Consider the following 72089-nt stretch of genomic DNA (forward strand, 5'->3'; position numbering starts at 1 on the left):
TTTCAGTTTATACATAAATGAATTGCATTGTATTGTGTTACACTGTATTGTATTACTCTTTTGTCACAACCAATTTCCATACGTGAAATTCGGGCTGCTCTCCCCAGGGAGAGCGCGTCGCTACAATCAGAGAGAGGGGAGGTGTGTGTGTGGGTGTGTGGGTGTGCGCGTGCGCGCGCGCGTGTGTGTGTGTGTGTGCGGGTGTGCGTTTGTTTGTTTGCTTGCTTTTGTGTGATTCTTCTTTTTAAAGTGGAAATACATTTTCAAGATAGGCGCATAATTTTGATTCGTATGAGGTTTGTAATCAAAAAAGTTCTTTCATTTGACAACGTACCATGAACATATCCCTTATCTTGTCTACCAGGCTAGTCTTTTGGTGATACGGTTTCTTCATTAACCGATAGCCAACTACAGTCTATATATCTGTTTCTAATACATATATATATATATATATATATATATATATATATATATATATATATATATAAAATAAATAAAACAAAGTTGAAAAACAACACACCTATTTTATGAAACAAAATTATAAAATCTGAATTTTCGCTGCTTACCGTGTCCATCTATTTACCAACCGGTCTCTCGAAAGTCTGTTAACGCTCTGTTTTCTTAAGCTCCTCCCCACTTCGATCGCAATCGTCCTTGGTTCTATTATCTGTGTCCATGGTTCTTTAATTGGCAGCCAGACATGTCGATCTAGTTTCGGTGTGGGTGGGCGTGCGATCCAGGCGCATCGTGCAAAGACATAGGCGGAGAAGACTACTGCTAGGTTCGTCCGGCAAAATTTTCAAATTCATAGCAGAAGCCTCATATTTGCAAGAATGAAAGAGTACAATAAAGTAAAATGCCTCACCAAATTTCAAAGCAATACCTTAAATAGTTTTTGAGATATAGGGATTTAAATTTTCAAAAAAGTCCGCGATTTTAGCCAGTCTCGCAAAATGGCATTTTAGAATCCATGTAGAATTGCCACTAATGCATTCCCATAGTCAATACTCTTTATATATGATATATAGTAAACAGAATATCTCAGATTTTTTCTAGTTGGCTGTTAATGTTATTGGCTGAATGCCAGTGTCACGGATCAGCCCAACCTTTCGTTGCTGCGGAAGTATAGGCGGAAGTGCGAGCGATTTAGTATGGCTCAGTGGCCGGTGAAAGTGGTGTTAGTTCCGATGGTTGGGAGTTCGAATCCCAGTTTCTCTAGATCATGTTTTCTGACATGTTCTTGGTTTGGTAAAAGCGTGTGTATGCACACTCGTTTTACCTGTGTAAGAGTTGTGCAGCACATGCGCACACCGCTCTGTAGGAGCGAGAGGGCTCTTGTCACATTGGCATGACTGCAACTGCAGTGCAGTGCGTGCAATGTGTGTTTTGGCCGGTTAGCGTGCCAAGTGCAGAACTCGCGCTCACCTGCCGTTTACCTGGCTGCAGCTGACTGTGATTAGGGGTGACTTGACTCTGAGACGTTAGAGAGCGCGGACCTTGTGGCAGAGGCCCGGAAGGCTGATGGAGAGGAATTCTTGGCCAGCCAGAACCTCTGCCTCATTTTTAGCAAGCCGGTGAGCAGAGGCTACAGTGACCGGCTGAAGGTCCCACCCAAGTCACCACCTTCGCCCATCACAAGCTGTCGTGAGGTAACCTTGTATCAGGCGGTAACTGTTTCGAGTGTCTTTAGTTGTCTTTTCCACTTTTGGGAGGTCTGTGGGTTGGACAGTGGCTGGGGTCATTTTATGAAACTGTTATGATTACCTGATGTTACAGACTGTCGTGTAACGGTCCAGTGTTATAATCATCATTCCGTGAGTTACGGGTTTGAGTTTATATTAATACACTTGTGAGGAAGTGTGAGGGAATAGTATAATCTCCGTAATTTGTTCGACAGAGTGTACGTTGGATATGTAAAGCTTACAAGCTGATGTTAGTATCGGGAATGTGAGGGAGACGTTGGGGGAAATATTGTGTTTCGATAGGTTCTTAACCCTGCGTAAGTGGCCGCTGGTAGCAGCGTGTCAGAAGATAGTGTTTTCCGTGTAAGCTATTGTGGCGATAATAGGTTACTGAGTTCTCTCCCTGTATGGACCGAGCACTGGAAGAGTTTGTGTATTGATTTGTTCACTTTAATTGCTCTGCTTGTGATCCGAATGGCTTTGGCAGCCATGCGCTGACGCTATCATAATTTTTCCTTTTTGAATGTTCTGTTCCAACATGTCTGCTTGTGCAAGGGAGGTTACCTTGATTGGGCCTTCGATTCTGGCAGCGTAGCGCTGTGGGAGCGTGCTTCAGGATGCGCGGCACAAGGTTTGGGGTTCGAGTCTTGGGTTGACCTGTGCCACCGTATAAGTAGGGCGACGGCCGGTACCCTGGCAGGTTCCGGACCCCTCACTTCCAGGCATGCATGTTGTCGTGCGATTGGTGTATGACAGTGGTTGTTCATTATTTTGCCTTAGAGTGCTTGTTGGATGAATGAGAGCACAACCTGTGGCTTCTTAGGTCGCCCAACGCGCATAGGGTTATGCGGTTATGGACTGGTACTGACAGGGGGTTATCCCCGTCCCCAGCTTGCTTGTCAAGTAGCGGCAAATCGACTGCTCTGCTGTCCCGGCTCCGAGGTCGTCCCTCGGGGTCTTCCACCTGAGGAGCCGAGCGCTGACACGAAACCCTGGGGTCGCACCCTGGGGATCCAGATCGTCCCTCGGCGTCAACCTTCGACCGCACCCTGCCCTGCTTGCCGCGACCTCCCGGACTCATCTGGTGGGGTTCTCTGTGGGTGAGCTGGACGTCGAGGGAGAGATTGTAGTTAGCGTTCGACTCTCAGCCTGGAGCAGGGACTTTTCAGTCCGTCAACGAGTGACAGATGAGTTAAATGAACGTTGCCGCTTGTGCAGTGAATGTGCGAGTGTGTATGTGTTTGGTTCGTTTTTCTTCCGTTTCTTGATTTTGTCCCGGTGGGGGTTAAAGGTGGGTTAAGGAGGGGTGGTTTGGAGTTAGGTGGGGGCGGGGGTTTGGGTTTGGGGATAGCTTAGGAAGTAGGTCCTGTACCCATATGTGTGTGATTGTGTGAATAAAAGTTGTAAAATCGTACACGGATTTCTGCGTCCTTCTTGGGAGTGTGTGTTGCGCGGTGTCGACCCTAAAAGTCCACGTCTCCTGACTTTTGGGCTTGCCCAGATTTCTGGAGTGTGACAGCCAGTGTCATACATTCTGTGAAAAATGCTTATTTTCTGCATGTCCGATCCTGCAGTTTTTATGGTAGTGTTACTAAAATGACTGACACTCAAAAACTATTGTATCTACATAAACATTTAAGATATTTTCAGGTTCAAGAAAGACTGTAGACTTACATGACAGCAAATGTTAATAATAAATCTTGATAAATGACAGCTTTTGATAAGATTACATGAAAAAAATGTGCTCCATTAATGAATAAAAATTCTCCTTTCAGATATTTTTTAGGATTTGTGTGTGTGTGTGTGTGTGTGTGTGTGTGTGTGTGTGTGTGTGTGTGTGTGTTTCAAAATCAATATGTATGCATCACTATATGTAATTGTTTTCTTGTCTATACATTATTAACTATTAATTAGTACAGCTGATCGTACCAGTTCTAAAGTACAGACATCCAGCTGAACTCACGCATGCTCCGTATCAGTGCTTAAGTATAAAAGGTTGAAAGGAAACAACAGTCTTACAATACAGCATCAAATGTACCCCTGGTAGTGTTATTTTGATTAGGTTTTCTTCTTCTCTCTCTCTCTCTCTCTCGATATATATTTCCCGCGCTGCGTTTTGAAGGGCGAATGTTACTTCACTTCGGGCGATCAGTTTCACTCACACTGCCTAAGACACAAAAAGAAACACTAAGAGGAACGAACATAAGTGGTTTTATTTTTTGGTATATTTTTCAGCTCGATGAATGCAGTATTGCGCTTGCTAGGGCGAAGTGAAAAGTGATAATAATACGATCCGTCAGCCATAGTTAGCCTACACAGCATTACATAGCGGCCGGACCTACTTGCTGCTTGTGCTGCTCCTGTTGTTGCGCTGGCTCGCTGCGGCGACAGTTATTTGGTTTGTTGTTTCCCAACACTGCATCGTCAACGTGTGACGTCAGTCACTGTTGAGCTAAATGTATTTGAGGGCGGGGGATCAGAGCCACTCTGGTCAGTCGTCATCGTGGTCTTTCGTGTGTCCACTTGCATGTTTCTTTCGTTTCCCCCGTTAGCTTTTTTTCTGTTCTGTTCAGTTCATCCTCATCGGTAAGTTTGATTTTTGTTGGTTTTGTGCGTCGTGGTGATAGGAGGTTCGTTGGTGTTTATTGGTTTTATTGTTGGCCATCTGTTGAACAGTGAGTTTCTGTATTTTACTGATGTTATTGTTTGCCATCTGTTGAACAGTGAGTTTCTGTATTTTACTGATGTTATTGTTTGCCATCTGTCGAACAGTGAGTTTCTGTATTTTACTGATGTTATTGTTTGCCATCTGTTGAACAGTGAGTTTCTGTAGCCGATAATGGACGATAAACCAGTCTTGAGTTAGTGGTCAGTGAGTGGGTTGTGAGTTTCAGGTGTTTGTTTCAGTTTCAAGGAGCAAGGCCTCATGGCGCGCGGATGATCCATACCCGCTACATCACATCTGGTTCAGACCCAACACACTGATCAGACCCAGAGTGATGATTGAAGCGTGATTGTTGTTCATGTTATTATTGTTGTTGTTGATGTTGTTGTTGCTGTTTCTTAGTGTTTTGTTGGTTTGAATGTTATTCAGTAACTTGCTGCTTGGTTGATTTTGACGCTGTCAGTGCTTTCAGGTCCTGACCAGCGCTTTGGGTTTATGCATAGGCCAGGTATCTGCTCCTTTCAAAACATTGTTGAAGCAGATGTGGTGTAGCATGTATGGATCAGTCCACACGCTTTGACACTTGCTTCAAACTGAAACTGAAAGTTGTCAGTTTTGTTGGAAGTGGTGGTTTGGTTTTGGTTGTCTTTTATTCATCTATTTCATTTTTTTTTATTCTCAAGTTACGTAAAGCCGTTTAAGTTCCATCTGATTTCGATAGTTAAAACTTTGTGTTGTTTGGTCGTTTAGGAATTATGCGCGCGCGTGTGTGTGTATGAGTGCGTGCGTGCGTGCGTGTGTGTGTGTGTGTGTGTGTGTGTGTGTGTGTGTCTGTCTGTCTGTCTGTCTGTGTTTCTTGTTCAATATTTATCGTTTTAGGATTTATTTTGTTTATCGATATTGGTCCTGCACGTACATTTGCGCACTATATCATCATCTTCTTCTATCTTTTTTTTTTTTTTTTTTTTTTAATCCGTGTCATCATCTACTTTATCTTGCTCTGTATTACTGCATATTCCATTTTTTTAGTATTACTCCTGATTTGTATAAGGAGCCTACTGTTTAACATTAATTCTTATCGCATCAGTTGTTGTTTGAACAAGACGCGAAAGAAATCTGCACTACCCTTCATTTCGTGCCTTGCTTCTCCATCCCACTACAAAGACATTTGGTGATGTCCTTCTCCATCCCACTACAAAGACATTTGGTGATGTCCTTCTCCATCCCGCTACAAAGACATTTCGTGATGTCCTTCTCCATCCCGCTACAAAGACATTTCGTGATGTCCTTCTCCATCCCGCTACAAAGACATTTCGTGATGTCCTTCTCCATCCCGCTACAAAGACATTTCATGATGTCCTTCTTCATCCCGCTACAAAGACATTTCATGATGTCCTTCTTCATCCCACTACAAAGACATTTCGTGATGTTGTTCTCCATCCCACTACAAAGACATTTCGTGATGTCCTTCTCCATCCCACTACAAAGACATTTCGTGATATTGTTCTCCATCTCACTACAAAGACATTTCGTGCTGTCCTTCTCCATCCCACTATAAAGACATTTCGTGATGTCCTTCTCCATCCCACTACAAAGACATTTCGTGATATTGTTCTCCATCTCACTACAAAGACATTTCGTGCTGTCCTCCTCCATCCCACTACAAAGACATTTCATGCTGTCCTTCTCCATTTTCGTGCTGTCCTTCTCCATCCCACTACAAAGACATTTCGTCTGTCTGCTCTGTCTTATCTGACAGACTAACGGCTAAACACACGCAAACCACATCTTATAATAAAATTGCATTTTATTGTATTGCTTTTTTTTTCACAACAGATTTCTCTGTGTGAAAACCAGGCTGCTCTCCCCAGGAAAAGTGCCACCATGTCTTTTCTGTCTGCAAGTATATACCTATTTGTTTTACAGTCAAAGCGTTTGCTTTTTTTCTATAGAAATTTGCCAGGAACAACCCCTTTGCTGTCGTGGGTTCTTATACGTGCGCTAAGTGCATGCTCCACACGGGACCTTGGTTTATGGTTTCACCTGAATGAATAGCATCCAGCCCACCCCTGACTCAAGGTCTAGTGGAGGGGGCCTCGGCGTGGGATTCGACACCACACGCTCAGATTCTCTCATTTCCTAGGCCAACGCGTAACCACTGGCCCACCACTGCACGAGAAGAAAAGACTGGCACCCAATATTGACGAAATATTTCCATGGATCTGCCCCCAACTGATAATTGTCCACTGGTGGCTATACTGGTCCTGAAAGATAAGAAAGAAAATAAGACAGTGCAACAGAATGTTTGGCAGCTGACTGTGTGCGACAACTGAGCGTGTCGACGCAAGCACAACACCGGTGAATCTGACTGGCTGGACGCCTAACAGCTTTCATTTCAATTTCAAATTTGAATAGCGTTACGCCACACGAGTTACCTCGACAGGTCAATGGTTGGACACCGTCACTGCAGTAAAACTGTCATCCGCTTCACGGCATGTGCTGTGAATTGAACTACGGTTATCGTAGCCAGTGTGTGTGTGTGTGTGTGTGTGTGTGTGTGTGTGTGTGAATTTGAGAAATCGAATTTTCGAAAGGTTCGTCTTCACTTGATTTGTGAATAATAAATGACGTGGCGTCTTGTTTCCCTTGGACTGGCGCACAGATTTGTTGTGAATGAGCGTCTTATTCTATTTCAGTCATTTGCCTTCAATGTATCTTCATCATCGTCGTCGTCGTCATCTTCATCATCATAAAGAAAAATGATGATGATTATTATTGTTGTTGTTGTTTTATAATCTAATGCAGTAACGTACTTACTTATCTAGCTTTATATGATTTTATGGTAATGTTTTTATACAAACCTTGGGTAGGGTCTTCAGGCCTGATCAGGGCGTTAATTAGGTTTATGAGTAGATCAGTCATCTGCTCCTTTTTTTTCTTTTTAACATTTTTTTAAATTAAAAACAAATCGTTATTCCGAAACAAATATGTTGTAGGGTATATCGATCCGTCTGCATGCTTTGACAAGACCTTGGAACTGAAACTGACAGTGTCTATCAGGTCGCTAGCTCCCCACTCTCAAAGAAAAAAGAAAGAAAGAAAAAAAAGGTTGATGGATTTTAGATGGATATTTTTAGAACAAGTCCTCAAAAGCCTAGCGTGTGGCAGGCACATTAAACACAACCGAAGAAGAAGAACAACAACAATAATTTGAAGACGAAGAAGTTGTTTCTGGAAATGTTTGTCACTCATTGTATTATTTATATTATTAATTACTTGTGCCACTGGAACATGATTACAAGTAAATATTGAAGATAATTATAACAATAATCATTACCGCCATCATCCTTATTTGATGATTATCATTATTTCTATCTTCTCCTCCTCCTCCTCTCCTTCTGGTCATTACTACTATTACTGCTGCTGCTGCTGCTGCTGCAACCACCACTACTGTTGCTGCTACTGCTGCTGCTGCTATTGCTACTACTACTGCTGCTGCTGCTACTACTACTATTACTACAACTACTTTACTTTTAAAATCCTCAATTCCGAAAGTGAGATTGAGAATGTTAGACAAATAGGCCTACTCACAACTGCACGCTGAGATTAAAACTGGAAAGTAGACATGTGCATCGAAACAGCGTCTGGTTTTGAACAGCTGTAACGTAATCATCGTCATCATCATCATCATAATAATTATCAACATAATTATAATTATCATTAGTAGTAGTAGTAGTAGTAGTAGTATGTTGATTATTATTATTTTTAATATTATTATTTTTATTTTATTTTTATTTATTATTTTATCATCATTTTGCAGACCCTGTTTGTGGAGGCTTTTCTTTCCGGTTTTCCGTGTTGTTCCGTGTTCCGGATTTCCGCACTGAAAGAGTGAAAGTGATCTGCAGTGAACAGTATGGCCGGCTGTATTGAAGAGGTAGGATGGATGGATGGATGGATTTGTTGATTGATTGACTAAATGATTGAATGAGTGTGTCACGGACAAGGAGGGTTGTGCGTGCGTGTGTGTGAACGCTGCCACTTTTGGTTGACCCCTCTCCTTGTAGCTCTTCCGCGTGCTCCATGTAGCTAAGGAAGTGTATGGAATGCACGTGTTGCACTAGAAAACATGACGTGCATATTTCTAATTTGTGAGTTATAGAAAGTTTTCTCCTTTTGGAAAACCAGCACCATTAGTCAGTGGAGCAGGACACTCGGCCAGGTCAAGTGTAGGGTCCTATGGAGAGAGACGCTCAGCCGGTATTTTGGCCGGATCTCAGAAACCGTTGAGGGAACTCCATTCTTACTGTGTGGAGACCCGACTTCATCCCCGCTGTTTGAGTGGCCGTCTTCCGCCTGGGGAGCTCGAGCGTCGCTGTTGGACGTGTTTCCCCAAGCGCAACACCAGAGTCCACATTCCAGAACTACGAACTGTGTGGTGCCAGTTTCTATCTCCCCCCCCCCCCTCCCCCCCCCCCCACCTAAGCTGAGTATTACTGGAAAACGGACAAACTGTCACAGAAGAGGGTGACGAAGGGAAAATTGTGGGTGTTCCTCATGTGAAAGAGGAAAACGAACGACTTTTTTCTTTGTGGTGTCTAATTAAGTATTGTATCGTGTCTGTGATTTTTTGTTAAAGTATTTGGAGTAAATGTTTTGTATCTGTTTATTCCAGGCTTTTGTTTGGATAAAGGTGAGAGAGCGTGAGAGAGTTGGCCATAACTTTTGTTTGAAAAGTTGCACGCGACAGAGTGTTTGGTTGGTTGGTTGATTGATTGGTTGATTGCTTGATTGCTTGACTGATTGATCGATGGAATGGTTGGTTGTTTGGTTGGTTGATTGATTGATAATTGATTGACTGATTTATTGATTGACTGACTGACGGCCAAACAGCTGGGCATGGGAGACAACACCTCGGGGATGACGACAATGATGGGAGTGGGGGAGGAGGGGGAGGGGGCACTGCTGCGGCAGGGGTCTTGCGTCACTCCCCCCTCTGCACTGGAGGTCTCTCCACACCCGCCCCCCGCCCCCGTGAGGGTCCGCCTGCCCCCCCTGGTGACCTCTGACCCCATGGTGGCCTACATCTACATCGTGATCATGTCCACGGCCCTGCTGGTCAGTGTGTGTGTGTGTGTGTGTGTGTGTGCGTGTGTGGGTGCATCAGTATGTGTTTGTGTATATGCGTGTGTGCGTGAATGCGCGCATGTCTGTGTGCGTACAGATGTGTGTGTGTGTGTGTGTGTGTGTGTGTGTGTGTGTTCGTGCGTGAATGCGTGCATGTGCGTGTGCTTGTGCATACTGTGTGTGTGTGTGTGCGATTGGAATAGATTAAAACATTAGACTTCAATGTCCTGAAACCGTAGAGTTGATAAGACGAAAGCCAATACAAATATTGGTCCAGTGTGTGTGTGTGTGTGCGCACGCAGGCACGCTTGCCCGCGCGCACCTGTGTATGTGTGCGCGTGCGTGCACGCACTCCCGCAAACCCGTGTGTGTGTGACTGGTCAGATCGGGGCGGGCGGCAACCTGATGATCCTGACGGTGATCGGAGCTATGCGGAACATGCAGAAGACCGGGAAGGTGTTCATCATCAACATGGCTCTGGCGGACCTCTGCGTGGCCGCCATTGCTGACCCTATGTGTGTCGTGGGTAAGGACTGTGAGGGTGAGGGTGATGATGGTGGTGGTGGCAGTGGTGGTAGTGGGGGTGATGAGGAGGAGAATGGTGATGGTGATGATGATGATAATGATAATGATATGATGGTGGTGGTGGTGGTGATGGTGGTGGCGGTGGTGATGATGGTGGTGATGATGGTGGTGATGATGGTGATGATGGTGGTGATGATGGTGGTGGTGGTAGTGGTGGTGATGGTTATGATGCTGGTAGTGAGGATGATGATCATTCTAATAACTATGCTAATAATGATGATGATTATTATTATTATTATTTGATAATCAAAAAAATGATGATGGTGGTGGTGATGGTGATGGTAAAGATGAGGATGAGGACGGCGACGACGATGATGATAATGACGACGACGACGACGAGCACGACGATGACGATGACGGATGATGATAGGTGTCGTTGCCGTGTTGACAGCGGTGTTGAAGGGCGAGGCGTGGTTTGACGACAAGTGGTGGCTGTGTGAGGGGGTGGCCGCCATGTGTCTGACGGCGATGATGATAATGACGATAATGATGGTGACGATGACGATGACGACGACGATGTTGATAACAGCTGTCGTTGCCGTGTTGACAGCGGCGTTGAAGGGCGAGGCGTGGTTTGACGACAAGTGGTGGCTGTGTGAGGGGGTGGCCGCCATGTGTCTGACGGCCTGCTTCTGTGCATTCCTCTCCCTCACCCTCGCCTCCATCAACCGTTACGTCTTCATCTGCCACAACCAGGTCCGTTGGGCTGGTGTGGGGCCGGGGGGCGGGTGTTGTGGGGGGTGGGGGGTGCGGTTGCGGTGGTGGTGGTGGTGGTGGGGTGGGGGTGGTAGTTTTAGAGGTAGTGGTGTTGTTGTTTTTGTGGTGTTGGTATTGTTGTTGTTGTTGGTGGTGGTGGTATTGCTGTTCTTGTCGTTGGTGGTGGTGGTGGTGGTGGTGACGGGCGCAACAGCCGAGTGGTTAAAGCGTTGGGCTTTCTATCTGAGGGTCCCGGGCTCGAATTTCGGTAACGGCGAGGGTGGATATTTTTCCGATCTCCCAGGTCAGCATATGTGCAGACCTGCTTGTGCATGAACCCCCTTCGTGTAGAAGATCAAATACGCATGTTAAAGATCCTGTAATCCATGTCGACGTTCGGTGGGTTATGGAAACAAGAAAATACCCAGCATGTACATCTCCGAAAACGGAGTATAGCTGCCTACATAGCGGGGTTAAAAACGGCAATACACGTAAAAGCCCACTCGTTGACATACGAGTGAACGTGGGAGTTGCAGCCCACGAATTAAGAAAAAGAAGTGTTGTTGTTGGTGGTAGTGGTGGTGGTGGTGGTGGTGCTTCTGCTGTTGCTGTTAACCACTTCATCTTCATCTGCCAAATCCAGGTCACAATATTCATCGTGACCAGCAGTAGTAGTAGTAGAAGTGGTAGTGTAGCAGCAGCAGTAGTAGTAGCAGTAGTAGTGTCATCATCATCATTACAAATGTTAATAACAATATCATCATCACCATCATCATCATCACTATCACAATCATCATCACCACCATCATTACCATTATCATCATCATCATCATCTTGCCCACAGCTGTACCACAAGTTGTTCACCACCAAGACGTGCATCGTGGCATGTACGCTGTCCTGGGTGCTAGCCTTTTGCTTCGAGTTCCCCAACTTCCTGGGCTGGGGCGGCCACAGCTTTGACGCCAAAAACCACCAGTGTATCTGGGACCGCACCTCTTCGCTGAGCTATACCATGTTCGTCTCCTTCGCCCTCATCTTCAGCCCGCTGCTGCTGATGCTCGTCTGCTTCATCCTCATCTTCAGGCACATCTACAGGTCGGCCTCGCGTCCTTCGGTCGTGTTTTATTTATTCATGTATTTATTTATTCATCTATTCATTTATCTGTACTTAAGACGATCTCGTTGTTAGCGTATAAATGTATGGAGTTTGCGGGATATAGAGAGTAAACTATTTGTGTGTGTGTGTGTGTGTGTGTGTGTGTGTGTGTGTGTGTGTGTGTGTGTGTGTGTGTGTGTTGGAGGGATAAAACGGGTTGGTAGCGTATAAACGTGACAAATACAATAGGCTACAATACGTCACAGTACAGCACAGCACAGCACAGCACGACACAACACAACACAGCACAACACAGCACAGCACAGCATAACACAGCGCAACACGACACAGTACAACACGACACAGTACAACACAACACACCACAGCACAACACACCGCCGGAAACGCAACGCAACGCAACGCAACGCAACACGACACACCACGACACACCACAACTATTTCTATTTTTCCCCCTTTGCCTCTTTCCACACAACCCACAGAACCAAGTTCAACCTCTACCTCTTCGACGACAAGGACCCCTTCCGCTCTCGCAAGATCCTGTTGGAGGCACTGCGCACCTCGCGCATGCTCCTGGGCATCTTCGTCGTCTTCCTCGTCTGCTGGACCCCCTACGGCATCGTCATCGTCTTCGACTTCTACCGTCGCCTGTCCATGGAGATGCATCTCTTCGTCACCATGCTCGCGCACCTGCACAGCTCCGCCAACTTCCTGGTGTATGCCGTCACCAACCGGAACTTCCGGGCCTCCGCCATCCAGTACCTGACCTGCGGGCGCTCGTCGGCATGGGGCAGCGGCGGGCAGGATTCGAGCGGCGTCGATTCCAAGACAACGGACATCGCCAAGATTTCGTACAACCGAACCGGCGGCGGTGGAAGTGGTGGTGGTGGTGGTGGGGCCGTCACCGTGTCTCAGTGTAGCAGTACTTGCAGCAATGTTGAGATGGAGTGAGGGGGAGAGAGAGAGAGGGAGGGAGGAGGGGGGGAGAGAGTGAGTGAAGGAGTGAGAAGGGAGGAGAGAGGGAGGACGGAGGGATAAGGGAGGGAGGGAGTGGAAACAAGAGAATGAGAGAGGAATGGGTGAGTGTGTGTGAGAGAGAGAGAGAGAGTGGAGAGGTGAGAGGGGGAGTGAAGGAAGGAGGGAGGGAAGGGGTGAGAGAGGAAGTAAGGTTTCAGTTTCAGTTTCAGTTTTCAGTAGCTCAAGGAGGCGTCACTGCGTTCGGACAAATCCATATGCGCTACACCACATCTGCCAAGCAGATGCCTGACCAGCAGCGTAACCCAACGCGCTTAGTCAGGCCTTGAGAAAAAAAAGGTGAATAAATAATAGATAAATACATTACAAAAAGAACTACTACTACTACTACTAATAGTATGTATAAGGCTATAAGCGTGCATAAATAAATAAATAGATGAATAATAATAATCTTATTTTTAAAAAGAAAAAAAAAGGTAATAATAATAATTAGGAAGTAAGAGAGGAAGGGAGTGAACGAGAGAGTGAAAGAGTGAGAGGGAGGCAGTGAACGAGTGAGGGAGGCGGGGGTGGGGGTGGGGGGCTGAGTGAAGAAGCAAAAAAGGAGGAAATGAGGGAAAGAAGGGGAGGGAGAGACAGGGAGGGAGTGTAGGAATGAGGGAGGGAGAGAGGGAGTGTTAGCGGGAGGGAGGGAGTGATAGAGTGAGTGAAGGAGGGAAGGGGTGAGAGAGGGAGGGAGGGAGTAAGAGAGGGGGTGGGTTAAGGAGTGAAAGAGTGAGAGGGGGAGGGAGGGATGGTGGAGGGGAGAGGGACAAAGAAAAGGAAAGGAGAGTGAGTGAAGGGTTGAGGGAGAGCAGGAGGGAGAAAGTGAGAAAGAGAGAGAGTGAATGAAAGAGTGAGGGAATGACGGAGGGAGGACGTGGAAGAGGGAGGAAGGGAGAGAGTGAAAGAGGGAGGGAGGGAGGACAGGAGGAAAGGCAGGGAGGGAGGACAGGAGGAAAGGCAGGGAGCACGGGAGGACAGGTGGAAAGGCAGGGAGGGAAGGAGGGAGGACAGGAGGAAAGGCAGGAAGGGAGGGAGGACAGGAGGAAAGGCAGGGAGGGAAGGAGGGAAGAAAGGCAGGGAGGGAGGGAGGGAAGAAAGGCAGAGAGGGAGGGAGGACAGGAGGAAAGGCAGAGAGGGAGGGAGGACAGGAGGAAAGGCAGGGAGGGAGGACAGGAGGAAAGGCAGAGAGGGAGGGAGGACAGGAGGAAAGGCAGGGAGGGAGGGAGGGAGGACAGGAGGAAAGGCAGAGAGGGAGGGAGGGAGGGAGGAAAGGCAGAGAGGGAGGAAGAACAGGAGGAAAGGCAGGGAGGGAGGGAGGACAGGAGGAAAGGCAGAGAGGGAGGGAGGGAGGACAGGAGGAAAGGCAGAGAGGGAGGGAGGGAGGACAGGAGGAAAGGCAGAGAGGGAGGGAGGGAGGGAGGAAAGGCAGAGAGGGAGGGAGGAAAGGCAGAGAGGGAGGGAGGGAGGGAGGAAAGGGAGGGAGGACAGGAGGAAATGCAGAGAAGGAGGGAGGGAGGGCAGAACATGAGGGAGGGGGGGAGGGAGACGGGGTAGAGAAGGACAGCTGGAGGGAAGAAAGGAGGGAGGGATGTAAGATAGTGAGGGTGGGAGGGGGTGGAGAGCAGGAGGGAGGGGGGAGGGATATAGGGCGCGGAGGGAGGGAGAGCAGAGCAGAAGAGGGGAAGGGAGGGAGGACGGAGGGCATAGCAGGAGGGAGGGAGGGCAGAGCAGGAGGGAAAACAGAGCAGGATGGAGGGAGGTAGGAGGACAGAGCAGGAGGGAGGGAGGTGGGAGGACAGAGCAGGATGGAGGGAGGTGGGAGGATAGAGCAGGAGGGAGGGAGGACAGAGCAGGAGGGAGGGAGGTGGGAGGACAGAGCAGGAGGGAGGGAGGACAGAGCAGGAGGGAGGGAGGTGGGAGGACAGAGCAGGAGGGAGGGAGGTGGGAGGACAGAGCAGGAGGGAGGGAGGGCCGAGCAGGAGGGAGGGAGGTGGGAGGACAGAGCAGGAGGGAGGGAGGGCCGAGCAGGATGGAGGGAGGTGGGAGGACAGAGCAGGAGGGAGGGAGGTGGGAGGACAGAGCAGGAGGGAGGGAGGGCCGAGCAGGATGGAGGGAGGTGGGAGGACAGAGCAGGAGGGAGGGAGGGCCGAGCAGGATGGAGGGAGGACAGAGCAGGAGGGAGGGAGGGCAGAGCAGGATGGAGGGAGGTGGGAGGACAGAGCAGGAGGGAGGGAGGGCAGAGCAGGATGGAGGGAGGACAGAGCAGGATGGAGGGAGGTAGGAGGACAGAGCAGGATGGAGGGAGGTGGGAGGACAGAGCAGGAGGGAGGGAGGGCAGAGCAGGAGGGAGGGAGGGCCGAGCAGGAGGGAGGGAGGTGGGAGGACAGAGCAGGAGGGAGGGAGGGCAGAGCAGGAGGGAGGGAGGGCAGAGCAGGAGGGAGGGAGGTAGGAGGACAGAGCAGGAGGGAGGGAGGGCAGAGCAGGATGGAGGGAGGTAGGAGGACAGAGCAGGAGGGATGGAGGGCAGAGCAGGAGGGAGGGAGGGCAGAGCAGGAGGGAGGGAGGACAGAGCAGGAGGGAGGGAGGTAGGAGGACAGAGCAGGAGGGAGGGAGGACAGAGCAGGAGGGAGGGAGGTGGGAGGACAGAGCAGGAGGGAGGGAGGTGGGAGGACAGAGCAGGAGGGAGGGAGGGCAGAGCAGGAGGGAGGGAGGGCAGAGCAGGAGGGAGGGAGGGCCGAGCAGGATGGAGGGAGGTGGGAGGACAGAGCAGGAGGGAGGGAGGGCAGAGCAGGAGGGAGGGAGGGCCGAGCAGGAGGGAGGGAGGGCAGAGCAGGAGGGAGGGAGGGCCGAGCAGGAGGGAGGGCAGAGCAGGAGGGAGGGAGGGCAGAGCAGGAGGGAGGACAGAGCAGGAGGGAGGGAGGGCCGAGCAGGAGGGAGGGCAGAGCAGGAGGGAGGGAGGAGGGAGGGCAGAGCAGGAGGGAGGGCAGAGCAGGAGGGAGGGCGGTGAGCGGACAGAGCAGGAGGGAGGGAGGTGGGAGGACAGAGCAGGAGGGAGGGAGGTGGGAGGGCAGAGCAGGAGGGAGGGAGGTGGGAGGACAGAGCAGGAGGGAGGGAGGTGGGAGGGCCGAGCAGGAGGGAGGGAGGGCCGAGCAGGAGGGAGGGAGGTGGGAGGACTGAGCAGGAGGGAGGGAGGGCAGAGCAGGAGAGAGGAGAGGGAGGGCAGAGCAGGAGAGAGGGAGGGCAGAGCAGGATGGAGGGGGAGCAGAGCAGGAGGAAGGGGGTGGGGTGGATATAGGGCACGGAGGGACGGAAGGCAGAGAGGGAAGACAAAGCAGGAGCAAGGGGGAAGGGGGGCATAGCGGGGGGGGAAAGGAGGGAGGGATATAGAACAGAGAGGGAGGGAAGGATGAAGGTCACAGAGGGAGGGAGGGGAGGAGGAAGGCAGAGCAGCGAGGTGAGGGTAGTACTATGTACTCCCAGTACTGTGTCGTGTCGTGTCTTGTCGTGTCGTGTCGTGTCGTGACGTGACGTGATGTGTCGTGTCGTGTCGTGTCGTCTCATGTCATGTTGTGTTGTGTTATGTTGTGTTTAGTGCACCCCCCCCCTCCTCACACACACACACACACACACACCCTCAACCCATCCACCCACACACACCATCTTTCTCTTCCGCTCCTCACACTTTTTCGTCGCTGTTTTCAGGGTTCAATTGTTAGTCTTTTTCTTCTTTTGTCTTTTTCTTCATCTTGAGTCACTGTCGATCTCCTGCACGTCTGTGAAGCACATTATACTTCTCGTCTTCTGCCTTAAATTAACTCTGTGAAGCACATTATACTTCTCGTCTTCTGCATTAACTCTGTGAAGCACATTATACTTCAGGTCTTCTGCCTTCAGTTAACTCTGTGAAGCACATTATACTTCTCTTCTTCTGCCTTTACTCTGTGAAGCACATTATACTTCTCTTCATCTGCCTTAACTCTGTGAAGCACATTATACTTTTCTTCTTCTGCCTTAACTCTGTGAAGTACATTATACTTCTCGTCTTCTGCCTTAACTCAACTCTGTGAACAGAACTGTTCTCCAGGGCTGTTGGTTGTGTGTCAAAGCCTAGGTCTCTGCAAGTGGTTTCCCTGTCCGTTCTGCAGTGTTGTTAATCACATCGTTTCTTTCTGTCATCCCCTCCATCTCCCTCCCTCAACAGTTCCTGGGAGGATTGTTTTAGCAACGCTATTGGATCTTGTTACATGGGCATATCAACGTAGTTTTCTTTTCTTGATCAATGTCAGCAGAACTTCCTTTTTGAGGACGTGTCTGGGCTTGTTCCTGTGTACCTTTTATTCACCTGTGTGCAAGCTGATTCGGTAGCATAAGCAGCATTGACTTGAAGTTATGTTCTTTGTAAATGGAGGGAGTTACTTCTCTTTGTTGTTGTTTAATCAGTTTCTCTCCTGGCTTCATTGTTCTGGATGTCAGCAGATCCTCACACGGTCCAGTGTGCTGCTTGATGGTCTGGATGTCAGAAGATCCTCACATGGTCCAGTGTGCTGCGTGATGGTCTGGATGTCAGCAGATCCTCACATGGTCCAGTGTGCTGCTTGATGGTCTGAATTTGTTCACTGGTAGTATGATCAGTGTATCTGATGTGTAGTATCTTGCGATAACACCTCATTTCCATGCCTTTGGCTCTTTCCAAATCCATTGTGATGGTTCATGTCTCGCATCCATACAGGGAGCTGAAATATACCAGTGCGTGTAAAATCTTTGTATATGTAAGTGTAAAACTGACACATCCTCAGTCAAAACGAAAACTCGAGATTACTGATTGACGTACTGGACAATTGTGAATGAATATCGTCTCGTCATTTTTTTTTTTTTTTTTTAATGTCAGTTAGTCGTGGTTCAGCCAGTTAACTTGAAGGAAGCTACAGCAGAGTGATTAAAGCTTTGGACTTTCAATCCGATAGTCGTGGGTTCAAATCCTGGTCGCAGTGCCTGGTGGGTCAAGTGGAGAGTCCTCCGATCTCACAGCTGTGTAGACCTGATAGTGCCTGAACCCCATCCATGTGTTTGCGCAAGCAAAAAATCAATCACGCACGTTAAAGATCCCGTAAACCATGTCAGGGTCCCATGGGCTATGGAGACAAGAATATACCCAGCAGCACATCCCCGAAAACAGAGAATGGCTGCCTTCATGGCGGAGTAAAATTCGTCAGGTCATACACCCGACGAGAAAAGCCCACTCGTACACTTTAGAAATATCATACTGTCGAGGGACAACACACGCAGTTCAGACGATTTTACTTTCTTCATTCTCTTCGTCTCCAACAAGTTCCCAGTGAATTCAGAGGATTCCACTGAAAAACCGCTTTTCGAAGCCTCTAAGCCGGCTTTCAAATTTCTTGTCCGTACATTTTATTGGGCGTATAGCTACAGTTACGACTTCCACACGTCATCAGAAAATGTCTGGTTCATCAGCCTCTGGACAATTGCGAAGGTTTCTGTGGACTAAGTCTGTCTCCCAGTGTGCTGCCAAATGGCCATCACGAATATTATGATCTTCATAATTATCGTCGGCTTGCCGTTGATCTGCTGTTTGTTGTATAAAGTATTCCAAGCGTACTTCCAGAATAGTGTGGCTGGTTCGTGTGGTGACGACAGTGCAGTGTTAAGCAGAAAGCGATATGACGTTAGGGTCAAGCCACGTTGTTCGTTTGTTTGTTTTGCTGTCTCTGTGTGTGTGTTTGTTTTTTTCTTGTTTGTTTGTTGTTGTTGTTGTTTTTTATGAGACAGGAAATGGGATCGTTAATTGTGTGTTGATGGATTAGAGACAGGAACTGCGCAGTTCGAGAGAAAGTCTTTGTATCTCTGTGTCTGTGGCTGTGTCTGTGTCTGTGCGTCTGTCTGCCTGTCTGAACGTCACTGGGGCTGTACTGCTAGGGACATTTCAGTATTTCACAATTCTGCGGGTGTGTGTGTGTGTGTGTGTGTGTGTGTGTGTGTGTGTGTGTGTGTGTGTCAGTGTGTGTGTGTGTGCAAGCGCGGCAGTTCCTGAGTGCTTGATTAATTTGCAGTACTGTTTGTTTTTTTTCTATTCTTTTCTTTTCTTCTCTTTTCTTTTCCAAATCACGACAAAACCAGTTGTCTTTTTTTTCTGTCGTTTTTTTGTTTTTTTGTTTTTTGTTTGTTTGTTTGTTTGTTTTTTTCCACCCGCGTATCTTATCAGCTGGAGCGAAAAGCAACGGCGGGTTATGGGCTTAATTTACTACAGAGAGAGACAGACAAGGCTCTTTCCCACTGCACGGGAAGTTAACGGCAAAATAGGAGAGGGCTGCAGTCTGAGTCTAGCTTATCACCGGGGATCAATTCACTCTAACTGATGAAGATCCTCATACTCATTACGATGGGGGAGAGGTGGTGGTGGTGGTGGCGAAATCCAGCTAGAGGGGGGCAGTTCTAAATGCTAACTGTTGCATTGTGTTCATGGTTCTATATGACTGAAGTGTTTGTCTGTCTGAGTGTGTATGTGTGCGTGCCTGAAATATGATTGAATGACACTGGAAACGAATGATGAGCGCCCAGTGGTAGCCGTCAGTCGGCTGTACCCAGGTAGGCAGCCCGGTGTTGTGCAAATGACCCCGTATTTGCAAAGCGCCGCTTAGAGCTTGGTCTCTGACCGAGGATAGGCGCTATATAAGTATCCATATCAACTGATCAATCAATCAATCAATCAGTCAATCAAGTTGACCCCAGGGGCACAGTAGGAACAAGCTGCTACACCGCGGGGCCCTCCCAGTGTATATAGTATCGCCACCTTCTGGATATCATGTGCAAGAAATTTCTTCTTTTCTATAGTAGTTCTCTTTCTTTCTTTTCCACTTTCTTCTCCCATCTGTTGTCTGTTCTTATTTTCTGCCTTGCTGGCTGGTCCATTCGCCAATATTTCTTTCATGAAAGCTGATTTCTCAGTGGACTTGGTAACTGTGCATTTTTACTATCTTACAATAATGTATTCTCTCTCTCTCTCTCTCTCTCTCTCTCTCTCTCTCTCTCTCTCTCTCTCTCTCTCTCTCTCTTGTACAGTTGTTGTTGTTTTCACGGTGTTTGTCAGTGTTATTGTTGTTGTGTTGTTGTTTTTTTTTGGGGGGGGGGTTTCCGTTCCCAAGGACGTGCTGTGAAGTGCCTCGGTTTTGGCAGTTTGTTTTAAAACTATGTGTGCTTATTATGAATGACTGCCGTGTGAATTATGTGTACTGAATTACTGACGTTTAGTCATTTATGTTCAGATTTTTTTCTCGGTTTTGTCGAAGAAAATGGACCAGCTGAATGGTCAACGTCACTAAGAGGCATGTTCTCAGTTTATGGGCATAAGCTGATCCTTTTTTTTCTTTTAATTTTCTACGGGATCGATAGTTACATAAAGTTTTAAGCCCAGATATGGCCTTGTGTGGTCGGCGAGGTTTTAACTGAGCAGCATTTTAAGCAACAAATGGAAAAAGAGACAGAAAAAAAGGGGGGAAAAGGAGAATATAACAGTCCAGCAGGCAGTTTCACCTCAGTCTTTGAAACTGAACTCAGCAGTCAGGGGGTCGATAAAGCTGAAAGCGTACACTGAGGAAATGGTCCTCATTTGACACTTGGGTAGAATTGAGTCAGTTTAACTCTCTCCATACGAACGGCGAAAGAGACGACGTTAACAGCGTTTCACCCCAATTACCCATCATCAAAATATTGCCCAGTGCAAGCAGAAGGCTCTTATGCTGAAGAGGTGAATGTTGACAAAGAATACCACAATTCTGACGACGGAAGCTAAAGGTTGGGTCATTCAGACACCCACTGGACATCCGAGGGGTCTGTGTAGAGGAGAAGAGAGGACTGGCCGTACTGAGTGAGTTAACGATCGGCGTGACGCCCTTCAGGTCAAGTTGTTCGTGGCTGTGGTCTTATCCATGGGGGTGCAGTGATGTGGTCGACTGAGCTGGCCTCCACAGCTCTCTGGGGCAAGGCGTTCCAATCCCCGGGATGGTACGTGGGAGGAAACCAGCCTGCCTATATCTAGTTTTGCAAAAGATTTGCTCCAACTGCTCAGTGTGGGTGCGTCGCTATCGTGGTGGTGGTGGTACCAGTTTTTTTTGTTTTTTTTCTCGGTGAATCCATGCTTATATAATTATGCTTGATTTTATACAGCATGGTCAGTCTGGCTGTTTGGCGGCGTTGTTGCAGGGAGGGACATCCAAGGTCTTGTAGCCTCATTGCGGCTGATATGCTCGTTACGCCGAAAGGTCGTTAAACTCAACTTTTCCTTATCAAATGAGGGCCATTTCCTGTACGCTTTCAGCTTTAGCGGCCCTCTGACTGCTGAGTTCATTTGACAGGAAGGAATAACATTTTAAGCCAAAATGCGCTGCCATCCAGGGAGGGTGCGGGGGGAGGGGGAGATCAATGACCTAATTCGGGCCGCCGCCGTTTCCTGTCCAAAGCCATTTTCGTCTTTTTGCCGGGAAAAGACGGGAAACCAACAAACAGACCGGCGGGTGGTGGTAATGGAGTGAGAATTGGTGACATGACCAGGAGCTTGAAGTTGGGTAGTGGCAGATGGTTTAAGGGGTGTCACATTTCACCCCACGGACTTATAACTATCTTATAACCCCCCCCCCCCCCCCCCGCCCCCCCCACACACACACACACACACACACCGTGATACGTCGTCTCTAATCATTCTCCACCCAATATACACTGACATACACATGCCCACCGCTGATGAGTAATGACTAGATGATTTGACAAACGGCGAGAAACTAGCATTTAAACCTGAAGAAAATACGTCACGGACACCGCTGACACAGTGACCGTGCACACACATACACCATGACTGCCGCGCCGGTACACACACACACACACACACACACACACACACACACACACACACACACACACACACACACACACACACACTCAGTGACACCGGCTGACTCAGGTCCGAACCCGGCGGACACTGACTGCGGAGGCCCGGCAGTGACGCACCGGCACACACACTGACACTCACTCGGACACGCTCACACACACACGCACGCACTCGGACACTCAGCGGTGACACACACACAGGCTGACACTGACTACGCGTGCAAACGCACACCCGGCGGCACACTCAGTGATACACACGGTGACGCCACACACACACACACACACTGCACATACACATTGACACGCACGCGCGCGCGCGCGCACTGACACACTCACTCACACACACACATACACACACACACACACACACACACACACACACTGACACACAAACACACACACTAACTGGCACACACACACTGACACTTGACACTCGGTCTCTCTCACACACACTTGTCGGAGGCGCCGGGCGCCTGTTCACACTGAGAACCCGGCACACACATCAACTGAATTGATGGGGAGAGAATGTCATGTGGCACATAGCATAAAGTCGGGTTTATACCTGCAACAAAGTTGTCATGTTATTTGTGCGATTGTTATAAAATATTGCTTTTCTTATTATGTTGTGGTAATGCTAAAATCATTCCAGTGTGCACTGGGCAAAAAAGTACTTAACTATATTTCTTGAAATATTGCATCATATTGCTCTTCAACTCAGTAGAAATAATTATTAATAAATCCGTGTTATTGTCCATACACTCGCAGATGCAAAAATATCAAATGCTATATGTGTACTTCTCAGTCTTGGAAAACACAGACAGAGAGAGAGAGACAAACAGACAGACAGACAGCCGGACACGGCACACACACACACACACACACGCACGCACGCACGCACGCACGCACACCAATTTGAATAAATCAAGAAGAAAACGGAATCTTTATCAAACAAGATTTAAGATGTATTTGATCAAAATTCGTCACTGTGACAAACACTAAGTAGAGAAACTATATAGTCCAGGCTACAAAAAGCACATTGTCTGCTAAATGTCGTGGTTTGGTGAATGTGTATAGTGTTGGTGATTGTTGTATAAAAAAAAAACGTTTGATAAACCTTTGCATGTGTGTCAGTGTGTGTGTGTGTGTGTGCGTGCGTGCGTGCGTGCGCGCGCGCGTGTGTGTGTGTGTGTGTGTGTGTGTGTGTGTGTCTGCGTTATGTCTGTTTGTCTCCCTCTCTCTGTCCTGTGTGTCCGTGTGTCTATTTCTATCTCTGAATCTTTGTGTGTGTGTGTGTGTGTGTGTGTGTCTGTCTGTCTGTCTGCGTTATGTCTGTTTGTCTCCCTCTCTCTGTCCTGTGTGTCCGTGTGTCTATTTCTATCTCTGAATCTTTGTCTGTGTGTGTGTGTGTGTGTCTGTCTGTCTGTCTGTCTGCGTTATGTCTGTTTGTCTCCCTCTCTCTGTCCTGTGTGTCCGTGTGTCTATTTCTATCTCTGAATCTGTGTGTGTGTGTGTGTGTGTGTGTGTGTGTGTGTGTGTGTGTCGTCTATTTCTATCTCTGAATCTGTGTGTGTGTGTGTGTGTGTGTGTGTGTGTGTGTGTGTGTGTGTGTGTGTGTGAGAATATGTGTGTGTCTGCGTTATGTCTGTTTGTCTCCATCTCTCTGTCCTGTGTGTCCGTGTGTCGGCTATTTCTATCTCTGAATCTTTGTCTGTCTGCCTGTCTAACCCTCTCTCTCTCTCTCTCTCTCTCTCTCTCTCTCTCTCTCTCTCTCTCTCTCTCTCTCTCAGAAGTAGAACAAGAAGGTTTGTCCATAGTATTACAGTTTGTGTAATTTACTTTTAGAAACATGCTACCCAAGGACTGAACGATATTTTTATTCTGTCGTATAGGAAGTTCATTCCTGAACACGTAGATTTTACAAAGAGGGGGGAGCAGACAAAAATACAACGATGAAAACTCGAACTGGAGAATGGCGAGCACATCAGCGGCAGTAAACAAACCTTCTTTTTTTTAAAATATGCAAACAATAAAATACGAAACACCCCCTGGCCCCTTTCAAAACAGATGTTGTACAATACACAGTAGCATTTACAGTGCAGTACACTATATGGCACAGCACAGAACAGAACAATAAAATGCATGTATGAATGCATCAATATTTCGCTGTGAAAATAGCACTGATTTTGTTAAAGGGACATAAACATTCACTGCTTCCCTCTCCTTTCGCCTTTACGAGTTTGTTCCCTTCTGCCAATTTATGCTGGAACTCCTCATGCACTTTCAGTGCCAGCTCCAGTCCCAAGGAGGCGTCAAGCCGTACGGTCTATATAGTGCATGTACGCTACACCATATCTGCTTTGAAAAGTGTTAAGAAAAAGCGGGGGTTAGACATCTGACCTACGTCATGAGAGCCTACCAAATGCTGAAGAAAGGAAGAAAAAAGAAAGAACGAAAAAAAAAAGAAAAAAAAGAATCAAGTTTAAAACTGATACGTAATATAACATGATAAACCAACGTACGCTATATAAATTAACTATACACAAGTTGAAGCATATTTTTGTCGAGACACACGAAAGGAAAATAACCCAGTTAAAAAAAAATGAGTAAAAAAAAAAATCTCAGCCGTGCCGAAAAAAACTGAAAAAAAACCACCTTCACACCGGGCCGCGAACTGAACGCCGTATCACTGTGACCTGGCTCATGCTCGTGCTGCAGCTCCTAGTAAGAGGAGTAATGCCCGTCGCCCAAGGTAACTCAGCGAACTTGTGCACTACCACGAAACACATTCGAACATGCATGCTCAGTCGTGTGCACTCACACACCACACACACACACCGTGGCACCCAGCACACTGACGTAGTACATTAGGCACAAACACACTGACACACACACGCGCGCGCGCACGCACGCACTGGCACACACCGACGGCGCCACACACACACACACACACACACTGACGCACACACAAACACACTGTGACACACACACCCGGTCACACACACACTGAGACACCGCCTCAATCCCCCCCCCCCACCCCCCTCCACCTCACCCCCGGCCGCACTGGCACACACAACGGGCACACACACGAGAGAGAGAGAGAGAGAGAGAGAGAGAGAGAGTACCACAGTTTTGACTTTGGTAAACTAAGTTGTGTCAGTCAGTTGACAGATGTTTCATTCTCTCTTTTAGAACCCGGCGTTTGAGTGTTTGTACACACCCACTATTCAGCAAACGAAAGCCCCGGCCACACTGAACACATACATTACATCATACAAGTCATTGCGTTTATTTATTTATTTATTTTTAAATTACGTCAAACATGACACTGACCCCGCCGGCGGACCCCGTCTGTCGTCGCTTCAGTAGAATTTGTGGAACTGAAGACGTTCAATGAAAGAGAGAGAGAGAGAGATCGAGTGTGTGTGTGTGTATGTGTGTGTGTGTGTGTGTGTCGGTGTGTGTGTGTGTGAATACAATACACGGCATACTACATAAATATCACTGGCAGTGTGAGAGAGAATGAGAACTTCAGTGAAAACACTGCCCTTAGTAATACTGCCATACTGATTGGCTATGACCAACAAAAAAAAAAAAAAAAAAAAAAAGTTGGAACCACAAAATATTCACAATCATTCATCTTCGTGAAATGGCATTAAAGGACTTCAGTTGACACAACCAGAGCAGAGGCGGGCAGAAAATTCAAAAATAAATCAGGATAACTTTATCTTCTTACTTCAGAAAAAGGAACTTCGACACACAGACAAGATGGAACAAAACTCCACATTCCAAAGAATGCTTTGCAATGCCAGAATACAGAATGACTCAAAATATGCCTGTGTCATTTCCTCTGACATGACAGGAATAACTGTGAGCCAACAATGTGTCGATCAAAAGTCGGTCACGTTCATGTCTAAATTTAGCCCACGATTGGCTCACAGGATGTCACAATATGATGACAGAACTCGAAACCACTCATGTTCAACCAATAATCACTTATTTGATTCGATTCGCAATGGGGTTTACTGCTTCTTATTTCCGTGATATGCCACATTGAGCTCCAGATTTTTAGTAATTTAAAGTCAAATCGAAACAATTTCAGCAAGGGGGAAGCCCCAACCATGTGACTCCAGTTGGCCAATCAATGACAGATTACTTGCTCCTTGCGCAAAATAGGCTGCGCAGAATCCAGTGATTGACAACAAAAATGCCGTCTGAAGCACCGTTACATGGAACACAAACAGAAAAACCACAGCATTATATGTGAGTTCAGCGTGTCGACTGTTATCAGGGTACCGAGCAGTTGATGGCAGATGTGTTCAGCAGTTATCTTGCCGCTGTCATATGGATGTTCTCTGTCTGGTTGCAGGTACTTGAAGGAGTTTCGCACACAGCAGTGTCCTCTCTTCGTTCAACACAAGTGCACCCAACATCGACCGTTTGCATGCTTTCACTGGCATTTTCTGAATCAACGTCGTCGTCGTCCTGTTAAAAAGCGAGACGGAACTTTCAGCTATAGCCCGGATATTTACTGTACGAAATACGACGAGGCGCGTGGAAACTGTCCAGATGGTGACGAGTAAGTGGTCATGTTGCTGTTGTCAGTGTTCGAATTTTGGTGGGAATTGTCCAATAAGAAGAAATATTTCGTCTTGCAGTTGTGAGTATAGTCAGTGAAAGAATTGGTCGTCGTCAACATAATTTTGTTTTTGTATTTTCTTAAAAATGTATTTAGTTGTAATAGCTTTGGTGTTTGGTTTCTTCGTTTTTGTAGGGTGCATCAAAGAAACAGGAGCGATGTAAACAAAAAGATTGGCCGCCATATTGATTCATTTGAAACGGGGGCAGGATTTTCTGCCAGTCTTCTCAAAATACGAGTCATATAGTTTTTGTGACTAAACTTAAAACATAGTTAGAGATTTCAGGAGTTTGTGCATTGATGATTATATTTTGTGATTTTTGTGACATCCATTTGAGACTGCCGTGCGAGTGTCTATGCGTCATCCGCACGTTGACGGTTCCCATTTGCGTTTGTTTTGGTTCCGGAGACGGGTCGAGTGAGGCCATTTGGGACTACGTGAAATGCTGCACGCTAGGTCGCTGTGGACGATAAAGACAAAGGAAAGAAAATATGAAAAGTACAAAAATTATAAGCCGAGTGCATATTTCAATAAATGCGGCTGAACAGTAAAATACGAGGACAAGACAGAAATGCGACCCAGTCAGCTGCTTCGCATTGCACTTTGCAGGTCGCGGCCTTGACCGGAGAACAGTTCCTTGATTAGTGGCCAGCTGGCAGTCAGTCATTCGTTTGTTTTAAATTCAAGATTGTTAGGTCACATAGAGAAACAACAAGTAGGAAACAGTGAAAATTATTATGATACTCTTTTTGACAATTGGGAAAAATAGTTGAGCCTGACAATAGAATATAGTGATACGATGTTTGGTTCACATGTCAGTTTCATTGCTCTGGATGGTGAATTAAAATTTTTGTCATTGCAAATGTGTAACAGCTGTAATTTCAGCTTTCTGCTTTCATGGGAGAGGAGAGGGAATATAAAGGAGTGTCAGAGTGACTTTGAAAAACATCTATTGTTAATAATTATTGTGGGGGTGTCATTCAAAAAGATTTATTAACAAACTTCTTAAGTACAAATATATTTCTACTGATGTGTTAACAAAACAAATTCTTCCTTTTACTATCCCCCAACCACACTATACTTTGACTTTTCAGTGTTACTGTTATAAATGAAAGTGTTTGCTGCAACCAAGTTTGAGAATGGGAAAGAATGTAAAACTATAAGGTTTTTTATTATTCAAGTTTGACTGATACAGTTATACTGATAGTGATCTGCCAATTAACACTGAATACTTTTAAGACATTAATAGATTATATAATAATAATAATAATGATATATATATATATATATAACTTTTAAGTAAGTTTTTAAAAGAATATAAAAAATTTAACGAGTGAGATTTAAGGCCATGCCAATGGTAACAATCAGTAAAAACAGTCAGTACACTTTCTTTTATGACACTCTTATTTTATGATGACAGTATAGTTTGTAATCACTTATCAGGAAAGAAAAAGATCTGACAGTGCAGCTTTTCTGCATTGTTTTTGATTAAATGATAATTGATACACATCACTTAGGCACTGACTCATTCATTGTGTCAAGCTCACAGCACTGTGGCACAAAAAATCAGTAAGGTCACAAATCCAGGTATCTGATAACACAAAAATATGAATCCCAGAGTCCTAATGCTTTAAAAATGGGAATGATGCATGTTTGTTTTTTTTAGTGCGTTCCTTGGAAATTCTAAAAAATGGAATGTAAAGTTGAAGTAGAAAGCACATTCAAGGACCAGAAATAGTTTGAGTTTCAGTCTGCCATTGTGTGTGTAGCAGTATTAACCTCCACCCCATATCTTCCTAGATTTTTAACTTATTAGAAGTCCTGCACACTTCCTGTATTCCTTTGATTTGCCCCCAGGTGATTGATTGGTTCTTGTTAGCTGTGGCTTTGGTCATTGACAACAGATAGGAAGACAGTTCCAGAGTTCGGAAGATGTTTTAGCTTTCTTTGATGGTACCATTTTGGGTATTCTTAATAAAAGTGGTCAGGTGCCATGGGCATGTGGTTTGGAAGAATGAGAAAATGCATGAAGTATTGAAAGCTGAGGGAGGATACATGAAAAAGCTGGAGTATTCACTTTTTGTGACAGAATGCTCCGACAGCTTCATTGAGGCACTTAGTGAGCCTCTCTCATGTGTGTTTGTGTGACTTAATCATGTAATAAGGGATGTGAGGCCAGAAGAATGGTCTTTTAGTTTTTGAACAATAATTATCTTAATTATTATTATTATTATTATCATCAGTAATATTTGATGTCCTGATGAATATGCAACAAAAGTTGGTGAAGTAATAGTCCGGAATGCACTTTGATTAACAATAAGTGAAAATTAAAGTGTCACCTATAAATAAGATAATAATGAAATAAACAACAAAAAAACAATAAATTAATAAGGGTCCTGCTTTCTGGACAGCATCCTTTGAAAGTTCATCTTATTCACTGTGGCATTTCTCAACCACTGGGTCTGAATCCCCACAGTTCTATGCATAATTTACTGATTTAGCTTATGTATCCACATGATGTGTGGATAGACATGTGTGCATGTGTGTACACCAAAAGACTTGACTTTCTCATGTCCTTCCACATGAACTTGCAGTCAGTGTATTTCTTCCAACAAATGAAAGCATGCAGTCAGTTGACTGTTGAGCAGCTTCATTCACCATTATTATTTCCAGTATTTGTATCCTTATTCAGTTATTGATAGTATTTGGATTGCTGGAATGATTATGAAGTGGATGGGTTGTGTGTAAATGCAGGACAATGCAAGTGAGTTCCTGCTGACTCAGACACGTAACGGACTGTGTGAACATGAGTCAGTCGCTAACAACTACATTTTAATTTTTACACATAATACGTAAAAGAACCCTTTCCCCAGATGTGATAAAAACTTTAACCAGTTTGCAAAATTACACCTGCACAGCTGCAAAATGTAAAAAAGCAGAGATCAGAAAACTTGAAGATAAGAATAGATTTGATTTGTTAGTAATTTGGTTGTAATGATTTTAATGGAAATGACCAAGTAATTCTCATTTTTGCGTTTGTTTTGTTTTCTTTCAGAATGTTCATTTAGGCACTGAACAAAACTTTGACTTCTGTATGCCAAGGGAGCATTTGTATGGAGATGGTGATTTTACATGAATCTGCCTCTTTTTAATACTTAGATGAATCCTGTAAACAGCAGATTGTGTAGCATTTCTTTGAAGACTTGCAGTGTTTCTGATGAACTGGACTGGATGTGATGTCTCATTTTAACAATTTAGCTATGGACCACGACCAGTTTGAATGAGAAAGAGACTGTGGGAGAGAGAGACTCAGTCATATATGTATGTCAGCATATTAATGAACAAGTGTCAAAACTGATGTTGTAAATATAAGTTATAACATGTACTAAGTGTTATAACATTTCAGCCCTATTCCAAATGACAGTGTCATTTTTTTTTCCTGCAGATGTCCATTTTTGCATCGCACCGCTGGTGACACAGAACGCCGCTACCATCTGAGGTACTACAAGACAGGGACCTGTGTGTATGAGACTGATTCTCGGGGAAACTGTGTAAAGAACGGACCTCATTGTGCCTTTGCTCATGGGGCAAGTGACCTTCGCCCCCCTGTCTTTGATAAAAGCGAAGTCCAAGGAATAGAGTTACTAGAGCAATCCCAGGACTCTTGTATGCTGAGCACTACCCCGACATCCTCTTCAAGTTCAAGTTCTACAGTGATGGAGAAAGAGAAAACGCCTGCAGAAGATCCTCAGTGGAACGGTAATGAAGTTGATAAAGATGTAGTAACTTTTATATGTTGTGCCATTTCATGATTTATGATCAGTGTTGGTTCTGTATTGTGTGTACTGTGCATGTGTATCGTTCGATGAATTATGAAAGCATTTGTAAAAGGTCCGCAGTGGAGGGATTATGTAATTGGTGTGTTGTGTGTCACTTCATGATTGATGACAAGATCCTTACTTCTGTATTGTGTGCACTGTGCATGTAAATGGTTTGATTGAATAATCTAAGCAACATCAACTGTCATGACAAATTGTTTTTTTCAAATGAGAAATCTGTTTCATCACGTTAATTGATTAGAAATTATGTAATTTCTTCAGCATTCACTGAATGCAAAAGTTGTCAGTGACTCTGTGTCAAATTCACAACATGGTTGCAGAAAAATGATACCAACTAATCAAGGTTGGAATATATGTATAGATGGAAATAGATTTTTGTTTTCAATATTATATGATTTTATGAGTTGATTGTGAGTGAAGAATTTCCAGTAATTTTATATATTAGAAAAAAAAAAATGAACTGACAGCTGTCACTACAACACTGCAGCACCCTTTGTTATGGTGTGGCGCAAGCAGCTTCCGTGTGGCGCATTCTCTATGTTTATAAATAATATAATATTCACATATTGATCTTTTCTCTCTCTCTCTCTCTCTCTCTCTCTCTCTCTCTCTCTCTCTCTCCTCATGCTTTGAGTTTATAAGATATGTTGAGATTAAAGCAGAATGGTTTAAGTAATTTTATCGTGAGAAACATTTTAAAGATTGATGTTTAATATATAGTACATGAACAGTATAATTTTTTATGGGTTCATGAACTGATAAAGATGGTATTTGAATTAAATGGGTGTTTAATTACACATTCCTTTTCGATGGATTCTGTTCATCATAAAACTACAGTAATTATCAGTGAAAATGGTCTTTACGTGTTGACAATACCTACTGGACTGCAAGATTTTCAGTGATGTGGGGCAGGAGACACCAAGGGATCAAATGTATTTACAAACTACAGATTTAAAGAACATAATTGTCACAATTGGTTCTGGTGTTTGAAATTATGTTGAATTGAAGATACTTCATTCTCTACCCTTGACATTTCAAACTACAAGCTCGTGCTTTATTGATTATAAATACATGTAATGCATTTTCTTCTTCTTGTTTTTTGCTATTTGATTATCCTGTAACTGCCAGTTGTAATTTTTATTTTTTATTTTTTTTATTGCTGACAAAATGTTGAAACTTACCAACAGTGCTGGAATGACAGGGGAAATATTATACCCCTCAGGACAAACGTTAGAACGGTTGCAACATAGGAGAGAAACAAAATGTCTGGCGTGTTAATAGCGCTTCAAAGTAGGAGATGACGCCACAAGCATGCTTGAGTAGGAATGTGCAGATACTGTATTCCACACACACTGAGTGACACTCGCATAGAAAGGATATTTTATACCCATGTTACCGTTGGCTGAAGTTACTCTTGAAATGTGCACAGTGTTCGCTGTGTGCGAACGTAACCAGTTCAGTGTGTCAAGGTCAGGTGGCTGTCTGGAGATAAGCTACTTTAATGATTGCATTGTATTGTGCTGTAATTGTATCATTTGATATCACTACACATTTCTCTTTGTGATATTTGGACTGCTCTCACAGGGGAGAGAACATGACCACAGTGCGCCACGTAGTGTGTTTTTGTTTGTTTTGTTATTGTTGTTTTTTGCCCTTCTTTTCTTTTTTTTTTCTGTGTGCAAGTGCATTTGTTTTGTAATCAAAGTGGATTTTTCTACAAGAATTTTGCCAGGGATAGACATTTTGTTGCCGTAGGTTCTTTTACATATGCTGAACGCATGCTGCAGACAGGACCTTGGTTTATCATCTCATCTGAAAGACTAGCACCCAGACCATGACTGAATAGTGATGTGGGGGGTGGGGGTTAAACATCTTTGTCGTACAATACTTAAGCCCATGGCCACTTACTTTCTTGTCAGGGACATTACCTCTAGGCCACCGCTTTGTTTCTTTGTTCTTTCATGGCCTGTCAGCAGCTGCCAGTCAGGCTTCCCCAGTAGGAATTTGAAGGCTCTAGTCAATTACAGTGTTAACAAACAAACAAAAAACCAAGGTATTCCACATTCTTGAAATTATTTGCTACAAATTTAAGTAGAAATGTCTTGTGTTAGCTTTTGCTCTTTTGTAAATTGAAAATTTGCCTTTTCATTTTCTTTTTGTTGTCTCTTCCTTACTCCTTTTCTCTGAGGTTACCAAGTGCAAGGTGTTGTGTAATATATGTGAGCCTTCTGTTTCTGTTTTGTTGATATTTTCTTTTTCAATTTCTTGGTTGATTTTTTTTTTTTTTTTTTAAATAGAATTTTATTTTCAGAAATGAATATGTTATTTAATATACATGTGTTGTAAAAAAAAAAATAAATAAATAAATAAAAATAAAATAAAGTAAAGAGAGAGAGAGAGAAGAAGAAGAAATAATGTCAGTAAAACAAATATAACTGTTCTAATTCTTTGTTTTTAGAAGCATTAAAAAAAAAAAAACAGTACTCGTTAATTTGTGATTTTTTATTGATTTTTCTTTCTTTCTTTTTTTTCCCCATCCAGACACAAACTTTGTTTTAGCAAACTACAAAACAGAGTCTTGTAAGAGACCACCCCGATTATGCAGACAAGGTTACGCCTGTCCCTATTTTCATAATGTCAGAGATAGACGCCGGAACCCTAAGCAGTTTAAGTACAGGTGAGTTGGCCAAACCCTTTTGTATCCATTTTATTTTGTCTTTGTTTCTTGCTTAGATTATTATAAGCAGGATCAGGAATGTAGTTTGTTTAGGTTATGTAAGCAGGTTCAGGAATTCAATTTTGATTTAGAATTAACACTTCTATAGAATAGATTATATCAGTGTGACCTTTGGTGTTTCTGACAGCCAGCCTCTAACCCATGAAGAATTGCTTTCCCAGACATTTTGAACCTCCCTGTTATTCATTTTAAAAGAAGAATCATTCATTGATCTATCTTTATGCATGCATTTGTGTAAATAGTAAGAATGTTGAATATATAATGCAGTGAGAAATGCTTTAAAAACTTACTGAGCTGGATGAGAAGTGATACATATTACGTGTTACCTGACAGATGCCCATCATCAATCAATCAGGCAATGTTTCTAATTGAAAAGATCATTTATCTGTCATTAATACATGACAAAAAAGGAAACGTTAAACATACGACAAAAAGAAACGTTTCATTTACCCCAGATCTTTACCATGTGGATTTTTAACTAAAGTTGTTGTTCTTTCTCTTTTCTTAGTTTAATGTAATGAACCCGCATTCAAAAGTTACAACTTCAGTTTTTGATTCTCTTATCATAAATATATTTTGTTTGTGGTCATTTTGAATTGTGCACCAGGTCGACTCCTTGTCCTAACGTAAAACACGGAGATGAGTGGTGTGACCCCACCCAGTGTGAGAACGGGGACAACTGTGTGTACTGCCACACCCGCACGGAGCAGCAGTTCCACCCTGAGGTGAGCAGTCACTTCCAGCTGTGTGGGGCTGGGGCGTTGCACTCAGGAGCTGTCTCAGCTGTGCTAAGTTTGCTTAGCTTCAAGTATGTTGCTGTCTTCGCTGATTCCGTACACTGGTCATAAAAAGTTCAGGGATTGCAGAGACTTTCACTACCTGTAGTCCTGTGGGGTCCCAGACGATGCCTTCACAGGGTCACTGTAATGCTGCACATTCCAATCAGATCTGCTTTGCTACTCACATGCATGGGCAGGCATACCTTCTGGTACAGGTTTCTGGGTCAAGAAGTGGTGAAAGGAATCAGCTCTTTGGAGCAGACGATACCAGTGTCATATTCTTTGGAGCAACAAGACCAGCGTCAGACTGAAGCTCCCTTGCACAGTTTTCACTCTTTTTATGTTTGTTATTAGAATTGTTACCTCACAGAAATACACTTGATGACCATGCAGTGCGGCCTTTCCACTTTCAGAGTGTTGGGGATGCATGTATTTAAGCGTTATCTGAAGTCCGGGTTTGTACTGTCCCGGGCTGGGTAGTATTTATGAGCAATCTCAGCAGTGCTAAGTTTTTCTAGCATGGAGAGTACTCCTGTCAACGTTAATTCCCATTGACTGAAGGAAATTGCAAATCAGCCCTGGTGAACAAGAGTGTCAGCCATGTGGTGTGCCATCTGTCACTTCACATTTCCTTGACTTTGAGGGAAAAAAAGATTTAGAATAATGCTATGGGACCTTTAAACTTTTTTTTTTTTTTAACATGATTGGTTCTTTGGACAGGTATGTGCCATGATCACAGTTGTTTTTAATATTATCCAGTCCAGTAAAACAGAAAGTAAAACGCAGTATTACATTAGAAAATCAGAAAAGAAAAGAAAAGCAGACAGTACAAATACATTTGATGATTTATGCTCACTTGTATAATGCAGGAAATGACTTGGGTGAGGGGGAAAGTGAAGCCTACTCACTGGTAAATCCCAGCTGAGTCAGCGTTTCAGGAAATGAGGTTGTTGGCTGACTTCCTGTGAATGACAAAAGTGAAAATATGTCAGAATTCAGCTCCTTGAATCCTAAACCTTAGTGATGTATGTATTGTAAAGCACGAATGGTTTAGGTAAGGTGTGAGACTGAAATAATTAGATAAGGCTTAGACAGCAGGCCCACAAATTTGGATTTTTATAACTTTTTGATGGCTGAGACTTAAATCTATGACTTCTGGATAAGTCAGAGTTTTAGGATATTTATACAGATGGGTGGATGGTGGAATATATGTGTTTCAGTGTGATTGCTGCTAATGCTTTTTATAGAAACCGGTCAGAGAGAATTATGCATAATTATGCACACATTGGTTGTGTGTGTGTGTGCAGATTTACAAGTCAACAAAGTGCAATGACAAGGTTCAGACTGGCAAGTGTCCCAGGGGAGCCTTCTGTGCTTTTGCACATGTAGAAAGTAAGTCAGGGACCAGTGTTTTGGTGGCAGCAAGAAGAGAAAGAACTAAATGTATACTTTGATGTACAGTTGAAGCACATGAAAGCATGTTTGTGTGTGAGAGAGAGAGAGCAGTTCTTGGTATGTGACTTTTTTGGGGTGGGGGTGTGATTGGTTGTAATTTTAGTTCTTTGATGCTGAAACAGACTTGGCAGCCCATACATTTTTGGCAGAAAATAAAACCTTGTTTGGATTTGATAAAGGATTCATAATGTGCCGCTTTGTCATATACAGTGTAGGCTGTCTGCACTGCACAGAGAACAACATGCAAACAAAGTGTTAAAAGAAAAACAGATGAAAGATCTGAATATTAATCTCCCCACACACCCCTCTCTTCCACTCCTCCATCTAATTCTAGCTCCTTGTATAGTATTCTGTCATTGCCAGCCAAGCCCCCCTAGAGTTTAAAAATTACAGTAAATATCACCATTACAGTCTTCTCTCAGTTGTACAGTTGTTTGAATAGATATTTTGGTCACGTTTGTTGGGTCTTTCACTTGTGTCATCAGTACACACAAGTACAGCACAGTGTGTGTTGGAACAGGAGTATTGATGATCCGCTTTCTTGTCACTCTTTTGTGTGTCTGTCTGTGTATTATGAAATATATGAAGATTTTAAAATAACATTAACGATTCATCAAATGATAAGTTTTCATTTTTGTACAGATGAAATTACGTCTCAGCGGGATGTTACAGCAACAACAGAGAACTCTTTAGCAGCCTTCGTTACTAGTGCCCTTCCCAATTCTGCCCAGATCGAGTCTTCCCATGTGCAGTCTGACATGCACTCACAAAAGGTGAGGGACATTAGAAGTGTTACGTTAGATCAGTGTGATTGTGTGTGTGTGTGTGGCCAACACATCCATGTCATAATCCAGGATTGGGTATGGGAGTTTTCCATGAGTGGAGAGCTTTGTTTCCTAGTCTGGCAGACTGAATTACTCCATATCCAGAGTTTGCCCACTGTTATTTAATTTTTAGAAAAATAATACTAATGCACATTTGGTCAGTTGTGATTTCATTTATTTATCCATTTATTTGTTTTTGTGTTTTATTTCATTTATTTATCCATTTATTTGTTTTTGTGTTTTATTTCATTTCATTTATTTTTCCCCCAGAAGGCTTGACTCAGCACGTTGGGTTATGCTGCTGGCCAGGCATCTACTTAACAGATGCGGTGTAGTGTATATAGATGTATATAGATTAGTCCAAACACAGTGGTGCCTTTTTGAGTAACTGAACTGAACTTATTTAATTGTGTATTTGATTTTCTGAAATCCCTCTGATGTAGTGAGCTATATATTCTCCCAGTGGTCAGCCTTTGATGCCTTGTTGCTACAGTGTTAGTGTCAGTGCATGTTGTCCTTTCTCAAAACACACTCTGTGTCTATTCCTCCCAGTTTCTTCATTGTTTTATTGGGCTTTTTATTCCCTCCTTATTTTTTTTTTTTTTTATCTTTCTTTGATAATGTCACATTGGCAACACAGTGAGATGGATTTGTTGTGCTCATTTTTGATAGATTATGAGCTTTGATGTCCATTGATCAATTTGATGTAGGGGAAAAAAAAACCCAGTCAAAAAAGGTATGTTGTGTATGATGATAGTGTGTTGTAAGCTGTCATGTATGTTTCACGATGCCCCAGCTGTTTGACATATTGAGAAACAGAGGACTGTGTAGTGATGTTACTTAACTTGTGTGAAACTAAACATTTGTGTCTTTGTAAGAAGTTTGTTTGTGTCAATATTTTTGTTTTTTCCCACATTGTTGTAGAGAACTTTGTGTCATAGAACTGTCAGACTGTAAGTTACAGTTCAGCGATTTTAAACCGTCATAGAACTGTCAGACCGTAAGTTACAGTTCAACCATTTTAAAACGAGTTAATAGACACGGCATTCCCACAGGCTGTGCACAGATACATGAGACAGTTATGGTGTTAACAAATGAACTGACAGCATGTGTTTTGATTTCAGTGAGTGGTTCTTGAAACAAAAACAATATATCTTGGTGTTTTCCTTAAGCTGTATGTAGTGGGGGTTTTTTATTGTTGTTTTCCTGTTGTGAACACACCTGTTTGAATGAAACTGAAGGCACCTAGAATTTAGATTGTCACACCTCTCACAAGTGTTTTTAAATCCCAGCAGGAGCATTTCTTTGTGTGTGTGTGTGTCTTTGTTTACTTTTTGTCTGTTTCTTGATTTGTTTACTTTGCTTGTATTTGTTGATTTGTTTATTTTGCTTCAGTTTGTTGAGCTTTGCACCAGCCTTCCTGCGTGTGTTCACAGATGTCAGTGCAGTAAGGTGCGAGTTAGGAACTGGAGTTAGTTATCAGTGTTGAAAAGATTGCTGAGAAAAGGGACTGTCACCTTGTTTATTTGTTATCTAATCAGTTAACAGTAACATCAATGTGTTTTCTGTTTGGTCATGTGTGTTTTGTTTTTTCCAGTCCAGCAGAAGAGCACCGGTACTGTGGAGAGACTCTGTACCATCAGTTCAGCTTCAGAGGGAACTGTTTTTGTTGTCTGTGGTGATGTGGAGCAAATATATTTGTTTGCAGGAACAGAATGGCAAATCACACCATGGTAAACTACCCGACCCAATAGGCAAAGAGCGAGCAAATAGCAGTAGTAGTTTTGTAAGTATGCTTTGTTATATCAGCATATTAAAGAGATACAGTATTGATCGTGTTAGAGTTACCTTGTGTGTGACGCAAGTTAAGTGTGCTGTTCTGGATTTAGATTGTAGACAAGTGGGAGTGTTGTGTCATTGGGCACTCTCACCCGGGTTAGTATCCCAGCATTAGTGAATGAATTATGTCTGATGAAAACTGTCCGTGTGGTGGTCACTGCTGGATAGTGTGCCTAATGGATTATGTCTGATGAAAACTGTCCGTGTGGTGGTCACTGGATAGTGTGCCTAATGAATTATGTCTGAAAACTGTCCATGTGGAGGTCACTGGATAGTGTGCCTAATGAATAAAGTCTGAAAAATGTCCGTGTAGTGGTCACTGGATAGTGTGTCTAATGAATTATGTCTGAAAAATGTCCATGTGGAGCTCACTGGATAGTGTGTCTAATGAATTATGTCTGAAAAATGTCCGTGTAGTGGTCACTGGATAGTGTGTCTAATGAATTATGTCTGAAAAATGTCCTGTGTAGTGGTCACTGGATAGTGTGCCTAATGAATAAAGTCTGAAAAATGTCCGTGTAGTGGTCACTGGATAGTGTGTCTAATGAATTATGTCTGAAAAATGTCCGTGTAGTGGTCACTGGATAGTGTGTCTAATGAATTATGTCTAATGAAAACTGTCCACGCTGTGGTCACTGGATAGTGTGCCATTGATGGGTCCAGCTTGCCCCTGTGTGTCGCTTCATCTGTGCTCAGCACTTGTGTTGTGTCTGCAAACTGCTTATGTTTTGTTGTCAGAGTAGTTACCAGCACAAAGTATTTCCTTTGACAGTCATCTCTCAAAGCTTGTCAGGCATTTGTGTTTCAGTTTTTCATGCATGTGAATGCAGCCTCTTTATTGGTTTTAAAGCAGTAATGTGATGAGTCTGCAGACAGTGCTTCAGTAAGATTTGGCCTTATAGGGATTTGGTGATCACTGTTTACTTGACGAACTCAGAGGGTAAAAGATTCCAGCCTTTTGATGATACAGTAGATCCTTGAATCTTAAGTTTGATATTGAAGCTGTGAAAAAGGTTCCATTATTGATGTTTGATATGAATTTTGCTTTGTCCTATAAATTTGTCTTGTAAATACCGGTATAACAGCCTGAAGATACCTTCGTGCTGTGTCCACACAGTCTTTGTGACTTGTCAGAATCGACCTCCACCCACCCTAATCCCTGCTTTGAAATTGCCCCTTTCTTGAGTTTGATCAAGCTGTTGAAAAAGGAAGGGGGTCATTCTGGTCTGGCCTTTACTGACCATCCCAGTCCCCCCGCCTCCCCCTCCTGCCCTCCCCCTCCCGCACCCTCCCCTCATACATTATGACAATGGAAGCAAACTGGGGGAGGAGGGGAGGGCAGGGGTTCTGCTTAGGTAGCTTGCATTGATTCTTACTGGACCAAATTGACCCTCTGGTGTAATTTCAAGCAAGCCCAGAATGACCCCCTATATCCATTCTGAGGGAGGGAGGGGGAAGGTAAAATTGATTATGGGGGGTCAGTTCTGACCAGTTGAAGTTTACCCTCAGGTTTCATTCCTAGTTGGTCCACATAGACCCTTGGGTTAATCAGGGACAGTCAGATTTGACCCTGGGGTTAAACCCCCTGGGGGTATGAATACATGCTGCACCTGGTCAGTTTTCATGGGAAGCTGAGAAATGTGGGGGTGGGAACCTTAGCTGTGGCAGTGCTGTTCCTGCTGAGAGCTGACGGAGGAAGGCCCTTGGTTGACAGGTGTCCCAGAGCCCAGGGTCCTTGGACAGCTACCACAAGGTGCGGTCCGGCAGCGTGTCCAGCAGCATTGGGTCCGACTTTGGTTCCGGACATTCATATCACAAGGCTCCCGGCTCAGAGCGAGAAGATTCCAATGTCAGTTTCATGGGTTTGAGCTTTTATTCATTTATTTGATTTCTAATGTTTAGGTTCCAGGAATCAAATCCCATTCACAGCACCTGGTGGGTGAAGATGTGCAGACTTGCTGGTGTCTGAACCCCCATCATTAGTAGATGCATGCAGAAGATCAGATGCCCTTGTCAAAGGTCCCATAAACCATTTCAGCATTCCTTGGGTTACGGAAACAACATACCCAGCATGCACACACACCCGCCTGAAAACAGAATGGCTGCTCTCGTGAGGAGGTTAAAAACAGTCATACACTTTTCTTTTTTTTTTTTAGAGAAGAAAAAAAGAAAGATTTTGTAAAGCCTACTCATACATAATGAGCAAATATGGAAATTGCAGACTAAGAAGAAACGAAGGTTGCTAGCCCCCAAGACGAAGTAGTTTGCGTCACAGACTGACAATTGCAAGTACATGTGCTTCGATCCCCATCAGTGGTGGGGTTTTCGGCCCATGCTGGCTTCAACCCAGAGCTGAGTCTGCTATGGGCTCAAATGGGAAGATTGGGACCATACAGTCGAGTCATCCACTTCACGGATGTGTCTTTGGGAGTGTTGCTCAAATGTCATAACCAACATCACAGGTGTCTATCTCTCAGCCTGGTTGATGCCAGGATATATTTTGAGAGCACAGCCTTGTCAAGAAGTCCCAAACTAAATAGACCCCCATAGCAGCATCTCCATCAACTCCATCATCATTCATCATCATGGAAATTGATTGTATGATTGTCAGTCGTGTCTGACTATGACCATCAGAAGGACAGAGGAGGCAACTGCTGTCCCACCTGTCTGGGCTAGTATTTTATTATCATGGAGAGTCTTGCCCACCCACTCTCTCGGCCAAGCTGGTTTTAGTACAGTCGGCGGTGGGATGGTTCCCAAAGGCGGCTAGCCCCCAAGGTTGCAGCACTAAGACCCAGTGCAGTCTTGCCTCCTTGTTTTAGAGTCTAGTCCTTCACAAAAGACTAAGCATCATGGGAATGTAGAAAACTAAAATGCCCTAAATTGTGTGTGGCTTTTTTCACAATTTTTTTCAATTTATTTTATTATTATTTTATTTTGCATGATTTCATAATTTTGCATCCCTGTATGTGTGACAGGTGAAGTTGCGACAGCACCTGCAGTCAGTAGAGAACGACCCAATGCTGGACAACACGGAGAAGGCGCGGCAGAAAGAGGCACTGATCCTGCAGCACAGCATGGGGGCTGGGGGGGGCCTGCTGGGAGGCCTGGGGGGGTCACGACCCCTCTACTCCCCCGTTGGCCAGGCCCCTGCCGCCCAGAACCTGGGTCTGGGCATGTCCTCCATGTCCCCCCACGCCCCCGCCTTCTATCCCCCTGGCAACACCGTGGAGTCTGTCGTGGGTAAGTCTGTGTGCTGTGGTGGTGGATTTTCTTGAGACTCCTGTTTTGTCTCTTTTGTGTGTGTGTGTGTCAAGTTTCATTTGTTTTTCAGCTCTTTCACCGCCAGGTTTCTGTGTGAGAAATACTCCCCATCGCTAAATATTCTCGGTAGGGTGCTTTCAGTCAGAGGCTTTGGTTCATGTCAAAACACTGTGGACTTGTTCACTTCAAACTGGGTGAGGGGGCAAAGGTTAGTCATTGTTCTACTGTTGGGAAACTGGCTGCAACTGTCCAGCTTTGTTACAATGCGAAACAAGAGAGGCAAGGCCTTCAAGACTCACTTGTGATACACTGAAAAAAAAATCCAAGCTTTTTATGTATTGTGTATATTTTCAAAATGTAATGTTTAAGATGAGAAAGATCAGTTTAAAGCGAATTAAGTCCCCTTGCATTAATTACAGAGTAATTTCCCTTTTTTAGTATCTGCACCAAAACGTTTGCAAAATAAATAAAACTTCCATGCTTAGCAAAAGAAGTTCCTGTTTGAACAAAAAATGATAATAATGACTGCTCTTGTTGTTGGGTCAGAATATCAGATCAAAGTGCCAAGTTTAGAGAATACAAAAAATATAAATATAACAGTAAATGCAGTTTGCATATAATTAGGCTTCATTTTTTATTTTTTTTGTGTCCATCCCAGAGGTGCAATATTGTTTTAAACAAGATGACTGGAAAGAACTGAATTTTTCCTATTTTTATGCCAAATTTGGTGTCAACTGACAAAGTATTTGCAAAGAAAATGTCAATGTTAAAGTTTACCACGGACACACACACACACACACACACACACACACAGACAACCGAACACCGGGTTGAAACATAGACTCAATTTGTTTACACAAGTGAGTCAGAAATGGTCTTATCAACATGATCCTTTGATATCAAGAAAAGTCACCTATGGCGGTGCATTGTGTAGTCAACTAAAATCGCCTGTGGCAGTGAAAAAGTTAGAGGAAGCATTTCATCTATTGTAACTACTTTTCAGTGATTGGTTCTAAATATTTTTTAAAAAAAATAATTAAAAAAAAATTTTTAAATTATTTGTGTGGGTAACTTTTCACGAAGACATTTAGATCCCATTTTTTAAAGATGGTTTTCGTTCTTTTATAGAAAAAAATGGAGAAGTATTGAGGAAAAGGCATAATTTGCAACGAAAAGTCAGAATTTACAACAAGCATGCTCTGTGTGTGTGTGTGTGTGTGTCAGGCAAGGCCCTGGACGACTTGAACATGGACGACTTTGACATCACCAGTATAGACCGGGAGCTGGAGCGGGACAACGACACCAACTCAGTGAGCAGCTCCCTGTCAGCGGGGCTGTCCTCCTCGGGCGCCTTCCCCCCGTCGGGCCCCATCGGCATCCCGCCAGGCACGTTACAGCAGCGGCACAGCATCAGCAGTCTGTCACAGTCGCCCCCCTCCCCCTTCGGCTCCCTGCCCCACTCCAACAACCTGCTGCAGCTGCACAGGGACATGCCTCATGATCAGGTCAGTGGTTTGCTTTTGCTTTTGATGTTGTTTGTTTGTTTGTTTGTTTATTCATTGATTTTATGATGTATCCATTGGTTTCTTTATGCTTTTTTGTTGTTGTTGTTGTCTTTTTTCTTCGTAAGGCCTGACAAAGAGTATTTGATTACGCTGCTGGTCAGGCATCTGCTTAGCAGATGTGGTGTAGCGTATATGGATTTGTCCAAATGCAGTGACGCCTCCTTGAGTAACTGAACTAAACTGTTGTTTTTCCCACTTGTTCAGTTTCTTTTCTTTTCTTTTTCTCTTTCTTTTTTTTTAATTCATGCCTTCTGTTCTGGAATAGCCCTGTTAAAACTGATGACTGTCCTGGATTTGACAACTGTAGATATGCGTTATGGGGTAAAAATAAAGAAATGGGTGCACCTCTTTTCACAGGTGGACAAACCCTCCAGGGGATGGGGTTTTGTAATTCGAACAGTGTATGCATGTGCATAAGCCCGTATGGGTTACAGAGAGTAAAAGTTAGACGAAGGAGACTCTGTAAAACCCCCACTTGGTTTGACACCTTGAAACTAAAACTGTATACCAGTTAAGTCTCTCTGTTCCATTTGAGTGTGTCTGTGTCCTTTCCTTTTCCCCCCTCTTCCTGTCATTTTCTCATGCTGTCTCTCTGTCCTCTCTGGCTGGCTGTGTCTTTCTCTGTCTCCCCTCACTCTGTCTCTCTGCCTTTCCACCTTTTTGTATAATGTCTATGCACCGGGGTTCCCTTTACCCCCAAAATGATGTGTTTGTAAGCCAGTGTGTTTTAAAGTGATTTGCCTTAAGCCTGAACAAGAGAGACGAGATCCTAAACTGAAATGATTAGTGTGAATTTTGTATGTATTTCTTTAATGTGCCCCAAAATGATGGGTTTTTAAGCAGATTGATTGTTTGAAAAAGGTTGGGTTTTTTTTTTTTCCAGGACAAGAGATAGATTCTAAATAAAATGATGCAGTGTGCATTATATGTGATTTACTTTCATGTATCCAAAGGTTTACAAGTGTATAATTCAGATTGTATAGTCTTGTCTTATTCCTGACCCAGAGAGCAGAGGTTCTAAAACAAAAAGACACAGCGTGCATTATGTGTGTCTGTGTGTGTGCCCCAGCTGTCCTCCCCACTGCCCAGCCACCCTGTGTTTGGCAAGTACCATAGTAACCACGGCTTTGGCGACGGCAACATGGCCTCTCCCCGCAACGCCGGACCCCAGTCCCCCTCCCTCTTCCATCAGCTCAGCCAGGCGCCAGGGGGCACCACTGTCACCAGCAACGGAACGTCCAGTGAGGTGCAGCGACTGAAGGATGATCTGACGGCCATGCGCAGCAAGATGGCAGAGTGGGAGGGGGTGTACACGCAGGCCAAAACGGTGAGTGGGTCTGGTGTGCATCAAGCGCCTTGTCTCAGGGCTTCTTACAAGCAGAGATGCCAACTGTTAGGATTTCACTGTATTTTGTTACACTTGTTTGTAGTTTGTTCCGACGTTACACCAATGTCAAAATTTTTCCCAGTTCATTTAACTACATAGCATGGTCACATGTTTTCCTGTCGTTACATTACCCAAATGATCTAGACCTATCAGTCACAAGGCCAGGGCTTCACTACTAACCTTGGTCTCACATGATGATGCTTGGCTAACCATGTGTGTAAACATTGAAACCACATTGAGTGGACCAGTCAGCTTAATTGTTTGCCCGAACAAGACAGAACGTGGCTGAATCAGGTTGCATCTGTCAGTGTCTGTTCCCAGTGGATTAAGCTATGGAGTGCAAGGAAGGAACAAGCTGATGTGGCTCGGAGTCCGAGTTTTTCTATCAGATTCAAAATGTTCCTTCCAAATTTCCTGATTGCTTCTACAAAAACTTGACAGGGGAAACTTTGGGGGTCCCTGGGACTCGTGAAGTGCTGTCTGCCATGTAGACAGAAGGAGAGAGGGAACTGTCAAGTTGTTGGTGTGGGAATGAGGTGGAAAAGGAGTGTACTGGCCTGGTTGTAATGCAACCACCTTTTGAGTGAGAGAATCTGGGCGCACAGGATTGAATCCCACTTTCGGCAGTATTTTCTCCTCCTCCACCAGACCTTGAGTGGTGGTCTGGATGCTAGTGGTTCAGATGAGATGACAAACTGGGGCACTGTGTGTACATGCACTTAGCACACATAAAAGAACCCTTGGCAGCAAAAGGGTTGTCTGACAAAATTCTGTAGAAAAATTTGCTGGGGCAGTGAAACAAATGTACTTGCAGAAAGGGAAGAACGAAAATGGGTGGTATGACACACTCTCCCCTTGGAGAGCAGTCCCAAGTTCACACAGAGAAATCTGTTGTGATGAGAAGTATTATATTAAACAAGGCAGTTGTTCCCTTGTCTCAGTTTGCCCAAGGGACAGTGATAGAGTCGGCTCTTTCTATCTCCACAGGTGAACAGGCAGACTGGTCATTTGCCAGGTTAGGTCCTCATGTTGGAATGAAGACAGATCTTTGAGGCATGCAGTCAGCCTTTTTTTTTCTTTTTTTTTTTTTTGCTATGTTACTTGTTGAGAGTATGCAAAGTATCTTGATTTGAAAGACTTTTTTGTTTTTTGTTCTGCTTTGAATGTGGAGCAGAGCCAAGGGCTTTTGAAAACTGATGAGAGTTGTTGGAATTTCTTTTCACATTTCTACTGCTTTGTTTGCAGGCTTGTGATGCGTGGCGCAGAGAAGCAGAGGAGTGCACAAAGCGGTCCAAAATGGCTGAAGAAGAGAAGTTGCAAGCTGTCAAACAGAGAGACGAGGTCAGTGTGTCCAGATGTCGTTTCCCTCTCTGTCATGCTGTAGTGTGTTGTCAGTCACTTGGAGCGGGGGAACAGAGAGGAAGAACATGTGTTAACGTTTGTGTTGTGACTAATCTGAAGTTACAGTCAGATAATGAAACCGAGTCAAGATGGTGTTGCATGGGCATGCAGAAGGGAAGTACTGTACTAAAGGGAGGTCACTCCTTACTGGAGTCTGCACCAGTGAGTCAGACTAAACGTAATTTTGGGATGAAAAAATATCCTTCCGTATGAAGAGCACAGGAACAGGAGTCAAGATGGCTGCCGGAAAAAGAGGGCGCTAGTCAGGGATACATAGGGAAGGTGACCTACTTAGGGAGGTTATCGGCCATAGCTACTTTCGTTTTCTCCGCATAGGCGGATAGTAGTTTGCACAGGACAGGAATGTCAGACCCCTGCCGGAGTCTGCACTAGTGGGTCACGGTAAGTTTGTTAGTTAAACGTAATTTTAGGAAGAAAATTTCCTTTATAGTTGATTTTAATTGACAGAATTGTGTGACTGAAGTTTAAAATGAGGGAAAAAAAAAGGTAAGTGCTGGACCAAGTAAAATGATGAAGGAAAAAAAAGTAAATAGTGTAAGATCATAGGTACCTCGAGATGATTAGGAGACAACGTTTGGAGGCATAGTCTTTTTCAAGTGCAGAGAAGTGTTGGCAAGTGACAGTAGTCTGTTGGAGGTGATCTCAGTCCACTGACTTATTCTTTGTTCGCAGGCTGCAACTCCCACATTCACTCGTATGTACACAAGTGGGCTTTTACGTGTATGACCATTTTTACCCCACCATGTAGGCAGCCATACTCCGTTTTTGGGGGTGTGCATGCTGGGTATGTTCTTGTTTCCATAACCCACCAAATGCTGACATGGATTACAGGATCTTTATCATGCATATTTGATCTTCTGCTTGCATATACACACGAAGGGGGTTCAGGCACAAGCAGGTCTGCACATATGTTGACCTGGGAGATCGGAAAATCTCCAGCCTTTACCCACCAGGCGCAGTTACTGAGATTCAAATCCGGGACTCTCAGATTGAAAGTCCAATGCTAACCACTTGGCTATTTGCGCACATCTGTCCACTGACTGGATTATCACAGATGACTCTGACTGACCTCAGACTACCTGCAAACACTTCACTGCACTTAGAAAAGTATCTATAAATAGAGTCAAAATGATGTCTAAAGTGACCAAGATCTTACACCATTTACCACTATGTTTTTTTGTTGTTGGTTGTTGTTGTTTTTTACTGAGGTTCCATTTGTTCTAGTTGATGGTGCTGGAGTATGGAGGCAGGCATGAATAGCAGCAGTTAGTTTAAATGTTGCTTGGTGGACAGTTTTGTACAGGTCATTTGACGCTCAGATGCTTTATTTTGCAAAAATGTGTCATGTGCGGTTTCAGTTAGTCTCAATTTCTCGAGCACTTGACACTGTGTTCGGACAAATCCATATACGCAATACCACATCTGCTAGGCAGATGCCTGACCAGCTGCATAACCCAACACGCTTAGTCAGCCCTTGAGTGCATGCATATATATATATCAGGGTTTGTCACTAACAGGAGCGCTGAGCGGAACGCTCTGAAAAAACAAATTGCGCTCTGGAAAATTCCTTGACTCAGAGCGCTTGCGCTCTTGATTTTGAAAAGACATAAGCATACACTACTGTATCTAAATTGTTATTCCATTGTCCATCACAAACAAGAGTCAAAAGCGCGATCGTTTTGCATTTACCGAAGTTTGAAAGCCGTCTGTTTACGTTTTGTTAGTTCAACCGGAAGTAGGCCACAAGGTACAGTCCTCTCGCCTTTTCTTTTTACCTTGTATACGGCTGAATGCAGAAGTCTGACCAATTCGTGTCCCCTCGTTAAGTTTGCAGATGACTCCGCACTGACAGGACTTATTACTGATGACGATGACACTGACTACCGAAGAGAAATTGACAGGTTTGTGAACTGGTGTGAAGAAAATTTCCTTGAGCTGAATGTTAGCAAAACCAAAGAGCTTGTAATCGACTTCAGAAAAAAGAAATCAACTTTAAGTAAAATCATCACAAAAAATGAAGTGGTCGAACAAGTAGACTCATACAAATATCTCGGTGTGATAATCGACAATAAGCTGTCTTGGAATGAAAACTCAACTGCACTCATTAAAAAGAGCAACAGTCGCATGTACTGTCTTAGAAAAATGAAATCTTTTAATGTATGCAAGCAGATGCTCCAAATGTTTTACACATCTGTTGTCTGTAGTGTTTTAACATACGGAGCCGTGTGCTGGGGGGGAAACCTGACCAAACATGACAAAGACAGGTTGGAAAAAGTCATTAGGAAAGCGGGTGGGGTGGTGGGTATAAGACAAGACACCTTTAGCGACATGCACAATAGAAAACTGACTGACAGACTAATAACAATTTTGACCGACGTAAGACACCCACTACATGATGACATTAATAGCAGAAGGTCAGACATAAGTGGTAGGTTTAGAGCTCCACGCGCAAGAACATCTCGATACATTAATTCATTTATTCCTACAGCCATTCGCGCACACAATCAAAACATCCAATACACTAAGTGAACCCTCCCACCCCCCAAGCCCCCTCGCCACAGCAACACCTGAACTTCACCAGCAGACGAGTGTATGGGAGCAGACATTATGGGTGCATGTGGGACTGAGCGGGTGAGCACGGGCAAGCAAGCATTTGTGTGTGTGTGTGATCGGAAGTGATTTTTAAATATTTTCTTATTTTACTTGGATTTCATGTATCTTAATGTTAATGTTCTAATCTTACTGGCGTGACATATGTTATGTGCATGCATACGTTGTTTGTGTGTGTGTGAGTGTGTGTGTGTGCGTGTGTGTGTGTGTGTGTGTGTGTGTGTGCATTTTACTTATATATACGATTTATTCCCTTGATGTTTTTATTTATGTATTGTTGTACAATACCTTATGGTCTTAACGTGTGTGTGTGTGTGTGTGCATGTGTGTGTATGTGTGTGTGGGTGTGTGTGCGTGCGTGCGCGCATGTCATTTTTAGTAATCTTATACCCTTTTTTGTTGTTGGATGTTTTCATTTGTTAATATTGTTGTGCAATACCCTATTGTCTTAACATGAGTATGTGTGTGTGGGGAGTGGGGGGGTTAGTATATCGTCAGCTATTGGGAATTCTTATTTGACTAGTTTTGATCTCTTCTTATGTTGCGCATGATTTTATGCCAGTGTTTACAATGAGCCTGTGATTGCACAACTTAATTTCCATGTGGATTAATAAAGTGTTTTTGATTGATTGATATAGTGAATCAGGGGAGGCTATGCAAAAGAGCGCTCTTCAGACTTGAAGAGTAGAAAAGTGGAGCACACGATCGATTTCGCGGCCGTGCAAAATCAAAATGCTGAAATATTTGATCCCAAAAAGGAAGGCTGACGGTTTTTAGTGTGCGCTCTTAGTTTTCAGTTTGCGCTCATCAAAATTCTGAAACTAGAGCGCAGGCGCTCATGTGAAAAAATGTTAATGACGAACCCTGTATATATATATATATATATATATATATATATATATATATATATATGTGTGTGTGTGTGTGTGTGTGTGTGTGTGTGTGTGTGTACCCATCAGACCGGATTTCTTCTACAGAATTTTGCCAGAGGAGAACACTCTTATTGCCATGGGTTGTTTTTCAGTGATTCATGTGCTTGCTGCACACCATGACCTCAGTTTATTGTCTCATCCGAATGACTAGACATCTGAATGACAGTTTCATTTTCCAGTCAAACTTGGGTTTAAGGGCGAGAGTGGGATTCAAACTCAGACCCTCACGGCTTCTGTATTGGCAGATGAGCATCTTAACTATTCTGCCACCTTTCTCCTGTCATATGCGGATGGTACAATGCTAACATCACCTGGCGGTGGTGTTGCTGTTGACAGGCACTGGGCGAGATCCAGCGTCTGCGTCAGGACGGGAACTACAGTCCCTTTGCCCGCTGTCTGCCTGGTCCCCAGGAGATGGAGGCTTTGTCTGTGGAGACCCTGCAGCAGCTAAGGCATCAGATACAGCTGGACCTCAACTTGCTGGACCAGGTCAGTGCTATCCTTGTCCCTTTTCAGGGCCTGAGGCATCATCAGTGCTAACCTTGTCCCTTCTGTCTGTAGCTATCTATCTCAGGGCCTGAGGCATCATCAGTGCTAACCTTGTCCCTTCTGTCTGTAGCTATCTATCTCAGGGCCTGAGGCATCATCAGTGCTAACCTTGTCCCTTCTGTCTGTAGCTATCTATCTCAGGGCCTGAGGCATCATCAGTGCTAACCTTGTCCCTTCTGTCTGTAGCTATCTATCTCAGGGCCTGAGGCATCATCAGTGCTAACCTTGTCCCTTCTGTCTGTAGCTATCTATCTCAGGGCCTGAGGCATCATCAGTGCTATTCTTGTTCCTTCTGTCTGTAGCTATCTATCTCAGGGCCTGAGGCATCATCAGTGCTATCCTTGTTCCTTCTGTCTGTAGCTATCTATCTCAGGGCCTGAGGCATCATCAGTGCTATTCTTATCCCTTCTGTCTGTAGCTATCTATCTCAGGGCCTGAGGCATCATCAGTGCTATTCTTATCCCTTCTGTCTGTAGCTATCTATCTCAGGGCCTGAGGCATCATCAGTGCTAACCTTGTCCCTTCTGTCTGTAGTTATCTATCTCAGGGCCTGAGGCATCATCAGTGCTAACCTTGTCCCTTCTGTCTGTAGCTATCTATCTCAGGGCCTGAGGCATCATCAGTGCTATTCTTATCCCTTCTGTCTGTAGCTATCTATCTCAGGGCCTGAGGCATCATCAGTGCTATTCTTATCCCTTCTGTCTGTAGCTATCTATCTCAGGTCAGGAGGCATCATCAGTGCTGTTCTTATCCCTTCTGTCTGTAGCTATCTATCTCAGGGCCTGAGGCATCCTCAGTGCTGTCCTTGTTCCTTCTGTTTGTAGCTATCTATCTCAGGGCCTGAGGCATCATCAGTGCTATCCTTGTTCCTTCTGTCTGTAGCTATCTATCTCAGGGCCTGAGGCATCATCAGTGCTATCCTTGTTCCTTCTGTCTGTAGCTATCTATCTCAGGGCCTGAGGCATCATCAATGCTATCCTTGTTCCTTCTGTCTGTAGCTATCAGAGGGCCTGAGGCATCATCAGTGCTAACCTTGTCCCTTCTGTCTGTAGCTATCTATCTCAGGGCCTGAGGCATCATCAGTGCTAACCTTGTCCCTTCTGTCTGTAGCTATCTATCTCAGGGCCTGAGGCATCATCAGTGCTAACCTTGTCCCTTCTGTCTGTAGCTATCTATCTCAGGGCCTGAGGCATCATCAGTGCTAACCTTGTCCCTTCTGTCTGTAGCTACCTATCTCAGGGCCTGAGGCATCATCAGTGCTAACCTTGTCCCTTCTGTCTGTAGCTACCTATCTCAGGGCCTGAGGCATCATCAGTGCTAACCTTGTCCCTTCTGTCTGTAGCTATCTATCTCAGGGCCTGAGGCATCATCAGTGCTATCCTTGTTCCTTCTGTCTGTAGCTATCTATCTCAGGGTCTATGGCATCATCAGTGCTGTTCTTATCCCTTCTGTCTGTAGCTATCTGTCTCAGAAAGTCTGGAAAAGTTTTTCAAAAATGAGAAAACCATTTTCAGGGCTGGAAAAGTATTGGTAAAACATTTCAGCAGAGCTTAAAAAGAGAATACAAGCAAACAAAATGTGATGAAAATTGAACATCAATATCAGTTATCTGATAATCTCTTTTGTCAGCAGTGTTGCAAATTTTGGATTCAGTTTTGTACAGAAAATTTTTATTCTAGACTGAAAACGGTCTTGAAAAAGTATGCAATTTTGTTTGGTCAGAACTGCAGGCACCAAGCAGTTTGTTCAGTTGATTTGTTGACTTGGTCAGTGTTCTGTATCCCGTCTGCCTTTAGATGTTGTTGTTTTTTTGCCAAGGGGGGGTAAATATCGACCAAAATGTGCATCATCATTTCAGTTGCACTCAAGGAGTTAATGGCCTTAGTTATTTTTCTTGCACACACAGAACTGTGAACCAGCTTATTGTTTGTGAGAGGAGAGAGGTGGTGTACAATTCTAGTTTTGTCGATCAAACCTTCTTTTTTTCTTTTTCTTTTTTTTTTCACTAAAATTTCAGTTGGATCTCAGTTTCCTACCTTAGTAAAGGTGGTGGGGGGGAGATACTAAATGTTGGTAAATGGTGGTTCACGTTAAAATTTTCTCCCTCTGATGACAGTTCAGTTTCCCCTTTGTCAGTTTCAGTGTGACGTTACTGGAAAGTGCATTGATGTTGTTTTTCTGCTTTGCAGGTGATATTCCGGAAGCTTCAGCAACGCTCAGTGCGCAGTTCCTAGGGGTCAGTGTGTTTAGGTATTGTTTCTCTTTTTCTGTGGAGGTGGCTTATCAAACTGGGGTGGTACACCAGGTGCTTTTCAAGGCTAAAGGGACTGATGCAGCTGTTCTAACTACTGTACACATAGATGTTGAATTGATTAATTAAACAATGTGTTGAAGACTGACATACCCACAATGCTTTTAGACATTTGGCATGATGCAAATTTTGACTTTCTATATACATACATACATATATCTGTATTCGTATATATATATATGTCCTCACATCAGCTGAAATTGAATGTTTCATTCTTGTTCTAAGACCAGTAGTGCATTTTCATATTTTTGTTCACATCGTAGGGTGGTGGTTTTTTTGTTTGTTTGTTTTTTTTTGTTGTTGTCTTTGACCAAAACTGTAATCCTTGACTGAAGTAGTATTGGCTAGCTCTGTTAGATGGGTATTGTTTGTTTATTGTGTAGCATTCTTTGGGATGAAGGTGTATCACTGTTTTCATTTGATCCCCCCCTCACCCTTTTGCTGTATGAATGAGGTGGGTGATGCTTTAGAAAAAGTTCAACAGTGCAGTGGAATAGGTGGAGTATGCTTCTCTTTTGTTACGGAATTGTGTTCAGTATTTTTGGCTTGTTGTGTGAGGAGATGTGTTTAGTATATATATATATAAAAAAAGAAAAAAAGAAAGAAAATCTTTTAAGAGGAGAAAAAAAATCCTGCAAAGGTGGTGATATTAATTTATTCTTAGCCTCACCGGTCTTGGTCCGTCAAGTGCTCTGATCAGGGTCCTTTAAATGAAAAGCTGAAGTGAAATGATTTTTTTTTTTTTTTTTTCTGTCAAGCAGATTTTAAGTACCATGCTAGACTGTACTAAGTTGGCCTGTCAGTTTGCTCTGTTGGTTGTCTCTAGAACATTGCCTTGAATGCTGCTTGGTGTTAAAGGAGATTTAGAAATAAGGACTCCGCAGTAATTTGTCTTTTTTTCATTTTGGGGGGGAGTGGGGGGTGTTGTTTTTTGTTGTTGTTTTTTAAATACTTGGGGGACCTTTTCCTTTGTTATTTCCTTTTTTTTCTTTTTTTTTCTTCATTTTCTTAAATTTGATTTTGTTTTACTTTGTTTTTGTAGTATTCCCTGCCCATAAGCTGTAACTGGAACTATGTCTTGTGCCAAGATGTTAGCCAAAGTAAGCATAAGAATACAGATGTTTTGATTTATATTTGTTGTATGTCCAAATACAGCAGCATTGTATTGTATACATTTCATGGCCAGTTTTTTAAACATCAAAATATGTAACATTGAATGATGTGGTGGGATGTGATGTGTTAATTTTGTATGATGTGTCTTTTAGATATGGTTGTTTTTTTTTTCTCCTTGGCTGGAGTGAGATGAAAGACATGAACACCAGCTGGAAAAAAAACTGCAGCCTCCGCCAGGCAAAACACTGGCACTCTTTATCTCGGCATGTGTCAGAAGAAACTGAACTGGATCTGTTCGTACCAGTTGGAGGAGACGGAGCAGGCATTCAATGGGTTTGAATAACAAACAGAAGTATCTTTGGAAGGGAAGATATTGGTTTTGGTTCACTGTTGCTGCTGCTGCTTGTTTTTCAATGATCAGAATGACTTAAGTTGCCATATTTTGAAAAGAGTTTGTGTTATTTTTTAAGATGCTTGGTAGCTGAGAGGCTTGTGAGGATGGGGGGTGGTTAGGGAGGGGGGGGGGGAGAGGGTTCTGACAGTGATGTGGAATGAGACAACAGACTACACTGGGATAGTGTCAGTCCCTGTAGATTCCACGGAGTTCAGAAGAGCTACAAGGAAATCTACTGGTTTTGTACTTGAAGAGAAAGTCTCCTTTCATGTAGTGCCTGCTCATATTGTTTTGTCTGGGAATGGGGAAAGGATGGGTGAGTCTTTTCCTGTGTGTGGGTGTAACTGTTCTGGATTATTCTTTGCTTTGTTTTGTGGCTTTTAAACAATTATTGTGAACACAGTCATTGCTGTGGATGTAATTTTGTGTATAACTGCATTGGTTGAAACGAGGGTTTTATGTGTGAGACAGCCAGGCTCATTTTTTTATCTCATTCTTTTAAATGACTGAATAAGATGTCTTTGTTTTGTTCTTTTCTTTGTTTTTCTTTTTAAATGGGTGACTGATCAAACTTGTGAAAATAAGTTTTTTTCTTTTTTTATAGGTGGTTGTTTTTTTAATGCATCTTAGATATCTTAATTAATCACATAATGCATTTGCAAGTGCTTGGAAACACACACACACACACACACACACACACACACAAACCCTAAATCTTGTGGTTTATATTTTGGCATTTTTTATCTGTGTGTGTATGTGATGATTTGTGCTGGTTAAGAAGTACAGTGATGTCGATCATGAGGAGATCATTTGTAAATATCTTCATAATCCTTATAGAAACAACAACAACAAACTGGCCATTGCCTGTGCTTCTCTCAGCAGATGGCTTCCCCCAGTCCCCAACCCCCTCTCCCCTGAAAGAAATGACAATCGTGTGCACCTTCTGACATGCCAACTTTTTGCCACGTCCTGTTCTCGCCCACACAGCACACAATACAGTGCTGTGGCTGTCATATGTTTCTTTCTTTCTTTCTTTTCAAAACTTTTAAAAAAGAATTTAAAAAAAGGGTGGGAGGGAGAAAGAGAGAGAGTGGTTTGCGATTCCTTTGGGGGCAGCTAGTACTTGAGATGGGATGTGCAGGAGGAAAGGAGGGAGAGCGTGTGTGAGTGATGGGACTGAGCCCTTTTTTCAGTATTAACGGTGGTGTGTGGCCTTGGGACTTCTTGGTTTGGTTGGTCATCGGTCAGCAACAGCAGTGATTCATTGTGGATGTGACGGCGTTTGTTCAAGGAAGGATGATACAACATGTCTGCCATGCATATGTGTGTGTGTGTGGGGTGGTGAAGGTGTTGGGGATGTGCACGTGGGGTTGGTGGGGGAGTGCAGGTATGTGTGCTGGGGGCGGGAGGGAGTGTACATGTGTGTGAAGGAGGGTTGGGGGGGGGGTATGTATGTGTGGTGGGGGGGGCAGGGGGAAGAGTGCACATTGGGAGAGGGGAGTGCACGTGTGTGTAGAGGGGGGTGGGGGGGTGTGTGTGGCCAGCACTGTGTGTTTTGTGGGGGTGGGGGATTCAGAACTTGGCAATAACTACAGGGTGGTGAGGTTGGCAGCTGTTGATCACATGCTTGTTTCTTGTTGATTTTTTAAAATTATTTTTAACAGGTTGAATTAGTGGAATCTGCATATAGTCTGTTTTTTGGGGGGATGGTGGTGTTTTTGTTTTTTTACCAGAATATGGGGACCACTTGCACTGCTATCTGTGCAGCCCTGGATGGATTTGTTGTTTGAATTTGTTGCTTTGGAAAAATGGGGGATACTGTCATTCTGTAGTGGGTTTTTATGTTTTGTATGTATGTATGTGTGTGTGTGTGCGTACACTGGTGTTCGTCCCTCGTCGTTTAACATTATAAGATACTGTAGTCTGCTATTGCAATATATTGTGTGTTTTTATTGTCAGTGATGTAATCCTTGTATATTACATGACATTTTTTGCCATTTGTGAGCAGTTTGTCAGCAAACTGTGTTGTGTCATAACCGTTGATTTCTTGGTCTTCTGTGCATAAGTTTATACGCTGGTTTTCCTCGACGTTTGCATAAACCCTTTCACTCTGTTGATTCTTCTGGCAGATGTTTGAAGCTAGAAGTGAAGGTATTTTTTATGTCTGTCTTTCTTTGGTCAACTACAGCTAGGTGTATCAAATGGTGTCGGCCACACAAACCTTCCTTTGAAAATATCTGTTTGCCATTGATGATTAAGGTGAGCAGTGTATCATACTGAAAGTAATTTTTCACAGCCCATTTCCAAAGCTGGGAAAGGTCTTGGAAAAAGACGTCATCAGCAGAAATGGCTTTCTCATTTCCAGGAATTGGAACTGTTCCCAAACAAGCACATCTGATTGATTATGAAAATCTGAATGGATTATGTGTTGTTTTTTGTTTTGTTTTATTTTTTACTTGATTGAGTTTGTTTTATATATTATATCATGCAAGAAGAAATTTGAAGTTGCTTTTTTGGTTGATGCAGGTATAGACATTTCCTAATTTTATTTGTTTTTTCTTGTTTACCAACAGTAAGAATGGAAGGTAGGTACACCACATGGTAGCCAGACAGGGAGTATATGAAGGATTCCTTCACTCAATCATTCAGTTACAAAAAATCTCTTTAGTTCAAATCCAGTAAGTGTAAGAAACTTTTCTGTCAGACTAGATTAGGAACTCAACCTCTTCAGTTAAAAAAAATAATTTAGGTATCATATAGAGTACCATGTCAAACTGATGCAAACCAGGCCTATCTGTTGGGGTTTTTTCCGCTGTCCTGCAAAGATATCTATTTGCTAACACATTTTTCAATTGGAAAGACTTATTTTTCCCACTTGGATAGATAATTATTGGCGCACACATTTGAATGTCAGCAAAGCTAGATGAAATTGAAACTTGAGTTTGGATTCTTTGTTGGTTTTTGTTTTTGTTTTGTTTGTTTTTTTTAATTGAGATAAGGTTTATTGGAATGAAAGTGTTGCAGTTGCAAAATCTTGCTAAGCATCAAAGTGAATTTCTTGGTAGGGTTTGCATTTTGATCTGATTTATTCATTGTTATGGGTTATGTTAAATCCTTATTCTTAAAAAGTATTTCTAGTTGATTTGCCAGATTTTGGTTTGAGATTCTTGGAAACATCTATAGATAGATATATATGTGTGTGTGTATGTGTGTGTGTGTATTTGAAAGCCTGAGCATTCACTGCAATCATCTTCTTTGAACTAATTTCACTGAAAGTGGAAAGATAAAAGATTGAGGAATATCTTGATGATCAGAAGTCCCTCCCTTCAGCCCAGCACACCTCAGTACTGATGGAAGTTCCCTTTTTCCTTTGTGCGTGTGCGTGTGAAAAGCTCTTTTCGCTGTGCCATTTCCTTCGTTTATTTTGGTGTGACAACTTTTCTCAAAAGTAATAGGTGCATAGTTGTCGCACAATAAATTTTGCACTGTTACAGTAGAATATTTCCAGATTGCTGTATATTTCTTTGTTTAAAGTGTGGATGTCTGACAAACAGACAGAACACCAGATATCTCCCTTTTGTTTTTCTTTTGACACACTTGAAGGTAGATGTTTACAGACAGACACATTTTTGTTGATTGTGTCTTACCTATTGAAGCCATAGAGTGTAGAGCCTTGACACTGACCTGTGTGTGTGAACTTGTGATGAGTTTAACTGCTGTTAGATAGAGAACAGATGCTGAACTGGAGAATTGTGATTTCTTTTTACATGCATTTTCCTGTTCAACTGTTCTGTTGTTGATGCCTTGTTCTTCTGTATATATTTCAGTTGTTCCTTTTTTCCTTTTGGTTTTTTTTAATTTTATATAATAAACAGTACATCAGCTGAGTTGCGTCATAAAATATATTTTGGTTGCATATTCTGTGAATTATTTAACAGTGTTTTGTTTTTATTATTTTTTGTAAGTTTTGCTTTTGCTGTTATCGGTCCTCTGATTTTGATGGTGAGGATGGTGATTTTCATTGGGTTTTCTGTTCTCGATATCGAGCCTTTTGGTTTCCTTTTCTCATAATCAGTTCATCAGCCTTTTGGATTTCTTTTCTCATCAGTTGATCAGTCCTTTTTCAAATTTGTGTCATCATCCATTCACAGTTTTCTTTGTTGAATTTCTTGGTGTTGCTCTGTTCAGAAAAGCAAAAATTCACAATATTTCTTTGATGTGTTTGGTCGAGGTGTTGCTTCATTTTATTTATCTGTGTAATTGTGATGTGTAGTTACCATACTTGCATAGTCCAGCTTAGGATGAAGTTTCATTGATGGTATCTCTGGTGTACTTGGTTGTTTAAAGAATGTCATAGAAATATTAACTGTTTTTACGTCTCTTACTGCATTGGAAGTATTATTTTTCATATTGGGACAAAAATATATATATATATATCATCACATGAGTTTAGAATCACCATCAATTCTTTGTACATTGACTTTAACTTCTGAAAATATATGTAACTTGTGGGCTGTATTATTACTATGTACAACAATATTATGAGTGTTGGGAATTTCACCATTTTATTTCTCCATTTTCAACATCTTTGCATACGACATCATTTTATGTATTTCTTCCTACATTGTTTTTGGTGGCTGTGTGCTGGAATTGGATCCTTTATGAATGCATGGATGTGAGGCGTTTTACCTGTTGTACCAGACCTTTGTTGCTGGACATGATTCATGTACAGTAGAGGTTTTATGATGACCTTCAGAGTTTGCCTGCTGTGTGGTGCAGTATGCAGTCCTGTTAGATTGTGGGGTGGTTTGATTCTGTCCTCCCCACTCCCTCCCTCCCTCTCTCTCTCTGTTTATGTATGTGTAGTAACACAGGCAGGAAGCCCAGCATCCTTTTGCAACACTTGATTTTTTTTTGGGTTTTTTTTTTTTTTTGTTGTTGTTATTGTTGTTTCTCTGTTGGTTAAGTATGATAGATTCATAAGTTTTGATTCATCATGTGTAAAAACTTGGTCAGCTTTCATGGGGATTTTTTAATTTTTTTTTTTTTATACACTACTTTGTAATGTGGTACCTGAAAGAATGCAGGTAATGAGTAGGACTTTCCTTTCTTGGGAGTTTGGACTATCGGTGGGTCATGCTTGGTATAGTTTTTGTTGGTGCATTTATGGATGAAATAGATTGTCAGAAAGTGGCTTTTTTCCTTGTTTTGTGAAGGGTTTTGTAATCCCAGGAATAAACGTTGGTGTTCATGGGGAGATTAAAGTTTTCGACAAAATGTTGAAAGGTCAGATGGGCTGAACTTGGTCAAACATCATTCATTAGTAAACAGGTTTCTTTTAGAAATATGTTAGGATGTAGATTTCTTTGAGGAAAAGCAAGCAAAGGTATCTGGCACCTGTTTGAAATGTTTGTGGAAGGTGAAAGCTTTTTCTTCAAAGTGTACACACATAGTTGAGGCAGACTTGTGTGACAGTATACATATGATTAAGACTGGAGTGGACAGGAAAATGATAATCTTTTCTGGTTTTTATATGGGCCATGCCCAAGAATGGTTAAACTGTGGTGGTAGTACTTTACTGGAGGACTTGGAACAGAAACATTATTGATAAGACATCCTAAATGTTCAGATCATTGTCTGTCACATTTTCATGCAGGATTGTGAAGGCAACCATTGTGTATTTTGTTCCTGTGTCGTTCTTGCTGCTTAGACCATTGCTTCATCAGCTGAGAGGTTTGTGAAGAAAGGAATTTTGAAATGGAAGTTGTTCTGTTTTGTTTTGTTTTAGGTTTATTTTTTAGTTTTGTTATTTCCTGAACAGATTGTGAACAGCAAGAAGAGTGCTAGGTTTCAGTTTTTCAAAACTGAATTGCAGAGCAAAAGGAAAATGAGCAATAATCAAGTGCCTTTTCTTTCTTTAAAAAACAAAAACAAAATGGCCTTGTTGCACAAAAGACAACCAGCATTTTGTTGTTGCTAGGGTGTTGCTCACACACACAGCACTTGGACCCGTCTGGTTGGGTGAGCTGAAATGGGTGTGATTGGAATCTAGGGCAACTATGATACATATGGATTTTGTCACCTTTTCTTAACTACAGCTTATCAGTAGTTAACATGCAGGGTTTGCATTGTTTTTGGGGGGAGGCCCCGCCTTCCTTTACCAAGTCCTAGACCGTGAATACATCAGTTCACTGCCCTGACTGGTAAAAGGCCCTGGGGCCTTGAAACCTCTTAACCGGCCTCTGGCAGTGGAAAAACCAGTTTGTGTGCTTTGATAACTTGTACATAATGGAGTGCTTAAAGTCCACTGCCTGTCTGATTCACCATTCATTGGTGTGGGTTTTTTTCAAAAATTGAATAAAGTACAGTTTTTCTGACACCATTCATGATCTTTTAAAATCTGTGAACATGTTCTCTGTCTCAGTTCAGGGACATTTGGTACCAAAGGTCAGGATTGTTCCCCCTCATGCAGGACAGGGAAGGCAAATCCGAATGCCAGTTTGAAATGTGTAGTGGAAAATACCCAGTAACTTTCTAATCCATAAACTTTGCAAGCCTGATAGTAATATTTTCATTGTTTTTTGTTTGTTGTTTTTAATCCTGAGGATCAGTTATTTGTTTTGTTTGGAGATTTTTGGTATATTTTGTTATTGTTACCCCCACCCCCCAGACCCCTTTCTTCTGGTCATTTTGTCTTCAAGTGTGATGCCTTATAAATGAAGCAAAATATTGTATGTAATTTCTTTTCTGAGGCTCATGGCTTTGAGCCTTCAATAGCACTCCAGGTAACTGTGTAGAGTTGTGTGTATTTTGGGGGATTGTTTGGTTTTATGTTCTTGGGTGATGTGGAAGATCCATGTGTTGTTGAAGTATGAATATGTCATCATGTCTATAGATTTAATGTAAAGGAGTATCAGTATAGTTCATGTGATACGATGAATTTAACACCCTAGGTTAAAACAGTGGAATGAGGACTCATGCCAAGTTCTGTGTCTGGTTTCTTCATGTATCAAACTCATGGTGTGTTGTCTTGGGGTTTTTTGTTGTTTTTTTGTGGTCTTCCCTCCCCCCAAACCTTCCCTTTCCCCCAGTTTTGAAATGAAGATATCCTCTGCTACTACTGTTTCTACCATTTCAACATTGCACAATTTGAAACATTGTTCAGAAGTGGATCCTTTCGAAAAGTGTTAATCAGTTTGCTGTAAACACATGTCGGTTTTACATTTAAACATGTATTTCTTCTTGATTGCATTTGGTGATTTGTCTGTAAAAAAAAAGATTTTTTTAATAGTTATTTTGCTGCTGTAAATAGGTTTTGAAATTGGGTCTGTCAAAACAAGCCTGTTGTGTGTTTGTGGAAGTCACATAGCATGCACTGACTGGTTTTAGAAATAACTTTGACATCAATCACTGAATATTGAACTTTTCTTCGTTTGTATGGAATGACACGTCATGTGTCTTGTTTGAATTGCAGTGTGATGTATGCATTTACTGAATTCCCTGCTTTGTTTTAAAAATAATAAAATGTTGGGGGCTTACTTGAAGCATTAATAATTTTCTTGCCTTCTGGGGAAAAAAATACAGCCATGAGTTGCGATTGTCTGTTCTTGTCAGAACTGCCTTCATCTGCTAGAAATTGTATGTTCAGTCAGCTCTTCAGAGAGCCAGAAGTGGTACCTCCAATTTTCATTGCACACAAATTTCTGTGGTTTTTTTCCCCCCCCATTTATGTGTTTGTCATCCCCTCAGTTCTTTTTTCTCTTTCTCTCTTCCTTCCCTACACACTTACTTCAAGATTTCACTTAAAATTTTAGCAACTAAGTATGGATACTTGGTATGTAAAGTGACTAGATAAAATAATAGAGTGAATTAAAAGCACACTGCCAGCTTTACAGATTGCTCTGTGGAGTAATTCCTCAGTCCAGAAAGTGGGAGAGAACACCACACAAGAAGAGCATGAACACTACTATGCACACACTCACACACAGAGCTGCACTTTGTAGATGCATTTACAAAACTTAGTGTTTAACATTTCTACACTTTGTAGATGCATTGGCAAAACCATTACCCAGGGCTGGTGGGGATGCCGGGGGTCTTTCAGTATAATAGCATCCCTGCCTTCTGGAAATTCTGTGCTAGAAATTTTCTCTTTTCTATCTCTGTTTTTGCCTTTTTTCTATCTCCACTGTTGTCTCCTTTTTCTGTCTTCCCAGTCCATTCCCCTTTCTTTTTTCAAGCAAGCCTTGACCCTTTTTTTTTTTTTTTTTTTTTAATCTTTTCCGCAGTCTATGATGTAATATCTGTGCTGTTTTGCTCTGGTGATTAGGTAGTGAGATGTGAACACTGCGATGGGCACCAGTTGACCATTCTGCAGTGTTATTTGCCTATATGGCCTTTTTTACGTATTTTTTGTTTGGCTTTGAAATTGGTTTTTTTCCTTTAAGATTTTTTTGTAATCTGGGGACGATAGATTAAGCGGAATGGCTGGCGTCCTCAGCATGGCCTAGTCTTGTTTGCAATACAGAGCTAAATGGTTGGGATACTGTGTCATGAACTGTGTAAAGTGGGTTTGTCGTAGTGTTTTTTTTGTAGATGTGGCAGTTTTGTCTTGACATGGTTAAGCATTTGTATGGTTTGACAGTCCTGATATGGCCCTGTGCAGTTGGCTGGACTATAAGCAACAATAATAATAATAAAAACCCGGGGCTGGAAAAGTATTGCGAGAAGTATGTTTTGCCCTTCAAGGTCCAGAAAAATTTTGAACTTGAAATAAAAACCCTTGACCGGTTTGATTCAACTAAGAGCTTGACACATTTAAGAGGGAGGGGATAGAAAGATTAAAAAGTTATGAAAATTGAACATGATACGAGTCTTAGTCTGAAAATGGTCTGGAATTTTGTATGGTCACACGTTGGAACCCTGCTTTTGTAAGTTCAGTTGTGAAGCCACCAGGGTAAAAATAAATTAATAATAATAAAGGCAGCTTCCTTTGATCAGATCCTGAGCTGATAGTGCTCAGATCTGTTGTTATGTCATCAAATGAATGGCTGCTGAATGAATGGATTTTTTTAAGTCAGTGTGACTTAACCAGTTGAGTATCTTTTTCCTGCCGTAATACCTACTAAACCATTTTTTAAATACCAAGTGGAATTGGGGAATGTAGTTTTATTTAGACTGATCCGAGTCTGTTGATTTTTGTTCTCTTTTTAAAATAAACACTAAATATTTTTTAGACTAAAAATGAGCTGACTGTAGTATCTGGTTTTATGTGCACTCTAGTCCATCTGTTGAAAGAAACCAGATGAACTACATTGTTTTACGTGATCACAAATTAGATCTCTCAAGATATTGGAAGTGATCGTTTGTTGTTTGTGTATTTGTTTTGCCTCTGCAGTTTGGGACAAGAGAAGAGTAGAAATTGAGAAAGGACAGTGGAGAGGAACATTTTGTCATGGAATTACAGGGAGTAAGAGAAGGGAAAAGAAAGCATGCATTTAATTTTATAACATGTTCAGACCTTTTTTCAGATGTGTACTTAACAAAACTAAAACAAAAAGCAGAATGTTGTCTTAGGGGACAGTCTATGACTGGCGATAATAGTAATGAATAATCAGAAAAACTATGACTGGCACAGGTGTAGGTATGCTTGCCTGAAAATAACTTGTTGCTCTCCTCAGACATAATTACCCAAGTTAGACCGAACAACAAAATGTTTTGGAGGAAGAAAAGCACAGCTGAACAACTTTTATCATTTTGAAAAGGCATTGCTTATATGCATCTATTATAGAAATAAAGATGGGACGTTAGGGCATAGATCTTAGTATAGTCCTTTGTTCTTGTCTTTTAAATGCCCAAGGGAGAGGTTCGGAAGGGAAGGAGGGGGGGGGGGGTGGACTCAAAAAGAGTATATTTTTCAGTACTTATTATAATTTTCCTGGTTAAAATTTTTTTATCCATTACGAAAAGCAGCAGTGATATGTTGAAATGCTGGGTTTGAATGTAAACCATAGCGATGAAATTGATGTAGATTCGTGTCTCCAGATTCTTTTTGTTGTTGTATAAGAATTTGCAGTCAGGTTAGGAAAATCCTGGTGGATGACAGTAACTGTAGAAACGTTGCTGTGATTGATTCATTGAAGCTGTATCGGGTGACCTTTCAGGCTGGTTTTGCTCTATCCTGTGTGTGTGGGCAGAATAAACCTCAAGTCTGGCACTCTGGGCCCCTGTGCTAAGCAGGTAGAGGATATAAATAAGCATTAATTCTATCGTCATCATTTAGTTAATTTTTCCCCATTTTTTTCCCTCCCTTGTTTCCCTTAAATCAAATACATGTTTAGAAAGATATGAAACCGGATTTTTGTGTTTTCTTCGTTTCCTCAATTCCCTCCCCCTTGTCTAAAACTTAACTGATTTTCTGTAAGAATAAATTACTTGTAAGAGGTAGAGAAGTTTTGGAATGATTTTTCTCCCCTGCCCAAGATTCCATGCAAATGTTGAAGAGAAACCAGTGGGCAAGATGTTTTTTTCTCTGAAATTTGTTCTGCTGAAATGGTAATCAGTGCACATTTCTTACGTATTTTGTTTGATTTCGAGCTGGATTGGAATATCAGCTCTGAATGAAAGATTTAATCGAGTATGATTAAATGATTCACCAATTTCACCGTGCTTTGATTCATATTATCTTATTCTCCATCTCTGTACAGTGTAAAGAAGTGTGCATTGTTCTTTGTGTATTCTGTTCTCTATGTAATGTCAGATTTATCATTACAGTTTATAGAAACCAAGTAATGCCTTGGTACTTGCTACACAAAATTGGTTGTACAGATAGACTTTTAAAAAATTTTGATGTGACAATAAACCAGACCAGATCACATCGTGTATGTGAATATGTTGGTGAAAGAGTGAATGAGAAATGTGTTTTGTAATTTTATTGTTTAATACATTTGACTTCATACAGCCATACTGGGGCTTGAAATTTTCATTAAAAATAATGATTTAAAAAAATCAGTACTGATCCTATGGAACCTCAAAGAAAAGAAATCAACAAAAGAAAAAAAGACATATAATCCCGTTCAAGCACATAAACCTAAGACATACCTCTGACAGACTATTTTCTCAATTTTACTGAAGATGAATACTTTTTTTTTTTTTTTTTTTTTTTTTTAAGGAATCATGATACAAATGTAACTATATGAAACCAAGTACACAAAAAAAACGTTTTATTGTTAAATGTGACCATGACCACCTCAAGTCAGGTACCAAAAGCAAGTGTCCAACTGAAACGTCCAGAAAAAGACAAAAAAAAATTTTTTTTTTTTTTTAACTCTGGAAAAAACAAAATACCGGCAAGTGGATTAACAAGGCACAAAATAAAGGAAGAGATGACAAACTGGAAAAGCAAGAAACAAAAAGGAAGCAGCGTAGAAAAGATTGGATTTCCTTCAGAATTTCCAGCTTCCCCATATGGGAAGAAATGTGTCCTCTCTCTCTCTCAATTTTTTTTTTTTTTTTTAAATCGTATATAACATATATTCATAATCATATTTGTGTGTAATAATTTTATAACACATTCAAGCTCATTCCATTTATTTATTTTCACAAATCTCCCAGACTCAGAAAATGAATGTCTGTAACCATTACATTTACAGACCCTAGCAATGATGAATCAGTTCATTCAGTCTGCATGTAAAGTATGAAGGGAAACAGATCATTCCAAAGCAGGACCAGAAGCCTTCTCTCAGTATGATCTTGACCCATTGACAATTGACAGAAGTTTCTGATTTAACCTGTACATTCAGTACTGCAAAAATGAAGTGAACCAAATTACTGGAATAATCAAAAGAACTTTAACATATTTGGACGGGCATTTTTGTTAAGCTATACAAACCTCTTGTGCGACCATACCCATGGAAACACTATGTGGTGCCCATCATGCGTGACACCTCGAGTGTCAGTATGCTGCAATCAAGAAGGTGGAAAAAAGTTACAAAGCTTACGCTAGAATGAAGTCATGTGTCCTATAATTATCGATTCACATACTTTGATTTTTTTTCTAATGATAGAAGATTACATGGTGACCTTTTTGAAACACGAACTTTTTAATGGCCTTGATGTGTCTTGGGGTCACTTATCTTTGCCTCAGTACAGTTCCATGAGAAATGCTGTTGGAAAAAAGTTTTGTTCAGTGTTCATATACAAACACATGGAAGTATTGTTTCAGTGACAAGGGTGACAAACATTATGGAATGAACCGTCACCAAGAAACAACCCCAGACAAGATGGCTGACTGATTCGGACTGAAAGCAGAAAAAAAGTCCAACAGAGGAAATTTTGCAAGAAAAGGGCAGCAGGCTTACTGTGTTAGACCTGTTGTTTTATATAATAATATATTACACATAGTCATACATATATAATCATTACATCAGTTTGAGAATGTTTTTAGATTTAAAAAAAAACAACAAACAAAAAAAACCCACGGAGCTGAACATGTCTGCTCAAGAGCGAAAATCGGGTTTTCACGTTGTTTACAATATTAACTTATTTCAGCTTCCCCGAATCTTTGAAGAATAAAACCAAGAACCCTCATGATTGCAATATGGCACAGTGATAAAATATTGATAATTATACTAAAACCCGGACAAGGGGACCCTTACAACTGAAACCAAAGTGTCAAACATACATTTTGGTACCACTGAACACGTTCCATAGCACTGATCTACATCAGTGTACTGACTGGCTGACTGACACGCAAACGCACATTCGAATATGATTTTCACAATAAGCTACCTACGACGCCACACGCGTTCAACTGTTTGTCACCTGTCCTTAGAAACAGGTTAGAGGTCCTACTGACAGCTTTCTAAGACTATCGGGTCGGTAAATTCATTCCCACTGTGTCTCGGGATCGGCAAAGACAGGCATGACCCAACTGATCCTCTCCTGTCTTTTTAACCTTGCCCAACAGAAGTCAGGAATCATTCACTCCTGGCTGGAGTGAAGAAATCGGAGTGAAGTGCCTTTCCCAAGGATACAGTACCGTGACGAAACGGGGCTTCACTGATCACTGGTGAGCCCCTGACTGGATCACAAGTCCAACACCTAATCGATTTTACCACGGCGCCACTTATCCTTTTCTAAGTACACCCCCTCCTTTGTTGTTGTTCATAAAACAAAACTGACCGACTTCATGAAACGTGACATATATCACTTAGTTCCACTGAGGTCTGGTCCACTGGGTTTCATTTAACGAGGATGCGCATGCGTGGCGAGTAAGATGGCGACCTTGTAATTTGCTCTGAGCAATAATTGAAGTTTTTGGTCTAATTACGGAGAATACAAGTCTTGTTTACAGTGGAAGTGTACATAGTACGTCTTTTCATGTTCTGAAGTCCATCAGCAACTTTATGAAGCCCGACAATTTGGCGGACATATGATATTTCGATATCATCGGGCATAGTCACTACGCCTGCCGAAACCATTTTGATTTTCACCTGAGCACGCATGCACCTGGCACATGTGGCAGAGCTGGTGAGTTGACTTTCCATTCTATGTATGAGTTTGTGTAAGGAGCAGGAAAACAAAACAGAATTCATGTCACAGTCAGTCTCTTCAGGCAATCAGACAACTAGTACCAGGAAAAATTCAATACCGAGTGTTGAAAAGGACAAACTAACAGACGACAATTATGATGCCACCCTAGCCTCGGGAAGAAAACCCTCTGAGGGAGTGCCTATCAGTGTAACGGACGCTAAGGATGATACGAAAAACTTATGTGGAAAATGTAACCAACCCTGCACCGAGAAGGCTCTTCAATGCGAGCTCTGTGACATATGGTACCATACGAAATGTGAAAAGATTGATGATGCCACATACCGTTTATTGAAAAAAGATGGCAAAAAGAAGTATGCAGTAGTGCACTACTACTGCTCCAAATCCTGTAACAATGTAGCAGCCAAGTTCCTGAGTGGAATGGTGAAACTGACAGAAGATATGGAAAAACTGAATATGAAAGTGGATAGAATCGACAGCAGAGTCGAAGATCTAAGGAAAGGACATTTTACTGACCTTATGGTCGAGACAGTGAAGGAAATCAAGAACCAAACTGAAGTAAAACTTGAAGAAGATCTGGACATTTTTGAAGCCAGGTTGGATGTTAAGTCCAGAGAACATGTGGAAAACATGCTTGAAGAAAAGTCCAAGGAACAGATGAAGGAAATCAAAGATCAGGTCAGGAGGCAGACCAATGCGATTATCTTCAGGCTTTCAGAAGATGGAGCAAAATCAGTCCAGGAAAGGAAATTAGCTGATCAGGACAGAATTCAGCAGTTTCTTACAGAGATCAAATGTGAGCACAAACCCGTGGATGTGAGGCGCCTTGGAAATATGCGAACTGAGGACGATGGACAGAAAAACCGCCCAGTCAGACTAAAGTTTTCCTCGGAAGCTGCCAGAGACGAAGTGATTGCAGCATATCATAAAAGAAGAAAGGAGCTCAGGAAACCAAAGGAAGAGGAGTCAGAGGATGAAGACTTATGGTGCACAAAGTTGGCCATGCGCAAAGATATGACACCAAAGGAAAGAAAAGAAGAAGATGCTCTTTATCAGGAATTTCGCCAGAAGAGAGATGAAGCCCAAAGATCGGGGGACGATAGCGTTCACTGGATCCTGAAGAAAGGAAAAGTGGTGCCCTTGGAGAAGCGCCCGGCAAAAGTGTCCGGCGATATGCGGGGTTGAAGAGACTAAATAGCAATACTGTAAATACTGTAAATACAAAGAAATAGACTACACTAAGTTCTTCTAGTCATTTTGTTCCCACACCAAAGCCTATAATAAGTTTGCAAGTTGCACTTGTTTTTATACTAATGCGGATCAGCTGATGAACAAAAGAAACGAGTTAAAGGCAGCAGTCGATCTCTACAAGCCTGATATCATTGGGATAACAGAGGTGAAGTGGAAACAACGTAGCTGTTCGATTATGGAGCGTGAGATAGCTCTGACAGATTACGAATTGTTCCATAACATGCATGAAGAGGGGAGAGGCTTGGGATTGTATGTGCGGAAGGAACTGAAACCATCCCTCTGCGACAGACTGACATCGGATTTCTCAGAGCACATATTTGTAGAATGTCAAGTAGATGAAGGGGACACGTTCCTCATAGGCTTGTTATATAGAAGCCCAAGTACCACGAAGGACAACACTGAAAAGCTCAATGGACTACTTTCAGAGGTGACAAATTTACATTTTTCCCATGTAATGATGATGGGGGACCTAAACTTCCCAGATATCGACTGGCACTTGGAGAAAGTTACAGGCAAAGGTGGATCCGAACACACAAACTTCCTCAAGACAATAAAGGATGTATTTCTAATTCAGCACCAAAAGACACCAACACGCTACAGGGAAGGAGAGAAAGCCAACGTACTTGACCTGGTTCTCACAAACAGAGAAGACATGATCAATGAGATCCGAGTAGAAGCAGGACTTGGGAAAAGCGACCATTTCTCACTTGTCATTAGTCTGTCATGTACATGCGGGAACCCACCCAGAGTGACACGCTTCAACTACAAGAAAACCGATGTTGATGTACTGAAAGAAGAACTGGGAAAAATCGACTGGATAGAGGAACTGAGGGATTTGCAACCAGATGCAGCTTGGAAAAACATTAAAGAGCACGTTAACACTGCTATCTCTAAGTCAACCCCAAAGACCAGAACCAGTGGTAGAAGAGGAAAGAACTGGATGGATCAGGGTACACTGGCGTCAGTCAGAAAGAAGCACAAACTTTTCAGAAAATGGCAGAATACAAGAGATGGCAAGGACTATGATCAGTACATAAAAGCAAGGAATCAGTCAAGGAAGGCCTGCAGAAAGGCGCAGAGGAAACTGGAAGCACAAGTGGCATCAGTGGCGAAAACCAATCCAAAAGCGTTCTGGAATTATGTCAGAGGAAAAACCAAAACAAGGACTGGAATAGGGGACCTCAAGAAAGAAGATGGTTCAAAGACAAAGACAGATAGTGAAAAGGCAGAATTGCTGAACCAGTTTTTCAAGAGCGTCTTTATAGTAGAGGATACAGGCCCACTCCCAGACCCACCAGACTACAGTTTCACAGAAGCCTTGGAAGACTTGGAAGTCACCGAGGAACTTGTACGGAAGCACTTAGTCAACCTACATACAGACAAGGCAGGACCCGATGGATTGACGCCATTGATACTCGCCAAAGCAGCTGACCAGCTGGCGAAGCCTCTGGCCTATCTCTTCAGATTGACACTGGACAGCGGAACAATCCCGGAAGACTGTAGGAAAGCCCATGTCACACCTATATTCAAGAAGGGGAGCAGAATGGTGCCCAGTAACTACAGACCTGTCAGCCTAACCTGTATAACCTGCAAGGTTATGGAGAAGATCGTACGCGACCACGTTATGAAACACCTGCTGAAAAACTCCCTGATCGCTGAAGAACAACATGGCTTTGTCCCTGGACGATCATGTACTACCCAACTGTTAGAGGTCATGGATATCTGGACAAGCATTGTAGACGACGGAGGCAGTGTGGATGTGGTGTACACCGACTTTCAGAAGGCATTCGACACAGTGCCCCATCGTAGACTTTTGTCTAAGGTCGCAGCCCACGGTATCATGGGGAAAGTGCTGGGATGGATCAAGGACTTTCTAACCAACAGGAAACAGCATGTGATAGTCAATGGTACGCAGTCTCAGGAAGCCAGTGTGAGCAGTGGCATCCCCCAGGGGAGCGTGCTCGGGCCAGTCTTGTTCGTTATTTTCATCAACGACCTCCCAGCTAGAGTTAAGAGCACAGTAAAAATGTTTGCGGATGATACCAAAGTGTTCAACAGAAGTGACACAGAGACGGGACCAAAAGAGCTTCAGGACGACCTTGACAAACTTCAGCACTGGTCTGACACGTGGATGCTTAAGTTTCATCCACAGAAATGTAGCGTAATGAAACTGGGGGGGCAGAAGTCAGAGGCAACATATTACATGACAAGCAAAAATCAAGAGGACGACAGTACAAGGGTGATATTAAAAGAGACTGCAAGTGAATTTGACCTGGGTGTACTCATTGATGACAAACTGAGTTTCAAAGAACATGTTGCACAGTTGACATCCAAAGCAAACAGAATGGTTGGACTCGTAAGGCGATCATTTGATTTCTTAACCGAGACAACTTTTGTTCAGTTGTACAAGAGCCTCGTCCGACCACTGTTGGAATATGGCCATTGTGTCTGGCAACCCTTTCACAAAACACTATGTAGTGACATCGAGGACGTCCAGAGGCGAGCAACAAAACTCCTGGGCTCACTGAAGGAGAAGCCTTACCCCGAGAGACTGAAACTGCTGGGGCTGCCAAGTCTGGAACACCGGAGGCTGCGAGGGGACATGATCGAATTATTCAAATACCTTCACGGGCATTACGACGCACAGAGGCCAGTGTTCCAGTCGTCACTTAGTGGGAACCTCAGAGGCAACACCCTAAAACTCCAAAAACAACGCTTTCGCCTTGATGTCAGGGGGAATTATTTCTCTAACAGAGTAGTGACACAATGGAACGGTCTCCCAGACTCCGTGGTCCTGGCGCCATCAGTCAACGCCTTTAAGACCCGCTTAGATAAACACTGGAGGGGCCTACCTGGCCTGTACAACCCAGCCTGTCAGACAACTGATCTGGTCTAGCCGCGCTCGCCACGCATGCAACCATTTCAGTAATAGTTCTTTAGGAACACGAACAGGCCTCGGGAGAGGCCTAAACCGTCGTCTAGTCAAGTCAAGTAGCAGTGCGGCCGCTAAGTTGTTTATTGTTTTGGATTTTCTGAGCAGATGTCTGATCTACTCAAAACGCTAACAGGCCTTGGGTGCCAACCATGGACTGTATACAAGGCCGAGGTGCCGCCAACCCCAGCTTACACTGATGAATGAAGGATCTCAACATCTCTTGCAAATGGTCAGCTGACCGTTCTGACCTTAGCTAAACCGGGATCAAGATCACTAAAGTCGAATCATGACGGTAGCGCTAGAATGGGGAGTTCGTATTATACTCCCAGTTTGGTGTCATATACTGTACCATGTCAAACTGATGCAATCCAGGCCTATCTGTTTGCTCTTCTCGGCCAAACTTTACCTTGGCAACTGAGTGATACGACATCCCGCCATTTGACCGCCGTCTGCAAGCCAATGAAATGCCGTTGCTTTTTCAGTCAAAAACAGTTTGTGCGAGCACCCCAGCGCGGCTATGTCCTAATGCTGTGCCCCACCGTTTAATGCAGACTGCGCAAACAAGTCATTCAACGCAAATGTAATCAATCGTTCACTCGATCAGTTTCAAGGTGGTGTGAAAGCGTGCGGCCTGGTCCATACAGGCCACACTACATCTGCTTTATTATTATTTTTTTTTTAATCTAAAAAGAGAGAAAAACTGACGAGAAAAGGGAGCAGATGCCTGACCCAAAATAAATCAACCCAACGTGCTGGTCTGGGAGCCTGTGGTTCTCTATCAGCCCAATCTATAAATATGTAAATAAGGTGTGGAAAGGGCGGTATTGGAAAAGCATGGACGGGACAATGAAAAGCAATAAAACATCAAATCAAAACAAAAGAAAACTGCACGTTTGACTTTTGTTTAA

At 42.9% G+C, this 72089-nt stretch overlaps 2 protein-coding genes across 2 annotated transcripts; both read left to right on the plus strand.

Annotated features, from left to right (window-relative positions):
• The first annotated feature begins 9246 nt into the window (after nt 1–9246).
• On the plus strand, nt 9247–12820 carry LOC143292337 (melatonin receptor type 1B-B-like). The gene is made up of 5 exons (XM_076602526.1): nt 9247–9465; nt 9859–10000; nt 10610–10755; nt 11600–11850; nt 12352–12820. Exons 1-5 carry the CDS (start codon nt 9247–9249, stop codon nt 12818–12820), a joined length of 1227 nt encoding a protein of 408 aa, XP_076458641.1.
• A 13150-nt stretch (nt 12821–25970) lies between these two features.
• Nucleotides 25971–54780, plus strand: LOC143293057 (RING finger protein unkempt homolog). The gene is made up of 15 exons (XM_076603931.1): nt 25971–26050; nt 26157–26366; nt 29873–30186; nt 32808–32943; nt 33611–33728; nt 35090–35174; nt 35880–36010; nt 37770–37847; nt 39615–39749; nt 40879–41143; nt 42389–42669; nt 43799–44056; nt 45362–45457; nt 49417–49569; nt 51819–54780. The coding sequence occupies exons 1-15, from the start codon at nt 25995–25997 to the stop codon at nt 51861–51863; spliced, it is 2361 nt and encodes a 786-aa protein (XP_076460046.1). The 5' UTR covers nt 25971–25994; the 3' UTR covers nt 51864–54780.
• Nucleotides 54781–72089: the final 17309 nt, after the last annotated feature.

Source organism: Babylonia areolata, chromosome 18 (genome assembly GCF_041734735.1).
Source record: "Babylonia areolata isolate BAREFJ2019XMU chromosome 18, ASM4173473v1, whole genome shotgun sequence".
NCBI classification, from domain to species: domain Eukaryota; kingdom Metazoa; phylum Mollusca; class Gastropoda; order Neogastropoda; family Buccinidae; genus Babylonia; species Babylonia areolata.

Coding starts and splice junctions, on each gene's coding strand:
- LOC143292337 (XM_076602526.1), top strand. CDS start 9,247: ATGGGAGACAACACCTCGGGGATGACGACAATGATGGGAGTGGGGGAG. Junction 10,001..10,609: donor TGACCCTATGTGTGTCGTGG/GTAAGGACTGTG, acceptor CCGTGTTGACAG/CGGCGTTGAAGGGCGAGGCG. Junction 10,756..11,599: donor TCTTCATCTGCCACAACCAG/GTCCGTTGGGCT, acceptor TCTTGCCCACAG/CTGTACCACAAGTTGTTCAC.
- LOC143293057 (XM_076603931.1), top strand. CDS start 25,995: ATGCCGTCTGAAGCACCGTTACATGGAACACAAACAGAAAAACCACAG. Junction 42,670..43,798: donor GGGACATGCCTCATGATCAG/GTCAGTGGTTTG, acceptor TGTGTGCCCCAG/CTGTCCTCCCCACTGCCCAG. Junction 44,057..45,361: donor TGTACACGCAGGCCAAAACG/GTGAGTGGGTCT, acceptor CTTTGTTTGCAG/GCTTGTGATGCGTGGCGCAG.